The 72,089-nt window shown below is 40.4% G+C and overlaps 2 protein-coding genes across 2 annotated transcripts; both read right to left on the reverse strand.

Moving 5' to 3' along the window:
• Positions 1–8,741: 8,741 nt before the first annotated feature.
• Positions 8,742–15,763, reverse strand: LOC149305605 (ribonucleoside-diphosphate reductase subunit M2 B-like). The gene is made up of 8 exons (XM_089477308.1): positions 15,650–15,763; positions 13,889–14,005; positions 12,567–12,700; positions 12,228–12,322; positions 11,479–11,612; positions 9,642–9,746; positions 9,177–9,290; positions 8,742–8,897 (listed from the first exon to the last, which is right to left on the reverse strand). Exons 1-8 carry the CDS (start codon positions 15,689–15,691, stop codon positions 8,742–8,744), a joined length of 897 nt encoding a protein of 298 aa, XP_089333434.1. The 5' UTR covers positions 15,692–15,763.
• Positions 15,764–23,151: 7,388 nt separating this feature from the next.
• LOC149305606 (E3 ubiquitin-protein ligase UBR5-like) lies at positions 23,152–58,189 on the reverse strand. Its single transcript, XM_089477171.1, has 59 exons — positions 58,128–58,189; positions 54,401–54,445; positions 52,171–52,252; positions 51,995–52,071; positions 50,047–50,166; positions 49,455–49,644; positions 48,464–48,623; positions 48,079–48,228; positions 47,262–47,473; positions 46,911–47,027; positions 46,690–46,800; positions 46,221–46,375; positions 45,469–45,586; positions 44,891–45,075; positions 44,627–44,736; positions 44,342–44,454; positions 44,006–44,149; positions 43,514–43,625; positions 42,541–42,695; positions 42,024–42,221; positions 41,465–41,675; positions 40,590–40,716; positions 39,923–40,071; positions 39,694–39,789; positions 39,215–39,338; positions 39,023–39,120; positions 38,781–38,929; positions 38,323–38,414; positions 38,085–38,231; positions 37,537–37,655; positions 37,225–37,351; positions 36,922–37,051; positions 36,478–36,638; positions 36,092–36,331; positions 35,467–35,590; positions 34,940–35,051; positions 34,677–34,808; positions 34,331–34,588; positions 33,869–34,128; positions 33,118–33,329; positions 32,631–32,858; positions 32,391–32,464; positions 31,593–31,765; positions 30,025–30,135; positions 29,373–29,590; positions 28,784–28,904; positions 28,592–28,690; positions 28,030–28,273; positions 27,738–27,843; positions 27,507–27,651; positions 26,963–27,093; positions 26,789–26,849; positions 26,436–26,611; positions 25,915–25,999; positions 25,276–25,431; positions 24,704–24,817; positions 24,372–24,516; positions 23,947–24,032; positions 23,152–23,364 (listed from the first exon to the last, which is right to left on the reverse strand). Exons 1-59 carry the CDS (start codon positions 58,187–58,189, stop codon positions 23,152–23,154), a joined length of 8,370 nt encoding a protein of 2,789 aa, XP_089333297.1.
• Positions 58,190–72,089: the final 13,900 nt, after the last annotated feature.

Here is a 72,089-nt window from a genome sequence, read left to right on the forward strand (position 1 = left end):
CACCCCTGGTATTAGGTCACACTTCATAAGTTACCTAGTTTACCCTCTACTTGTTGATTGTGATTTCAAATGTTATTTCTTTGGATTTTGGGAATTCCATCTGGTTATATCCAATAACCTAATTTGCAAAAGTTTTTGAAACGTTGAAGTCACGAAGTACCGTCGGTAATGTTAGTATTACCCGAGGTTGCGCACTCAGTAAATTCTGTTCTGATAAACGTTAATGTCTCTTTAATGAGCCTCCTGTGGATTAAGTCATAAAGTTAACTATTTCACTCTCATTATCCCAGCACTTTTCAGGTTTAAAATTGAAAGTGACATTTTTTTAATTTAATTGAGGTGCATTTGCTGTTCTATTTTAATGGAACATGCTTTAGGTGGGTCACCCTGACCGTGCGAAAAATAATCTAAAAAGTACATTTTTGCTCTCGTCTCCTTATCTCCCACTGCTGGGTGCCCAGAGCTCTCATGATCTTCAAAGCAGGCAAGGAAATTGGTGTGGCTTGACTAAGGGGTTGGGCTAACCATGCATGGGGTGGGGCTAGTCCCTGGTAGACTTTAAAGAGGTAAGAAAGTGGGTGTGGCCAACCAACACTATTCATCCTGAGATTGGAAACACTTACCCGGAGCCCCTGGGAACCAGTGTTTTACATGAAGACTCCAGGTGAAGCCCAGTTAGTACTCAGCTCTACTTCTCTCTATATTGTCAGCTGTGACTGTAGATTGAAGCTACAACTAAGGTTGCCTGAGCCTGACCAGTTTATACAGCCGGATCCAATGCAGTCTTCATATGCATTACAATACATGGCAGAACATTGAACATTATGGGCACTCACAGCCTAAACACCAGCCTGTCAAACACAATGAGAGTTATGAATAAAAAGGGTTTAAAAGTGGCTTAATTAGCATAGAAACTAATGAAATTGGATAATACGCCAGAGACTCCATATAACAGTGCCATGTGGTATATTTATTCATTAAGCTAGCTTATCTGCGATCACAAGGGAAGTGTCCATGGGAGTTGGCAACCAATATAGGAACTAAGGATGAATTTAGTATTTAGTCCATAGAGAACGTCAATGATTAGCTAAACTCACAAATTGTAGCCATCGTTTGCCAAGCATATAAGTAATGAATACAGAAGTGTGCATCGCTTGGAACTCTATAGGCGCTCTGGGATCACAGATCATAACCGGAGTCTTCGGACAGGCAGGTAAAATGACCATTGGTTCTACTCATCCCCTTCCCCAGCTCCACCTGTTACACATCAGGTTAAGGTCTATAGCGGCCATCCACTCCACGTACATATCCAGAGCTGCTGCCTATAACACCCACCAACGTATGATTGCTCCCAGATCTGAGGTGGTCTAACTTGGCAGCTAGAACTTAATAAGAGATCCCCGTCTTAACTACTGCTGCACAAGCGGTACATTTTGTTACAGGGAGACTACGAAAAGTCCTTTTTGGTTCTTTTTTTGCATAATGTCTGAAAACTGCCATAGAGGGAGAAATATTTATAAAATGCAGCTGTTCCTAAAACTTTTAAGTTTGCCAAAAGGGCAAGCACGAGCGTATCTGTCAAAAGAACACATCCTATGACATTTTTGGTCTTATTAAATAAGGAATGGCATTAACACATTTTCTGCTTAGGGTTATTGCACTTTTAAAAGTTATTTGTAACCCTTCGTATTCCACTCAGCAGAGGTACAAATCTTCTGAAATGAGATCACTGTTCCAGCAGGAAACTTTTTAGAATCTATGAATAAGGTTAGGGAAAATTAAATAAAAATAAGTAAATTTGAATAAAAATGAAATAAATGTACGTTTCTTGTGTATACAACTACTGAACTACATAATATATACTATGTTCAGGGCCAGCCCAAGATATAATGCCGCCTGGGGCGAAGTTTAAAATACCACCCCCCACCGCCAGGGGTCATTATCTACCCTTCCTCTCCCCCCCCCCTTTGTACTTCACTTACCTTTCAGCAGTCCTGCGGCGAGTCTCCCTGCTCTGCCACGGTGTGCGCTGCTTCACTGCTGAGCGCCGGAAATTACGTCATCTTCCGCCGCTCAGCATTACAAGCCGGCACCGAGACCGAGCTAGAGGGCTCGCAGAGGAGAGAAGGGGGCCCCTCTCTCTCTTCCGCCTAAAAAAAAAAAAAAAAAGGCCTCTTCAAAAGTGCCGCTTGGAGCATGGTAGGGCCGGCCCTGACTATGTTCCTGATCTCTTCCTCATTGTGCTGTAACTAAGCTGACCTCCATTGATCTTACAGCTCCCTGATCAGCATACCTGGTAACTTCTGAGCTCCGGCTACCCGGAGCCGCACCTTGGGGGACACGGCCAGGACTGCCCACTAACGTCAGCGAGCGGTCCTGTGATGTTGGTGGGTGGTCCTGCGGACTTCAATGGGCGGTCCTGATGTTGTTGGGGGTGTTTCTGTTGATGTCAGTGGACATTCGCACTGATGGGGCGGTAAACAGCCCCATCTAAAGGATTCAAGTGTTGACCCGGAGAACCAGAAAAGCAGTGCTTCACCTGGAGTTCTCTGGGTCAAACCTGGAGAGTTCTCAGGTATGCCCATCAGAGAAGATCAAAGGATCTCCAACTGGCTTGTGATCCCCACTGCCCCAAAAGCCAGACAGGGGGCAGTTACAACGGGCCAACAGGGCAGTTCCCAAAAGCTGAATGCTTTTCCGACTTGTTTACATTTACATTATTATTATTATCTTTTATTTATATGACAGACTAAGACGAACCGATACATTAGACAGAGGGGACCAATATAAATGTGTCCCAAGTAATGTTTTCCTGACAGATTTCTATGACTGCAGTCCTGGACTAGAGTTGTAACAATTGGCACTGACACTTTAAATCATGAGTCTGCCACCGGTTCCTGCCATTGTCATTTATTTCTCCCCTAAAATTCCACTTGGACCAGGGGAGGACAAGCACTTTCTGGCCTGAGAGGCAGGTAAAGCCAAGTGGCCCCATCAGTTTCTTTCCCCCATCCAGTAACAATGGCACACACCTACACACACTTACACGCACCTACACACAGAACAGCACATTACAGATCCCTGGGCCAGTCACCTGAGATCAGAGGATCTCCCCAACCAGCCCATGATCCTATGAGACTTTCAGATGTTTTCTAAAATAATTCTAAAATAATAATTTTTGTGCATATTAATATAAAATATAGCACGCGTGGGATTTAAAAAAAAAACCTGAAGAAATATAAAAAAAATATGTTTTTTTTGCAAATAAATGTAATGTTGTTTTTAGAACATACTTTTTTCTGTACTGTAAATTTATAGAAATCAGGTCACTTCATCTCCTTCCTGATTGATGACTCTTTTTTTTGGGGGGGGGTTACACGTCCAGAGCGCTCAGCCACAAAATATGAACATTTCTATATCAGTTTTAGATCTGTCAAAACGCAGACTTTCTTTCTTTTTTCTCGTCTATGTGAAATTCGCTTGAGAGAACAGCTCGGCGTCCCAGGAAATTGTGCTCCGTTCCTAAAACCTGACAAAGTGTGTCACAGAGGAAAGCAAACATATTAACAAAAAAATGTAGAACATGTTAGAATAAGAGGTTTCACCCATCCGTAGGAATAAACACAGATTTGAAATAATATCTGATTCCGTGTTTTCTAAGATCTATTTTTTTAGAAGTAAGTGCATATGGTGATTGAAAGACTCAATTGGAGAATAGAATCACGCAAATGTCAGCCATTCCGGCAGTAAAGTGCAGTTGTTTCTCGGAGTGAAATTAATGAGCATTGTAAATTTAAAAGGAACACAGTAGACAAGCCTTGGAGTGCTTTTAAAAACCGTTCCGTATAATCGCCATGGCAACAAGCTCACGGCATTGTCTGGCTCTCTTACCACTAACATTATCCTCCGCTACCACGATGAATTTACTTAACTTCCAGTGTAATTCCACCAATTTCCTTACCTGTAGATATGGGGCTGATCGTAATCACTACGCATTGATCTTTAGCTCGGCAGGTAGGGATTTCATTCTGTATTTCATTCACTATATAGAAGCCATATGCATCGGGAAGAATTTATTCTACAAATTGTTTCAGCAAATATCACCGGTCCTGAAGGTGGACAAGAGGACATAATCTAAAAATGGAGGATAAGATGTAACATAAGGATGTTTTAGTCTGTAGACAAGGTGGTAGATAAATGGAACAGCCTCCCATTAGTAGTGGCAGTGGTTAATACAGTGATGGGATTTAAACATGTGTTTATAGTAAAGCTACCTTGAATCTAAGGCGAGGCCAAGGGCTGATTAAGTCTCTACATCCGGAAGAATGTGCAGACCAGATGGACCCGAATGGTTTTTATCTCCCGTCACATTCTATGTTTCTGTGTTTCTATGTTAGTTTTGGTATTTCGCCAGCGGGTGCCTACCCCTTACCAACATCTTATCTCACCTCATTATTATTATTATTATTATTCATTTGTATAGGACCATCATATTCCACAGCACCCTACATGTGCCCATGTCTGTCTCTGGATCTAAGTAGTTACCCTGGCTGTGGTTTCATTAGATAGTCGAGTTTGACAGTGGAAATAATTTTTGTCCACAAAATTGTGTGACCTCCCTGCAATTTGTATCCAGGGCTCCCTCTCCAGATATCTTACGCAAAAAAAGCTCCATTGAGTGTATGCAAAGACAGAACATGCATATCATATATGAGTATCCCTGTGATAGTGACGATAACAGGAATTAAAATCTCATTTGGAGTTTAGAATCCCAGCATAGTATATTTAAATGAATATACATTGATCTCATATACTTATTAAACAGTCCATGCAAGGAATACAGAACTGAAATAACTACATGATATCCAAACACCTTCTTACTCAGAATAGGAACTATAATTAAAAATAACTACCTTCTTGTTTTCTTACTTCCACCATTGTTCTTTGCTAACACCTAATTTATTTACTGAAAATGTTAATGTTTTTCAAATAAAAGGAGAATAACTGTAGCACATACATCTAACCATATTTATTTTGTTAATTAATGACAAATAATTAGCCTTCCTATTCTTGAAAATCAGATTACGGAGCCTCAAGCCGCCATGTAGAATTACCGTAGTACAATAGTGTAATATTCTAAGATTTTCATTTGAATTAATGGTTTTATGTATACAATTAATGTTTGGCGATGATGTATATCATTGGAGTATGTTTTTGTTTCTCTAATTATCAGCGGTAAACAAACTGCCTCTGCAGAGTTTCTGTAAATGCCATTTATTTAGGGTTGAAAACATGGAACAATAGCACCACCTGGTGGTCAGCATTAATACTGTCGCGCATCATTTGGATTTCAAGTGGAAGCTGTGGGCAGGTTGTTTTTTTTTTGTACAAATAACCATTAATTCATTAGATGCCACACAAAGGTGTGAGCGTGAAATGTAGATTTAGTATAAAAATTTTCCGTTCCGTTTCCAGTGGATTGGTCAAATAGCCAAAATTTTAATTTTGTTATTCAGTAGACTTTTGAAATTGGGATTACCGATCACATACCTTGAATGCATCACACAGGGCCGCTTTTACCTTTTATAAGAGTGATGAGGGAGTTGAAATTGTCAAGTAGATTATTGAATATTGTGTATACCACGGGGAGCAGTTATCTCAACTTCCTGTTCGGTGTGATTATTCGACTCCATTGATTCTTGTATTGTTGAAGTTATGCACTTTAAGATCTATGTAATGGCTGAGTGTTACCTTATAGAGGGTACACTTGATCTGCTTTTTCTGTAAGAGTGGGTGAGCAGGACAAAGATCATTTCTGCACAGGTAAAACACGCTAGTTTTGCCTGCTTTGGTCATGGTTAATTTAAAATAAATGTTTCCAATACAAGTAGGTAGTTGTAATAAAATAGTTCTCATTGAAGGATGTGGACTTTACGATTTACGGTTTGGTTTTCCTTGGTTCAGAGGAAGAGAGGTCTTTAAGATGGGATGAAGATACTGGTGACAAACGGGGACTTGGAGACACTAATGAAAAGGAGGCTTGGGAAGAACGAGGTGAAAAGGGAGACTCTTCCACCCTATTATATCTGGAATGGACAGGTAGCAGAACAGCGTCTCCGTGAGCTGCTCCGAGCCCTCAAAGCTCTTAAAAGTGTTGGGTGGCGCTGCTAGCATTCCAAGTTTACAAAGCCATCAGAAACCAAACATTATGAAAACCGCAGTTTGTCACTAATTATTCTATCGATTAACTGTGCATATTATAATGACTTGCCTTATACATCCATACTGATTCCGTAATGTCTTCTATCTACAGGCCACGGCGCAAAACCTCCTGAATACCGACAGTCATACAGTTACTGGAAGAAGTCACCTATGGCAATGTTACATTACATTATTTTTTAACTAAAAACAGCCTGTATGATGTATGAACATTTACAGCATTTCCGAGAAGCTGTGTTTGAGATTTACGCTTCTGTTACATTGTTACATAGTAACATAGTAACATAGTTCATAAGGTTGAAAAAAGACCAAAGTCCATCAAGTTCAACCTATATACATATTGTGTCCCTACTGTGTTGATCCAGAGGAAGGCAAAAAACCCTTATGAAGCAGATGCCAATTGCCCCATACCAGGGGGAAAATTCCTTCCCGACTCCAAATATGGCAATCAGAATAAATCCCTGGATCAACGTTCTGTCCCTATTAATCTAATATCTATAACTGGTAATATTATTGCTTTCAAGAAACACGTCCAGGCTTGTTCTGTTATTAAAATCATCACAAAAAAAATAGTTTGTTAAAAATTAACAAACGCGTTTAATAATCCATTCTTTTATTGGACAACTGTAATACAAATTTATAAATAAAACTTAGCATTAATGAAAGTTAATCTCCTGTCTCCTACGTTTCATTAAAAGCTCGTGCAAGGCTTCCAACGTCTACCAGTGAACTCGCTGCAACAAGATTAATGATGGCGATCCTGTCCAGGAATTCATTTTTCATTGAGCTTCGCAAGGTCACGGGTCCCGAGGGTGCTTGATAAATTAAGATATAAAAGATGACGCTAATTGCATTTCAGTAGAGGTTAAAAGGTTGTATCTTTTTACAATTTCCTTTAAAATATCTTTTTGGAGATCTCGCCTATTGATGCATCCCTTAGTGAACAGGCCCCTTAAACATAGTGCTATTTTCACGTTAAATACATACTGGAGTCCGTCTTGCAAATCAACGCAGGCATTCTTAAGTTATTTGAATTAAGTGTTGGCACTCTAACTCCAGCCCCAGCTACCTCTAATTAAAGTTGGGAGCATTCCTATGTACACTCACTGCACATGCCCAGTCAAAGGGAGCAGCATTAGCCAATCATGTGCATGCTATCGCTGACATTCTGGTAGCACACATGTGATTGGTTGCTGCTAGTCCTACGGATATGACTTAAATGTGAGTGCTACTGAGCATGTGTAAGAGATGTACATACTAATGCTCCCTGGATCCAGCAGAGGAGTTAATGAATTGTATAACTCCCAATACCTAAACAATGTCCGCACCAATCCGCATGCAGTAAAATACATTGGGGTCCATGCAAAAATGGAGAAAAATCAACATTATGGAGACTACAGTATTCCTTTCATTTTGCATAAAAAAAAAACACTGGTTGGTAAATTTAGGGAATAAACGTTTGTAGGCAATATTTTTATTTATAAATCCCTTGTATAGCGTTTCTGGGAAGCTATGATACCATCATTATTAATAAAAGCAATGCAAATAAAATAAATACTCTCACGAGGAAATGCCGACGATAGTAAAATACAATATCATCGGCCAACATAGTGCAATGAATCAATTACCTACTGATAGAGCAGCAAAAAGGCGCGTGAAAACAAAACCCGAAGTGGTTCTGCATCCTAAGAATAGCGCACTAGCTCTACACGTTTTATACGACCTAAGATCGCACTTCCTTCTATTAGCTGCCTGGTGAAAAATATAAATCAAACGTAAGTAGAAATCAGCGTGATTTGGAGAGAAATTGGTATTTAAGGTCCTGGGCACCGATGCTTCATAGTCTTAATTTTACCAGCTAGAAGGTATCACTAGATTGTAAGCTCCTTTGAGCAGGGCCCTCCTCCCCTGTTATTTTCTAAGTCTAATTGTTATGTTACATACTACTTGTAGTATGTAGTATGTCCACCCATTGTACAGCGCTACAGAATTTGATGGTGCTATATAAAACAATAAATAATAATATTAAATATATATATATATATGCTGCTTTCATTATTATTAAAATGGCAAAACCGTCTTTAGGATATTTATGAATTCACTTACACATACCTCGCTTATTTCTGGCACGTAACCCAGTATTTCCCAGAATGCACCAGACTCTGTAAAGGTGAGATTTGTTGTGAATTATGTAAAACATCGGGGTGTTTGCATGGTTGTATATAGCACTGTTACAGCGCCGGTCATATCTAGAAATACCAAGCCGTCTAAAGAAACAACCATAGCATATATATGAGGGTTCCCACATCATAAGGACACTTCGGGGATAGGACGTAGCAGCATATAGTGTTTTTCCTTTGTTTGCAGGATAAACCTCGTTTAACACTTTGCCGGCCTGAAGCCGAGTAAATTGAGGCTGCACTGAGACCCAGGCCCAAATCACGTCATCTCACAAGCCATGCTGTCCATCCGAACATGCCACGAGGCTTTGATCTACAAATGCCCAGAGACTAGGAAGCCCATCAGAAATCGGCATCTAGAGTGAATACATTGTCCATTGTATCACGCGCCATAACACCAAATCGTTGGTACTCGGAAACCCTCTTCTCAAAGAAATTGGTTTTCCCTTCTAGTGAAATGTTCTCCATGAAATCGAAGGGGTTTTCTGCCTGAAAAATCTGGAATTCAGACAAAAACAGCAAATTATAAACAGAAAAAAAAATATCATGAGTCTGCATTGGCAATGCAGAGATGTAAATATAAATCAATGATCTAATCAACATCAGACACTTACAGTCAATAAATATATATATATATATATACACACACACACATGTTCTGCATTGGTAATAAGGTATCTATTCATGTATATTTATGGAGGGTCTAACACGAAAGCAGAGCTAACCATAAAGTGCAAACAATAAAAAATAAATAAAAAGAAATATTCTAGTTCTTACCCTTGGATATCCCAACTCGTTTAGCAGTCGATCTGCTACAAATTCAATGTACGTCTTCATCAACGAGCAGTTCATGCCAATTAGGTTCACAGGTAATGCATCTGTTAAAAACTCCTGTAACATTAGCATATTATAAATTACTATCTAGATAATATGGAGGCAAAGTCCATAAAATTTATAAAACCAGAAACAGGATCATTTTAAATAGAATTCCACGGAACGCAGTGCTGTTCGCAGATTAAAAAAAGCAATCGTTATCTGTAAGTAATTTCTCCCCTTTTGTTAAATGCAGCCCTGGAAATGTATGGGGGAGGGGGGTTAGGAGAGAACCAAGTAGTTGGTTTAAGGCCAAGTATCTCCAAAAGCATGACACCAATTGAAAAGTTTAAATGATTAGTTATAGGTGGAATTATAAATACTTGTAGCTATGGTAACAGCTCCCCAGCTATGGAACATGTCTGATACCTGTTCAATTTCAACTGCATCAGCTATGATCTTGGTGACGGTTTCTTCTGTGGGTTTATTCACCAAGTGTTGAAACATGAGACAAGCAAAATCACAATGAAGACCCTGCATAACGAGAACAGTGCAGAATGAATGAGCGGGACAGATTATATATATATATATATATTATATTATATATCACATATACATTCACACACTACCATTCAAAGGTTTGGTGTCACTCAGCTGTTTTCATGGAAAACATGGACATTTCCAGCTGTAACATTATTGAAAAGGGTTTTCTAACGATCAATTAGATTATCGAACACAACGTGCTGTTGGAACACAGGAGTGATGGGAGTGATAAAGGGCCTCTGTACATCTATGAAGATATTCCATTAGAAATCAGCCATTTCTAGCTACAATAGTCATTTACATTAACCCCTTCGTAACAATGGCTGATTTAATTTTTTGTACCCTTTGTGACAATGGCTATTTTAACATTTATGCGCCGCTTGTCTTTAGCTGTAATTTTCTTCTCTCTCATTTACTGAACCCACACAAGTTATACATTGAGGGGTTTTTTCAGGACAAGAAGGGCTTTCTTTAGATGTCATTATTTTGATTGTATCATAATTTACTATAGAAAAAAGTATAAAACATGGTGAACATTTGAGAAAAAAATGACTTTTTCTAATTGAAAAACCTGCTAAATAGATTCTACTATTTGTCCTGAGTTTGGAAATACTCAATGTTTTTATGTTTTTTTATGTTTTGGGCCTTTTCTGCATGTTATAGGGCAGTAAGTGCAAGTAGCATATTGCTATTTCAAAACCATTTTTCCAAATCTGGTCATACTGCCCCCATGTGCCAGTTGTGGCATCTTTCAAGCCAGTCAGTTCAATTTACCCCATGAAACCATATACAGTATTTGCTCGATTATAAGACGACCCTGATTATAAGACCCCAAAATCTGAATATTAATTTATGAAAAAAAAGAAAAAGCCTGAATATAAGACGACCCTATAGGAAAAAAGTTTTACCAGTAAATGTTAATTCATCTAAACTATGTGAACAATGTTTTTTTAATAAAAGCTATGATTGAGAAAAATATTTTGTTTTTATTTCCTTTTTTTTTTCCAATCTGCCCCCTCAGTTATGCACATCTGCCCCCTGGCTTGCCACTCTGCCTCAGAAATGCATTATACCCCCTATATGCCACTGTGCCCCATGATATATGTCACTGTCACACAACACCCCAATATGTGTTCAGCGACATCTCCTGAGCGCAGTGATACCCCACATGCATGGGTTTTTTTGGGAGGTAAAAGGGCACCTTTGCGAGGTGTGCATTTGGACATCTGGTCGGTCTGTGCCCATGACCTATTTTTGGGGCGTATTTGAACCCCATCAAATCATACTTTAAAAAAAAGTAGACACCCCATGGGCATTTAACATGCCAGTACTCTTTCCATGTGCCAATTATTGTGACGATATAGCGCTAATTTTAGGACTTGCTCATAAAATTAAAAAACTTTTTTTTTTCCTTATTTTTTTTATGTTACTAATCACGTGTCTGTATGTATTAATGTATACTTCTGATGTGTGTTAACTGACCCATTTAAATTGTTCAGTGCTCAATAAAATAATAATAATAATAATAATAATAATAATAATAATATGAACCATACTGTTAAAACCTTAAAGCAAGATGAGTTCTTTCAAAAATAACACAAATACACCTTTGTTTAATGTGACACTTTGTTTTGGTGTTGCGTTCATTTTAAGGACGGCTATGAAGGGTTAACGTGTATCTTATATCCATTATGTCTTTATAATGAGCGCACTCTAAACTTACTTCATCTCTGCTTATGAGCTCATTGGAAAAGGTAAGTCCAGGCATGAGACCTCTTTTCTTCAACCAGAAAATTGCAGCAAAAGATCCAGAGAAGAAGATACCCTCTACTGCCGCAAACGCCACCACTCTTTCCCCTGGTAAAAAAAAAAAAAAAAAGACATTGGCTTGCACTCCACCATCACTCAAATTTAATGTCCGGGGATTAACTAGGTATACTACTAGCTGACAGTATTTCAATGGCGTTTTTTATTATTTATTTTTTTCTCTTAATTTTTTTATTTTAATTTTTTGGAAGGGGGAGAAACTATTTTTCCCCTCTCCTCCACCTGATCTATTTGTGCTGATCACAAAGAGATCAGCAAGCAAGGCTCCATAGCCAGCAGGGGGAATGATAGGAGAGCCCAGCAGGGTCTAGAAAGACCCTGCTGAGGCTCTCCTGTCCCCAAACTTCTGGCGGGTGTAAGCAGGAAGAGAATGTTCGATCAGTTATTCTATGAACGACTGTGTTACATACAGTCAGCATGACACCAGCAACGCAGGCCTCTGAGACAAAGGGAGAGTCCAGGCTGTCCCTAAAACAAAGTCAGGACGTACAAACAAGTGCGACGTCTGCACACTACGTGAATATGTAATGTTTGCATGCACCGTGTCCTACATTTACCTATTTGACTTGCAAGATCATCCCTACTGAAACTTAAATTGGGCGACCAATCAGAACAACAATCTCAAAATCATAACGTAAAACGTACCGAAAGTAGCTTTATTATCCGATATCCAACGTAAGGCCCACTCGGCTTTTTTCCGAATGCAGGGCATTGTTTCAATGGCATTAAATAAGAAATCTCTGAAATAAAAAGAAAACAATATATAGCCAGTTGTTGCAAACATTATTCACACCACATCGCAAACTTAGCGCCTATGCTGAGAAAGTATATGATGCTGTGTACTATAACCATGGGAGTTGATCAAACTCTTCCCAACCCACTATTTTTAGTGAATTAACCCCAAAGTAAGCAGGGCAGTCCCAGGCACTATGTGGGTAATTCAGTGGGTAATGTGGATTCAGTTTAATCTGTTAACAGCTTTACCGTCTCTGGGGATCTTTAATGTAGGTGTCTATCAGCAGGCTGTACATCTCTGAGTGAATATTTTCCATAAGAATCTGGAAGCCATAAAAACAGCGAACTTCAGGAATCTGCACTTCTTGGCTGAACCTCTGCACCTGAAAGAACCCACGGCGGTTAGTCTTAACGGCGACATACACTACTGTTCAAAAGTTTGGGGTCATGGAAAACATGGAAATTTCTGTTATCTTTTATTTACATAGCGCCAACAATACATATATTCAAGGGGTCTGACAAGATGGGAATTGACAGACTAAGACAAACCGATACATTAGGTGGAGAGAGCCCGGCTCACAAGCTTACAATAGCTGTAACTTAATCTCAAAAGGGTTTTCTAACAATCAATTGGCTGTTTAATCTTAAACTTGGATTAGCTAACACAAATTTCCATTGGAACACGGGAGTGATGGGAGTGATTAAAGGCCACGGTACGCCTATGAAGATATTCCATTAAAAATCAGCCGTTTCCAGCTACAATAGTCAGTTATAACATTAACCCCATCTGTGCTGGATTTCTGAGCCATTTCATGTTATTTTAATAGACAAGGTCTGCTTTTCTTCCAAAAACAAGGACATTTCTAAGTGACCCCAAACGGTGATATATTTCCAATTTATAATAAGACACAGGAATCTGTCTGTGTGATCTAGCAGTTATAAGGATACTCAAAGACATAATAAGCGAGCAGGCCAGTTAGGAAGAGGCGGCAGGTGAAAGCGGTTAGGGCTTCTCTCCAGTCGGATTTGGGTAGATGCAACTTTCCCTACTTTATGTGTAGATGAGAAGAGACAAGACGCAAAACTAAAAGGACCCACTAAAATATGTCCGTGAGATGTGAGCTGACATTATGGTGAAATGCGACATAGTTCTTCCAAGAAAGTGTATTCTTTAGAACTGTTAGCTTACGGAAAAATGTTTAGCATTTGCTAAAACTGGAAACTAGAAATGTTATCTTGGCTTCCCGAAAGGGTATACGTTCAGATCCACGAAGAACATAAAAACAGAGATAATCGGTCAGTTCTGGGATCACGACTTTCCTCCACTTGAATCTGTTTTCCATGGACTGAGGTTGACAGGGACAGACTAGTGGGGTTATTGGTCACCGACGAGCAGGTTCTGTATGGAATATCAGGCTGGTAATTGGCACCTACATGCACGCCCCAGGCCACAACTGTGCACACATAGCTCACATAAAGACACACAAACATACGTGGCCTGACAAAACCCGTTTATTTAATTGCTAGTTCTCCACAGTACAGAGAAGGACTAGCAAACAGGTAAAACATACCAGATTCTCGTTTACTATTCCGTCACTAGCGGCGAAAAACGCCAATACGTGGGAAATAAAATGTTTCTCCTCCGACTTCAACGTATCCCAGTGTGCAAGATCCTTCGATAAATCAACCTGAAAATATAAATACAATTAACGGAATATTGTTCTTATTATCAAGACAATTTGTTATTAGTCCCACCAAGGGACCCAAGATACAAAGAATCACCAAATCAGACTGACCCAGGAAGCAATCAGCCCCCTTTCCCACCGCTGGATAAACTAATTTAACTTCACAATCTCTCTATTCCTCGTAAACTAATAAAATGTTTAAATATCATGTAATATTTAGGTCTTGGAGTTGTAAGATGCACATTTGGGTGGCAGACAGGGGTATATTAAGGCTTAAATAATAATAATAATAACTACGAGAGGGGTGGCACAACTACAGAGAGCCAGGGTATGATGTAATATGATGTCATACCCAAAAACTTGCACTATGCAAGTATTAAAGTGTAAGTTGGAGAGAGATCTGTGACAGAGGAGGCAGTGACCATACTAATCAAATTCACTCAATCCAGTAAAAAGTATCAGTTATTTTGTGAATTCCTGTAAATTGCTGTGTGGTTTCGTATTAATCGTTTACATGGCTGAATTCAGAATGTTGGTGTTGTATTGTTAAACGGAACCATATGGATAGACATAACATGTTACCCTTTCCTGTAGTCTGCAGGCCAAACCACACATCCGCACGCACCTGTTCTTACTAACTATGGTGGGGAGACAGCTTTCCCAACAGAAGCTTCACCAGCAGGGTTCCTGTGGCTTTTGGGTCCCCCAGTAGCAGGTGTATGAAAGCATCAGATGCGTTTGGAAACCACATGAGAAATAATAACTTAACCTCCATAACAGAACTCGGGTTAAGCCAGTATATTCTCGACTCTTGAAGATGGCATGTGTCCAATATTAACGTTTCCCACAATGTTTTTCATATTCTAAGTCATTGGATACATATTATACATATGTCAAGAATTCTACAGTTACCGTAATTAAAGGGCAACCACCACCAATTTTCGTATTACTGTTATCAGATTAAAAATACAGTTCCTAAAATATTTCTAGTTTTTATAGAATGTGTTCAGGTAGCTGCATATTGGCCATCTGTATGAGTTCTCGCTCTGTTATCATTCCCCAATCTATTAGATGAACACCAGACTCCTTATCATACGGTCTGCAGCAAACCATAGAATGGCTCAGTTTTATTATCCAGTCGGACATTCTGACTAATGATAGTCTATGGAGGAACAGACTTCATTCAGATTGCCAGCTCAGTGTGACAAACAAGGAAAGTCACCCAAAATATCCCATGACTGACAACAATGGCAGCTTCCAGGATGTCAGATAAAGGATAATTGGAACAAAATAAGATAAAACCAGGTTTCTGTCACTGTCGACGTACATTACTGTATACAGCGCTGGATTGTAAGCTCAAGAATAAAAATAGTGTCTTCTATGGGTAGAGGTCACAGTGACAGAATACCGGGGCCAATACAACTGAGAAGTCCAGACCAGAGACCCAATAAGGTGGATGGGCCGAATGGTTCTTAGCTGTCGTGAAATTCTGTTTCTATGGTAACGTCTGGTAGCGATGCACCAAAACTTACCCCCAACCAAATTCTTCTAAACACTAACAGCTAACGCGCCCAAGTGTTTCCAGTCCTCTAGGAACAGCGTAACCTCACAAATGCATAGACAAGACAGCACCATTACTTTACATACTTCCTCTGTAGTCCAGAACGAAGCCTGGGCCTGCTTATACATTCTCCAGATGTCTGGGTACTGGATTGGAAAGATGACGAAGCGGCGTGGATTGTGCCGGAGGAAAGGTTCATCTTCATCGTGGCAGCCGTTGGCCGCGTTCTGCCATAGAAACATGGAGCAAGGATTCAAATTCAGGATTTCGTGTCAGACTCAACCACACTCAGGACTGTAGACTCCTGACTAGGTGGGATTCCTGTCGTTACCGGTATACGAACGCAAAACGACGCCGAGGGGTCTTGGCTGGGATTGGTTGTTAAAGCTTTTCTTTATAACTTATTGTCTTATGACGTTCTGGCTTGTGCTGCCACGTTGGTTTATATGGTAACGGCTGCCTGTATGAGACGGGGTCCACATGCTCATGTTACTTCATCCTTTGACCCCAAAAGACTGCACGTCCACACTCATCCTCATCCCCATAACCCGAAGGACAAACACAAGCGTACAAAAGAAAAAAATGCAACTGTTTTTACTTTGCTTCGTGAATAGGCAACTTATCTTATTTTATTTTATTATTATTTAATTTTTTACTTATTTCAGAAAACTCCAATAGTAGAAAACAATTTGGAAAAAATGATTATTCTTAGAATTGTTTTGTAAGTTTTCATGTTACTTTTAATTACTCAAAAAAAAAAAAATAACAAGGATTTTGAATTTGGTTATTAAAATATATCGGTTTCAAACACCAGCTCTTTTTAAAGATGATGGCTCTTCTCTCAGCTACTGGCGGACATCTAAAGGGGAGCCATCAGTAAGCTACAGACCACCATCTCACCGAGAACATGTCTGTGCAAACAAGAGAACAGGCATTTAAGTGAAAGGCAGAGTCTGGGCTCACTAACCATAACTCACCCTAAAACTGAGTGCGAGAGATACAGAAACACATACTGTATGACAAAGCATGTGACACGGGAGAGGGAGACACGGGTATATACCGATCCACGCACCGGCAGCTCCCATATATGACATGTGGATCGTTCCACGGTTGTAATTTCCCAGCTATTTGGAAATCCTGAGCGACTTCACAGCGTTATCACCTATACTGGACTCATCAATTACATAAAAGCTCTCGAGACTGAACTCTGGAAATTCATTAAATAAAACATGGTTATTTTTTTATGGATCGGCATCTCACGGCAATGGAGGCAGAGAACTTGAGTATGTCCTGTTTTGTAACACGTTTTATAATATCGCTTCCTATAACATTAAATCCCTGCCTTCTAACAAAACGTAAACACATACATACATATACAGATGCATACATACAAGTACATAAACACAGACATACATACATATAGAAATACATACATACAAGTACATACACACAGACATACATATAGAAATACATACACACAGACATACATACATACATATACAGATGCATACATACAAGTACATACACACAGACATACATACGTATAGAAATACATACATACATACAAGTACATACATACATATTGAAATACATACATACATACAAGTACATACATACATATTGAAATACATACATACAAGTACATACACACAGAAATGCATACATACATACATATAGAAATACATACATACAAGTACATACACACAGACATACATACAGAACAATACATATAAATACATACAGATAACACACACATGTAAACACACAGTGTTGGGGGGTGCGTGTACCGCAGTCTCAGTAAGGGATGGGAAGGATAAAGTATCTCCGGCACTAAAATGATCGGGACTCTTATCTCCACATGCTTCTCCCGCACACAAAGGCGACAGCGGACGCGGAGCCACCATGAGAATAAACCTGCCTGCATCTATTACTGAGACCCCGTGGAACGCGTGTCGGGACATCATAACTAAGGTTACCTTGACCCCGGCCGTGCCGTGGGTTTCCCGTGGAGGAAGCGTGGGATCCCCCATCGTAGCGCAGGCTCAGACCGGTCAGGAGGCAACTCTGCGGACGGCTCGCAGCACAGATGGGGACAGGACACTGGAGTCTCCCCTAACCGGGAGTGTCACCGGGTCTGGGGGCGGTACAGACGGCACACAGCCAATAGCGGCGGGCGAGCGGGCACGGAGCGGGGGGAGTGCTCTGCTACAGTGTGACGAGAGGGACATAATTATGAAGAAGAGATGGCATTCACCTTTTGTATGCCGGGGAGTGGGGGGTAAAGTCACCTGCCACTGGAAGACACGCTCATGGTAGCTAATATGGGTACTGTGCACGACTTATACTGAATAACTGCAAGTAAATCCGCGAATAGCAGCAAAAGAAATACAGAAAGTATTATTATTAATAAAATCATCATAATAATAATAATAATAATACTAAAAATAATAATTACTGCTCCTAGGGTGTACAACATGCTTTATTTTTCAATAGAAAGCTACTGGAGTGGCTCTAGAAAGTGTATCACAGTAAATTCATGAATTTTAACTGCGCATTATGTTTGTCAATCACGGTAACCGGTTTGGAGATATTTGGTTAAACCATATCACAAAAAAAGGGTATTTCACACAGTCAAGAACAGAGGTTTTTTTGTGAATTTTACCGAATGTCTGCTTTCTTTAGTTTAGGGCACACACAAACTATATATTGCTTTTTTTTTTTTAAGGATAAGTAGGGTTTCCGGTTTAAATCATATTTATACAAATAATATTATTATTATTATTATTAGCGCTATTAAATATAAAAGAACCAAAGAAAAATAGAAGTAAAACACTTTTTATGGCGTTTTGCTTAGGATTTCTTCCGCAGGATTGGTGTCACTGCTGGGAAAAACCCAGTTTATGTTCAGTAACATCCCCTGAGTTCAGTAATTATTACCCCGCATATAGCCCTGTATAGCTTTTCTCTGCTTTGGAGGCCCAATGTGCTCCAAAAATATTTTTTTTCATTTTGTACTTTTTTTTTTTTTTAGTTTCTCAACTTGTTTATTTTCTCCGCTCCCATCAGAGAATAGAAACCCCTTCTGCTCCACAGACCCTGGGGACCTCTCGATGTCATAGTGACATCACCGGGGTCCGTGGCTTTATTTTAAATTTTATGGCTATATGTAAGCCCCTTGACCTATTTACTATACTCCTCCATGGTTACCTCTTAACTTCACCCTATAACAGGTAAATACTGCACCTCTGGAGACCAGGGGACTCTGCGAGACATAAGGTCAGGGCCCCCAAGCTCCTCCTACACACATAGTTATATTAGGGTTGCCATCTTTTCCTCAAAACAATGCCTGTCATTGTTGTGAGTTGGCGAGGGCGGAGCTACAAAAGGCAGGGCCCACCAAGGGGCGGAGCCAGAGCTTATTGAGGAGAAATAATATCAGTAACATCGGTCACATCACAGCCTCAATGCACGGGCTGTCTGCAGCCAATGTTTCGGCCTGTTAGAACTGTTCACCAGCTCCCGGAGAGGATAAGTGGGTTCATTCCCCCAACCTGCCATTGCTCTGCCCTGACAAGCTTTACAATGTAGTGTTGAAGTCCATTCCGCTCTCTCCGTGGACTCACCGACCTTTCCCTACTCCTGGGAGTCTCCAAGTCACTGTGCGCACTCCACTCACCGCTCCCGGACTCAGCTTGTGTAGCAACCATGCATCTTACAAGCACAGAGCTCTACATTACTTCATACCAGAATATAGCCGGCCAGTCTGTGGATGGCCCCGGAGAGGGTGGGTGAACAAGGCTAAACCAAGGGTTTAGCGAGAGGCTTCAGTTAAAGGGAGTGGGCTGTAAGAAGTGCAGTCTACGGTGTCGACCATTGCTCCGGCGTTTAATATTCATAAAGCTCTATGACTTTTTATTATTTTTCTGTAAACTAATCTGCTGACGTTGAGGCTTGGAAATGCTCTCATATGTCCCATTTCGTTTGCAGTCGCCATCTTGGTACACCCAGCTACGCTGCAGACCCCACCGCAAAAGCATGTAGAATTCAGAATTGAGTATTTGATGCGTGCCAAATGTCCATCTCAAAGAGCTGCACCAATTTGGTAATTCTCCTCTCATGCCATGATTATGCGACCAATCTGGAATTCGATATTAAATAAAAGATGACCGGGAAGCCAAGGACAGGCCAGGGATTAGGCTCCCAGCAGCATCTTCAAAGCTTTATCTGATACTGGGCAATAAATTGTCTAATTTGGGGGACATCGTTTTGTCTTAAAAACGCATTTTCATATTCTACTCAGATAAGCGTACCTTTGGGGGGGGGGGGTTATGAAATTATATGGTCTGAGTTTTCTACATTTGGAACCCCCATAGCCCCTTAAATCTGGAAGGATAAATGTTTTTTCCTGGTAATCCAAGAAACTCTCCCGATTTTAATAAAATCTAAAAAAAACCAAGGTTGTAATTTTCAGACACTATTTGCCCCACAAAGACAACTAACTTTCTCTACATTAAACATTTTTTTTAGAGGGTTTTTGACCAATATGATACCAAAATAAATAAGATACAAAACACGATGGCACTAATATAAAACAATATTTGCAGGATGGTTTTTCTTACTAGATCGTAAGCTTGCAAGCAGGGCCATTTGTTATTGTTCATGATTTTAAACTTATCCTACTTCTTGATCGTTAAGCACCACGGAATCTGCTGGCGCTATATAACGAAGGAATCTAAAGGAAACCCAAACTCCGCATTTGCAGTTCAGATGCATTAACTGGGAGAGGTTATAGCGGATCTGTTGCTACTGCTAGAATATCCCCTGCAAACAGACCCGTGTAATGTCTTTACTGCCTCAAAAAGGTCCAACGAAGCCTTTCAAATGCTTTCTCCACGTCAAACCAAACAAGCATGGGGTCTTGGTTCTGTCGGATCGATAGATTACATTTACACATTCCCAGGTATTGCATTAAATCCTGGGTGGTCCGTGGGAAGAAGTAAAGGCTGAGCTTCTCTATTTGCCAACACTTTACTATACATCTTAACATCACAAAAGTGATATAGGGTGGAAATTTGGGCAGAGATCCGAGGTTTTCCCAGGTTTTGTAAGGATGATTATACGAACAGAGGTTTACTCTTGTAATAAATATTAGACACTTTGCTTTTTCAGGTTTTCAATGTTGAAGATATATTTGAATCAAATGTTATACGAAGATCAGAAAAGGAGTAGAAATGCTATGTTCCAGTTACTTGACTACGAAAGCCTGTCATATTATAATTTACATGAAAAAGGTACAATAGTCTTAATTTTTATTAGACAGGACTAATAACAGGGAGTTGAAGCATCGTTTCCTGGGTGAATGGATTTTAGGTCAAAATATGCTCTAAAAAGTCTTAGAAAAGGATGAGATTAAATGAAAGATTATTTTTTTTTTTAATCATACATTTTCGTAGCTTTTGCGACTCAAAAAACCTTAATTTAGCTGAACTGGTGAGTCACGAGCTCCAAGGAACATTGATGAAGCACAAAGGGGGGGGGGGGGTTATTCACTTAAGGGAGAGTTGTGGTTCTTTACTCACTTCACTCTGGGACTGACAAGCCATGGGCTGCTTAGGTTTGCTACATTTGCCTTCTACAACTCAATTTTATTTTTTTTATTTTTTAAATTCACCTATAGGCAAGCCCCCCTCCTCAAAGCAGCACAAAATGTATAAAAGGTAACAATGTCCATGAGTAACTAGGTATCCATCAGACAAGATAGTTTAAAACAAATTATGTATAATGAAAGTGGAGATGCTACATTGACGCACAAAGATACACAAAGGTGTAACACAGACACACATCCATTCATAGAGATATCCCACCTACACAAATCTATTCTGGAGAGCTGGCAGGACAGCTTAGTTTGAATTCCCAGGTTTATTGTTCAATATGAAGGTTCAACGCTGGCAGGTTTGTCATTACACAGCCCCGCCCTGTATAATGTATAATTCACTGAGTGAGGAAGAAATCTGATTTAAATCTGCATTATATAGCAGCCAAGATACTCCTACTGGAGAAACTCACTGGAGGTTGGATCTTCGCAATGCTTATTGGAGTCAAGGTGTTAAAACCACATTTTTACTTTTAGTGAATAAACCTCACTTACTTCCATAAACACAGATCCCAGCTTCTATCGGCCCAGTATCTCACAGAAGCTGCAGCTTCCTGGCTCGGGGATGCCGACAATACTTCTGAACGCTGCCATCATTTATATTGTGTCTATCTGCAAATACCCCTGCTAAAAGGAAAGAAGCCCCATGCACCTAAAGGGCTCCTTCTGTGTCCCAAACCATCCCCCTGGAGCAATTGCCCCTCCTGCCCCACCGTCGATTTACCCCTGCCCATGAGAGTTTACTGGCGATTGTGCCCCAGCTGCGATAGGCAGCTTGAGCCCCCAATGAACCCCATATCTGTATTCAAGCCATACTGCATGAGATTTTGACTGTTATTAGGCAGACCTACAGAAATGAATGTGAATGGCTTCTCTTGCTATATACCAAAGCTGTACTTTACAAATACCATTACAATGGGAAAAGTGGCATATCCACTTATGTGTTGGAACAAATTAAAAACAAAACCAATACAAAAACGAAAAACAAAACAAAAAACATTCACAACTAAAATAGTTTTACTTTTCAACTTTTTTTTTTTTTTTTTACTAAAAGCATCCAATTAAAGTAAAAACAGTAGTTGAGAGGTGTAATTTTGATGGTTCATTGACAAACAAGTGAATGAAAAAAGTTAACATAGTAAAGTGATTTTGAATGCATTTAACAGAAAGTTACATACATGTAGCTTAACATGCAAATTTTATAGCCTATTCTCCCCCCTTGCCACCTTCACCATACTCCCAGTTTAGGGATATTCCTGCGGACAGATTGACTCGAACGGGACACTTCAAACCTGAATAGTGCAACATAGGCTCAAAATTACTTCATGATCACTTACATTTTAATATACATAATATACACATGGTAGCCAAACTAGAATGAAACATGGGGAAAAAATGGCCAGCTCTTCCCACAAAAAAAAAAAAAAAAAAAAAAAAAAAAAAAAGACAAAATACTTGTTTTCCCGTTTTTTTATTTTGAAATTTCTTACTCCCTCAATACAACGACCTGCGATGAACCATGTTCCAGAAAGGCAGCAGCAGTGAATTCTCAAAATGTTATTCTTTCCTCTCCTTAAGGGTAAAAACCAAGAATCACAGTGTATTTTAGAACATCCTGCTGTCTTCTCCATCCCGGGCTGGGCCTAGTAAGAGTTACCTAGCCAAACTGTAAAGTGTCAAAAAGGTGCTATATGATTATTAGTTTACAATGAGTAATTTTTTTTGCAGGTGTACCAGAGGAATGTCTCTCAACCCCTCTGGTGCCAGAAACGCCTGCAGCTCTGAACACCAAGAAGGAGTCAGTCCTTGATGTACCACCAGGGGACCCGACAGCACTGAGCCGGATAAACTTTTATAGACAAATGGGGGGGGGGGGCTCCTACGGAAAAAAAAAAAAACGCTAGGAATATTACACAGCAGCGCATCTTATTTACTCTACACAAAACCAAAATTCTTGGTCTTAATAGCAAGTAACAATTTCTGTTTTAGGATCTGTTTGGAGGAGTAAAGGGGAACGTATAGACGGGAGATGCAAGTGTTTGCAGTTGGAAGGTGTTGGTCGTCTGGTGGTCGGATGGTGATGGATGGCATGGGTTGAAATCCCTCTTCACTTGCAGGCAACGATGGGCTTGATGTCCAAAAATACACCTATTAGATGGAAATTTAAAGAAAAACCTTTAACACTTATGTTTCAGCACCAATACTTACGCAGAATGTTTAATGTTCATATTGAGGGGTAGCCACTTAAACATTGAAGGGTAAAATCATCTGAAATTATGTAAAGCTGGCGAACCGGTTCTTTAGTCAATATGCCAAAAACATTGTCCTTTTCCGACACACTCCAACTCGAGATAAAGTGTCACATTACCATTAGTAAAGATCCGCTCTGAGGTCATAACTCATCTGTAGGCGTTAAATGCTCTGAATAGTGTAGCGTTAAGAGACATCCGGATGACAATTACAGCACATTTGTGACAGAATGCTACAGACAAGAAAAACCGCTACATCTTTTTTCCTATGATTTTATCCCTCGAGGATTGTGAATTATAAAAATAGAGATGATTTAGGATACATCTGAAAGATGACTAAATTAGAATATTTCAAGACGAGGCATTCTGCACCAAGTAAAATATTTGGTTTACTTAAAGTGCTGTAATAAGCCCCAATTGCTAACACATTGGTTACTTTTCCTTAACAGCAACACAAAGAATTACAAGCAAAAATACTTACCAGATCCTGCCTCTCTGTCATACTCATCTTCTCAACAATTGACCAGAACCAGCGCTTAAACTGCAGAAGTTTCTCTGCGTTCTCTCCTGTGAAATCATACAATAATTTTTTTTAACCAACATCGTGCGCTTATATGTATTCAGACATTATATACATAAAGAGAAGTCATGACAAACACGAGCACTCACACAGCAAGCTTGGAAAATCTGGTCCTTAAACATCTTAATGTTGAATCAAGGATTTATTTTTATATAGAAAATGGCAAATAAAAAACAAAAAACAACTCAACAATCTAAAGCGTTAGAAACGTTTATTTGTAGGTTACCCCGTCCCAAGTACCAAGGCATTGCAACACAGCCAGGGAGATAACATTCTGCAAATGTTCCACTAAAACAACTTAGAAGACAGACATCTAGACACTCTACCTGACTCATCGTTGAAGGATGTAAAACTGATCAGCATTTGGACATTAACTTCGCCACAACCATTGACCAATAGTCTGAAGTCCTCTGCGGTTAAATCTTCTAATGCACTCTTTGGAAGCACATCCAACAGACCTTTCCTCATGGCCTTAAAAACAAAGATACACAAATGTTACGTTTTTAACTTCAAGGTTTACCCAGACGTGTTCTTTCACATATTGTACAAGCCGGCTTTTCTGTTGGATAATAGGGTATATATAGGGTATAGGGTATATAAATACGGGTGAAGAAAAGGAAGTCAATCAAGAGAGAAGCCAAGAAATAAAAAATCTCACGTGTAGAGGCTGCTCTGCAACAACCAGCATTCTGTGTTCTGCGTATTTGCGCACGTATTCATACACATTCTGTGGTGTAACGGGGATATTCACACCATTGGGAACAAGCTCCACCTGCAAAAACCATATTATAACCAAGTAAGGTAGCGGGCAGTTAACATGCATATTGTTACAAAGAATACACACACATTTTATAATTGAAGACCAAAAGAGGCAGGAGCATGACCAGTGACGTATTCTGGCTTAGGCTCTGTCTCTTAAAGGCAAGCAGGACCTTTTATTGCACCGGAGACACCAACCACAGAGGTTGGGGTGCTGCCCTAGGTCAGCCCCAAAGTTAAATACACCATTGGGCACGACACAGGATTTCTTTAAGGCTGGGTGGGTTTCCAGGTTAAATGAATGTGTTTTCTGACGAGATATTTCTAGGGTTCGTCTGCCTAACATAAGCACTATTTTGAGCAGGACATTTTACAAATATAAATGGAAACCAAGGCATTTGTGTGCAATCTGATCGTTAATTAAGGTTAAGTACACTTTTCACGTAATCCAGCGATTGTCCAGAAACATACCTGTCCGCCGCTCTCCTCTTTACACAGGTCTATTGCAAACGCAAGGTCCATAGATGCGAACACGGCATCTGCGTCAGGGCCCTGGGAAGCCAGGATCAGCTGTCGCAAACTCTCATACATAACATGATCAAAAAAGGCAAAGTCATGCCAGTTTACCTAGGAAATAAAACAAAAATAGATCAGTACAGCACAATATCCACAAAGTAATATTGGCACGTGATGTTATGTATGGACCGGAAAACCTAAAAACCTAACTGCAGCTCTTGAGAAATCAACTGGGAGCAAGAGGCGTAGCGTACATTTTTGGATATAGCCAAGTTCCACATCCACAGATTTATGTTTTGGGGACTTTGTTCCTCTTATGACTTTCATCTCTCTTCCACCATCACGAATACCCGCGCTTCACCCCTTCTGTGGAACTCGCTTCCGTCAGATTTTCTTCCTTGTCTCCCTTGAGAAGTGCACAACCTTTCCTCCCAACACTCTCAGCCAGCCTCCTGTCTAAGCCATCTAAAGAACAACCTCAACAGCTCATCCTGACCCGGTCAGCTTATCCACACCCCAGCAGTTCTCTCCTACTGTTCCACTCCCCCCCCACCACCACTCGCTAGATTGTAAGCAAATGCAACACAAACTTACTTTTCTACCGAGAAGCACTTTGATCACTTGTCTGTTCAGTGTGATAGGACATAATTCATTCTGTAGCAAACATAAACCAAGGATCCTGAAAAATAAAATAAAGCGCCATCATAAAAAATACCGACGATTCCTCACATTTTAAACAGCTGTGATGCAGTAGGCTAGCAAGGCAATAAAAATAGCATTTTTAGAGCATTCATTATAACTCATCTATTAGCATATTTTAAATTAAAGCAATGGGGGGGGTCTTAACTGTGGTGTCCCCCCAACAATGGATTTCATTCATTATGCTACCATCATGGTGAGGGGTCTCACGGGGTGCCGGGCTTTGTTGTTCTTGCCTACACTTCAATTGTATTAACATTTATCCATGTTGGTGGCATGTATTGTAGTTTAGCATTGTGTATTGAATGTTCTATATTATAAGTTTTGCGTTTAATTTGTGGGTACGCAGCTCTATATGTATATATAGACGGCTAGCAGGGCACCGTGTTTTACAGCTGCTGTTATGACAGACATACCTGCCAATATTTCGAAAGCAGTTTAACCGAGCCTCGGTATTTTTCCCAGGTCTGGGAGTGTAGAAACCTCTTTTGCCAGGCTGGTAGAAGAGCGAGGCATTGTCGTCGCCATCATCGGTGTCCGTTAGCTCCATGTCGACGACACTGCGACTGGAGCCGTGACGTTTGCGGTTCTCCTGCAAAAGGTGAAAAACAAGTGCTTGTAGAAGATGTATCATTTACCGATAAGTAGCTGTTATTTAAGTATGCATATCTAAAAAAAAAAAAAGTATAACTACCCTTTTAAAAAAACAAAAAAAGAGTATAGTTTTCATGTATATGTTCCAACAATAAGCACGTTACAAGAACCTTACCTGCACCTTCTCAGTTGAGTCTAATAAACCAAGATCAAGGATGCTGTCTGCTCCATTTTCCCTGCAACAGATAAAAAACAATAAAATTCATAGAACACACGGGCAACCTTAACCGTATTGTTGACCGCACAAATGATGTAGGTAACTGTAGTGCTAACTTGGCATTCCTCTTACCTGCCATGTGCAATGATCAGCTCCATGGCCTCGTCCACCCTGGCCCTCAGAGAATCTTCGCTGGCGAGCAGCAGTAGAAGTTGCGCAGGAGACAGCTCCAGCAGCATGCCGGTGATTTTACTAGCAAATGCCTTTAGAAGAAGTTACATTACTTATTTGCGATTTCCACACTTTAAAAAGGGTCAGTTATATAAAATGACATATCTTTTACATACTAGGTTTACAGGGGTTTTTATGGTATAATGGCACAATGCCACAGAGAGCAAGAGACTGAATAAGATGGGCAAGACAGTTAACGTTTAAACAAAGTAACAAAATCAGAAACGCACGGCACGCCGCATATTTTTTGTTGCCATCTGTTGCTTGCAGCTAACGGCGTAATATGACGCAAGCAAATACACCCAAGCCTTGAAACAAGTCACAGCCACTCAGTTGTCCATGACAAATTGTGAAAAACGCTTATGAGCTAATGTGCATGATATAAGCAATAATGTCAAGGTTGGGTTGCACATTAAGAAGACCCAAGACCAGAGATTATCCTTACGGGCTGCATTGCTTGCACGCGAGGGTACAGCCGCTCCCCGAGAGCCTGTCTGTGTGCTGGAAGCGGATCCGGATCATCACTGGGGTTTCCTTCTGAGGCCGGCCGGAAAGGACGAGTGTCAATAGAAAGCTGCCTCCTGAAGTCTCTGCAAAGAAAGTATCCGAAATGCTGTGTTACATATACCCGAAGGACATGTACCAAGCCTCCATAATCACTACATTAGAAACCAACCTGTCTCTATCACGGCGAGAACCCGCACGCAGACCGCTACTTCTTCGCATGTCTCTCTCCCTTTCACGGTCTCTCTCGCCTCGGTTTCTTAATCTTTGCATTAAGCCTTGAAAATTAAGAGGGGCAAAGTTAGCATCATAAGTTATTACGATGAGAACATCTGTTTATACACGGTTCATATTCATGAGCAACCTGTTATTTCACAAAAGCAGTTGCTTTATTTGCTTGAATATTGTGCTTATTAGCGGGTAACCAAATCCCGGTCGTTGGCAAATGTGACACACGACCTTACTTGTATGTGTTCCTTTGTTTGCATTTTGGATACAGTCAAGACTTGGCAACTTCTCATTCGATAAGAATGCTTGCGCGACTGCAGTGTAAAAACTTCGGGCCACTCCACTGCCTTCTCCCGGCTCATCCTTGAAGGTGACCTTTACTCTATGGACGGCCATTGGCGTTGTGGCACATCTGCGGCCAAAGTGATTATTTAGTTGCCTCATTGTTTGCTGAATAAGGAGGTCTCTGTCTCTATCAACCTAAAAAAGTAAAATGGCCAAAATTGAGCAGCCTGCACACACATTATTAAAAAAGGAAACAATGACCTAAAAAGTGTAACGCAAAACAACCCACAAACACAAAGCTAGAAATCCCACATAGCTAAAAGAATGGGAACAAAAAATATAGAAAGAATATATTTAACATAATCAGACATCTTAAGTTCCATAAATATGTATTATGCAAGATGCTGGCCCAAATTGTAAGTGTTAAATTGGTATTACGGGAAAAGCTTAAAACAAGCTACAGTGTTTTTATCGACATATAACATGCCTGAAATCACAATACAATGAAATCACCTCCAGAGTCAAGTCTCTTGATTGCTGATTTCGAAGCTTCTCCATTTCTCTGCGGAACTTTGATTCTTTTACTTCAAAACCACCCAACTCTGTCAAAATCTGTTTTTGAAAATAAAAAGGTAGTCAACTAAAACAGCCGCACCTACGCACAGTAAATGATACAGAAAATACTTGAAAAACAGAAAAACTCACTGATCCCGGCTCCGCACCAACATCCTCCATAAACACTCTCCCAAAAAGCTCGAGGGACAAACGCCAACGTCCTAAGAGCATATCGTGAGAAATCACCATGCCCATGAAACTGCACTGCGGCCTGAGAAGCAAATAAGGTTAATGTATGGTTACTCCAGGAAGAACTTAGAAATATATTATTGGCAATCATGCTGTTGCAGACATTTACAAAGCCTGATGGACTTACAAGTACATTTTAAGTTGGTAGGGCTGCATGGGAGATTGGAGCGACCCTTTACATTTCTGTATAACTAGTATTTGATTTTACATGAATCAAAGATATGTTGCCTAAAATTAAACTGAAATTAGATATATATATATATATATTTTTCCTAACAATGTATCCATACAAAGGGATATCATGGGGGGGGGGGGTTAATGTACTTGCATTATTTACCTACTTTAATAATCCATAATTTGATTTTGTTTAGCCCAACATAAAACTATCAAAGATATACTATTCCACAAGTTAGGCAGCACTTTTAGTGCTATAAAGTTACCTTTACATTGGGGTTAAGCCCTTAAGCCACATATCATGGATTTAATGTACCTGAATGATGCGAGAGGTGGCCCTTCACTCTCCGTCAGACCGATTTCTGCCAATAAACTGCTCTTCAACTGAGCCGCGAGATCATGCGCTGAAGGTCCTGGCTTAGAGCCATCTGGTTCTTCAGGCGGCACATTTTGATCTTCTGTTTCTTTCTGCCGGCTTTGCATGCTCATCACATTTTTCAAGTTGGCTGCGTAAGACATTTTGGTTGGGAGGACCTACACGGGAGTAAAGAAGGCAAAATATTAACATCGCAGCCTCACGTGAATCGACGGAAGCAACAAAACCTTTCTGAAGGCACCACAGTAAGTGGAGACCTTCGTGCAGGAGAAGTTTGCGTGGGTTGGCCCGTTATAACGTGAAGTCACAAATTTAGAAAAATCTACTTTTCTGCAAACTTCAAGCTTAAAACAAAGCAAGTATTTGAATGGAATTAACATAACTTTTACATTTTGACCCCAACTGACATGTAACGTATACATCTATATACATGGAGCTTTCTGCATGTACATAGACGTTTAACGTTAAATTTACTTAAGCTATTAATGTGATCAAAGTTTTAGACCTAAGCTGTTGCATAAATGTTTTGTTTAAAACAGACTATACGAACAGCCGTTCATTTATAACAAACAGAGGTATTTCTGTTTCTTACCTCAAGGCAGTTTCTGTCCACGGTTACTTCCATTAGGCTTTTCCCGCTGTTAGCTGAAGAATAGAGGCCTTGACTTGGACGACCAAACAAGTCTTCCTTTCGAGCATTGGGCTTTTAAAAGAGTAAATCGTAACAATGTAAGTACAAAATACTAAATCATAACTAGTTTGCATTAAAGCAACTTGCATGCAGTAATGTAGGTTAGCACTGACAAAAATAACTTGGTTTTATTAAAACGTCCTTTACCTGCAGATCTGGAGGCCGCCATTGTTACCAGTCATGTGATATTTTGGGTGGCTTTCCCTGCTCAAACACTCAATTGCCAAGTAGGTCCTTCCTCCATAGACTCATTAGTCAGAGTCCGACATTAAGATTGAGCCGTTATATTAACGCTGCATAGATTTTAGGGCTGCAACAACGAATCGATAAAATCGATAATGAAAATTGCTGCCAAGGAATCTCATTATCGATTAGTTGAATCGATTTTATCGAATATAAAATGAGGGGTTTTTTTCAGAGCAAATAATCCCACCTCAAACAGAGGTCGGATAATAACACTAAGATCCAGATCCCCCACAGCGCTGCAGGGGACGCCAACGGGCGCCTGTGCGATGCGCTCAGACATCCTCTGCTACTGCTGGCACTTCCACTGGGGCTTCTATGATGGAGCACCGGCATCACAGGGTATATCTGTGGGGGGGGGGTGGCAAGCCGGGGCTCAGATGTGCAAAACTGGGAGGGCAGGTTGGGAAATAAAAATACATTTTTCTTTTTTTTTTATACTGTTTTTAACATCCAGTTTGTTCATTAAACTATTTAAACAAAAAAAAAATACTTCACTAACTAATCGATTATGCAGCCCTAAGATTTTATATATGTAAAACTAGAACCGCTTAAAAATTATATTAGTGCTTTTTTTCCCCTTAAAAAAAAAATTTAAAATGGTGCGATGATCAGACATGCATGTCCATACAAACTGAGCAGAGGGATCTGAAACCAGCCAAGCTTTGCGTCATTCAAGCAGCAAAATTGCCCAGTACTGCCTAAAAGGTATTAATCTGTGAGCCCAACGGCAAACCTCCAGAATCTCTGCCAAACACTTCTAAATCCAATGACTAAAATAGGTGAAGATTATCTAGGCCTGGAAGAAACACCGTGGAAATATAAATGCATAACCCAACAGAAAACATGAAACCCACGGCAGACATTCGGTGCAATGCGTATTTTAGGCAAGTCTAGTTAGAGCCCTGGCGTGAAGTCAAAAATCTGGGCTATTAAAAAAACGAATCACCTGCTCAAGTTTTTTTTAGCTAACAAGCAGTCGTATTATCGATTAAATAAGCGCAAGTTATTTGAGTCAATGTCAGTGTTTCAAGGCTTAATTCAGCAAAACGGCTGAATAAAAATACCACTAATACTAAAAGGCCTAATACACACCGGTAACGTTACTTACCAGGCTGTGGTACATAACCCGCACCGACAAACCAAAGCATTCATAAAACAAATTGTGAACCTTTTCATGTATTTATAATGTAGTTCAGCACGTGAAGGAAAAAAAAAAAAAATACCTGGAGAAGATGTGGCTGGTCAGCTAGCGGGATGGCTTCTGCCAGAGGAACTTCAAAGGGGTTTGGTGGAATGCAACCGAGAAACGTCATAGAATCTGACCGGCGGAAAAATGGGTGATGCTGACCAGTCTCGGCTGGTAATGTATCTTCTTCCTTGTCATTCAAAGTTGAGCCTGATAATTACATGAAATATTCTTTAAGCAACATGATTAAGAAAATCAGAAAACGCACGGCAGCTGAAGGGAGTATAAACCCCATGTTCTAAAATTTCACACGATTTTGAGATTAAAAGAAACACTCAAATCCTTAAAGAAAATGCACACTAAAGTCCATTGTAAGTTACGACCCACAAGTGAACCTGCATTAGTAGCAGACAGCACACACGGAGAGTGACAGGCTGTCTGCAAGGGAAGAGCGCGTGCGACTGCGTGGTGCTAAGAGTGTGCAGGGGTAAATTAGAATATGTGAGAGTGAGTGTAAGCGTACTGTGTAAGAATGTGTGTGTAAGAATGTGTGTGTAAGAATGTGTGTGTAAGAATGTGTGTGTAAGAATGTGTGTGTAAGAATGTGTGTGTAAGAATGTGTGTGTTCGTTTGCATATTCCTGCACTGAGGCGCCAGTAACCCTAGGCTGACCCCTGGCATGAGTTGACACGCACAACAGTACATGCATGTTTAATTAATCTTATTCTCTAGCTCACTACAGCCTAGACTCCAATCTGCATTAACAATCCCCCTCCCCTCCAAAAAAAAAACAAAAAAAAAAAAAACTATGGCACGGCAAAAAATTCATACTAACTCTGATTTGTGTCATCGTCGTTTTCATGCTCAGAATCTTCATTATCGAGGCCAAGTTCCAGTAATTCTCGGGTCCTTGGAGAAAAACCAAGTTAGTGGTTGCACAAAGAAAATAATCTTACAAACAAAAGCATTATGAATGTGTTGACGAGATGCCTGTAATATAGGTTTAATTAACAGGATTTAAATTAAGTGTGTTCTGGATGTCAAACAAGAAAACACTGCGAAGCATCTCGAGTACCTCTTTCTTTCCAGCTGCGGAGTGTCTAGCGTGGTTTGCTGGTTCATTGCCTTAATCCAGTAAATAAGAGCCTGGAAGACATATGCCACGTGTTTCAGGGAGCAGACGTCCAAAACCGGGAGTACATCAGAATGCTCATCGTTGTGAGAACGCATGAGAGAAAGCGCGTAGTTTAGAAAGTCTCCACGAGCAGACATTCCTTGACGAGCACTAAGCAGAGTGGCTCTTCTGAAAGGAAAGAACACTTATAAATATTTTATTTAAAGACTGAATGAGCACCTAAAACCAAACCAGGACCCCCATAATTTAGGGTTTATTCACTAAACAGACAGTTGGCAGGAATGTGGAGGTTTCAAGTATCAGAGCATAACCAAAAGCACAGACGGCACTAACCAAGCACTGCAGTCAGTGGTAAAACCGTCTGTATAATTATATTATATATTTTATACATTACACAAGAACTATTTATATTTTTTCAGCTTCATACCTCCTTCCCTCGAGGGTCCTCAAACTGGCCTCCTCACGTGCAGTCATCCTCTCTCTCCGAGTGGAATTTTGGGAAGCATGGAGAGGATGGTTTGGGTGGCCTGGATCGCCAGCGGATGATAGCGCAGATCCGTAACGAAGCTGGGCCTCGGTGGAGTCCATAATGCTAACCATCCAGTTCCAAGTTGGTATAAGTTTTTCTTCAACATAGTTCTAAATGACAAGGAAATATCAGGGTAAACTCATTTTTCAGGAAAATCCCGTTTACAGTGCCCTACATCCTTTTTCTAATGTTCTTAAGGACTACATGCATCCCATGCATATTACCTTATAGATACTATAGAGATCACCATGTTATGGATGCCAGTGATATCACAGTGACAGAGATCGCCATATCATTTAATCATATATAAAACTACCAAGAACCTTCTGATCACCAAGTATGGCTCTCCATATTCTGGCTTTGCTGAGAATTAGATTCTCTCCTCACTTCTAAAGACCTTTCGGCGAGTGTAAGCATTAACAACTAAAGGAAGCAATTGCCAGATTACGCAATCGGGCATTCCCGTTAAAGAAATTGCTACTGCTGACCAGGGAGAGTTTAGGCTGACCCGGCAGCTAGCAAGAGGCTGTACATATTGGTAGTGAACAGGTTAAATTGCATGTGGAACAAAGTTTCAGGCATCATGAACGCTTTGGTCCATTTGAGGTCCACTGGGGCTGCCCTAAACATATGACTGTCAGAGCCCTACCTGCAAGTTAACGGCATCTTGATAAGTCAGCTTCACAGCAGCTGGGATCTGAGAATAAACCAAGTGATTGTACTTTGGGATCAGGCCCATCAAGTCCGATATTTGCCTAATGACTATGCTGTATGCACGTGCGAGGCTGCTGGCAGAAGTAAGGTAACTGCTAGAATTGCTTGCTTCGAGGGCAGCTGCTGCACTGGAGCTCATGTTACCGCTACGGCGTAGGCTGGATGGCTCGATGTAAATCAGAGCACCAGAACTCGCTGCATGGGGAAAATATAAAAGAAACCAAGATTACAGCATTAATCAAAACATTTATAAAAATTAACTGCACAGATGCAAACCCCCCGCCAAACAATTTAGAAGAGATGTCTTACACATTACAGCAAAAATCACAATCAAACACTTGCACTGCCTTTAAGCAGAAGTGCATTTAGGAGAGATTTCCGTGAAGTGTCCACTTGCCTGCGGGAGTGGAAGTGCTCGATGGGGCAGCATTGGGTGCTCTCTGACTCTGTGTGTTCCTCACTGCCCATTGCATGGAGCGGGGAGCCTGGGCAGCGCCATTAGCATGGGAGCTATTTGTTGATCTCTCCAGGGGCTCGTCGATCATAAAGGTTTCCTGGTCAAGGTCATCACTTTGACTGCTACTGCTGTCCGAGTCACTGGAGTCATTAGACTGAGAATCATCCTCTGAAAAGAAGGCTGGGACGCTGCTTGCACCTGCGGAGCCATAGTAATCCACGATAAACAAGCTAGTCCCTAATTCAATTTACCAATTAAATGGTCACATTGCGTTCACCCGTTATACCTGCTTCTGAACCGGCTGTTGCTGCTGTAACAACACTTCTCCTACCACTAGCGTTGTCCTGATTGCTGTGATTACTCTCGCTGTCACTTTCTGTCTCAGCCGCAGCCAGAAGATCTAACTCCATGTCGCTTCCTTAAGAGGCAAAAAACAGTTTGAGGGATACAAAAAAATAATTAGGGTCTGATAGGTCTTTAAATAACAGGCTGTGATTATACATTAACCGCATTAAACATTTAGTACTGTTAAAAGTGTACAATGTTTACCATCCTCATCATGCTCATCATGTTGCCCCTCAGCCTCAGCATTTTCTTCCCCATGTTCCTCCTGTTCATCATGGTGGTCTTCCTCTCCAGCAACCCCCTCCACTACTTCCACCTAGAAGCAGAATAGATGTAAAATTAATAAATACAAGTAAAACAAAACAATTTGCTACGAACCACAATGTATTTCACTGCATTCCCATCTGTACATGCATCATTTAGTGACTGGGGTTAAAAGCAGATTCTTATGTCCCTCCAACCTGGCTGCCTCGACTGAAAGCAGCAGTGCAAGCACCAAGCGCACTGTCTGCAGCATGGTCATCAAAAGTCAACGGAAGATGCGATTCAAGCGAAATCAATAAACATAACACCAGCGTACAGCTGGCATACATGTTATCAAGCACATGCAGGAATCACATATGTATACCAGGACTGGCCACATGTGGAAATTACTCCGGTTCATTATTTATAAGCTGATCGCATCACGATGCAAACTCAAGTAAAACCCAAGGTACAACTTCCAAGATTACCTCTTCCACATCTGCTGACACAATGTCATCCTGCTCTTCATCTCTGCCTCTCACCGGCTGAGACTGACTTATTCTTCTTTGCTGGGGGTTTCTAATGATATAGGATGACTGGGATGGATTCGAGCTGCACAACAAACAAAATGAATTCCAGTTTACCAACAGCAAAATTAAGGCCAATGTTTTAGTTGGTTTGCAGTGCCAGCCTGCCAGATCTTTGGAAAAATAATTACACCGACACACCACCTCCTTCCCCCATCACTTCTTTAATACGTTTTACCGGCTTTTAGCGTCCCAAAGTAAAATAAGCTTGTTGCACATAACACATAAGCAACAAAAATATACAAATACATCAACAGCCAAGTTCACATCAATAAAAATGCAAAAAAAGTTTAGTTATAAGATTAAAGATCTTGTTCTTGTGCGTATCTCCTACATTTCATGATAAACACTTAAAATAAAAGTCAAGAAAAAAAGGACTGCAAAACTTGCACACGCCACTAAACGGAAAAAGGGAGCCAGAATAAATAATGTACAACAAAGTCACCGATTACTGGAATAAATGAAGAAATTGACTTATGCGTAACGGATCACTAAAATCAGACTTGGCTGAGCACCAGGACCATACCTGCTCGACTGATCGGAGGAAGGCCTTGGTGGGAGAGGTTCCACAGAGAATAGTTCTTCGCTGCCCTGCATCGCATCTATACTTGTACTCGCCAACGTAAACGGTGCCGTTGGACGAGCAATGCCCATTCTCACTGGGACAATTAGTGATTCGGCAACATTGCACAACTCCTCCACAGCATAAGGGAGCAAGGCCTGGAACACTCGCTTGCACTTGCCAATTGGCTGTGGAATAAAATTGCTAGAAATAGAGGGAAAACAGGAAAAAAAGAAAAGCTATGAAAAAAGTAACTTCAACAGATTTATTTGCACAGCCATGTGTGTAATTCCCACAAAAGCAGAAAAATACTAGAGCGAAAACATTAAAGATGAGGGGGGGGCGCTCACTTTTTCTTCTTGGAGGAAGCCATCTCAACACTGAGAATGACAAAGACCCGAGCCACTGAGCGAAGAAAGCGCATTGTGACAGCGACTGCTTCTTCTCTGCGGCCAGGGGTGTATTTGTTCTGCAATTCCTTCACAAGGGTTCCCAGCAACGTATCCAATAACTGGAAAAGAATCAAAAAATTACCCAGTCAAACCCGCTGACAGCCACAGTGACAGATTCACAATCTCCCCTCCAAAGAAATTAAAATAAGAAATCTATTGAACATCTTAAGGAGAAACTAGTCATTTTCCTCTCTAGATTTTATTTTATTAACTATGCTTTAAATGGTTGTATGGCTCAACAACTGGAAGCTGTTTCTTCTTATTGAAGAGACCTTTACAGGTACTTTAATTTATTAAACTATGGCTCATGGAGAAAAAGGAAAGAGAAGCAGAGAAACGTACCAAAATGTCTGCAGTGCATTTAACGATAAGGCAGTGGGTGAAACAATCTAGACGAATGGTACCGCTCTGCTGGTTCAGGTAGATTTGTTCTTCTGGAAGGAGATGACCTATTCTACTGCTGGCACTAAGACTTGCACAAAAGAAAAAACGACAGATGAGCACTCCTGATTAAACATGCAAACAGGTTATATGTTGCGAATGAGACGGCCCCTTTGTACCACGACAGCCGTTATTCACCTGCAGCTATGCAACAACGTAGCGAGAACAGACAGATTACAAACACATTAAAAAGTAGGAACTCACGGGTCTTTATTTTCTTGGGAGCCAAACATGATCATAGATTTCAGGGCATTCCAGTCTTGCAAGACACGTTCAAGAGCGAGCTGGGCAAACCTTGGCGGCTCCAAGTCATGGTCTGGCATATCTGAATCTATAAACAAATCGTGATTACAATTAAAATTAAAGTCTACACAATTATGTACATGTGTGCCATTCTAAAAAGAATTAAAAAAATTATGCAAAGTGGTGTTAACCCTCCCCCCCCCCCCAAATACTAATTTCCAGGAATGACCATTTTAAGAGAGCAATGTAATATCATGAAATGGTATTACCGACCTTCAGGATTTGCTGCTTTGCGGTTTCGATCTTCTCTGATGCGAGGTGGTCGGTACTGGCAATGTTCTACGGTCTGTCTGGCCACAGTCTGGACCAAGAAGAGAAGAAGGTGCTCCCCTCTAGAAAACAAACTTTGACTTAAGCTTCTCTGGGCACCGACAAACTTGGCATATTTGCATTCTATTCAAAACGTAGGAGCGCTCATGTAATCCGTAAATTCACTCTATACTGATGCTGCTACTGAGGAAAACAGAATCCACCTGAAGATTATTCATTTATATTCAAAGAGGTTCAAGACAAATCGTTTAGAAAGAATTAAAAAAAGCAGGAACACTTTCCATATAATGCTTATTTATTTATATTTTATATTAATGCCTGAGGAAGGGCCCTTACTACTTAGTCTTGAAAGTTTGCAGTTAAACTCTGTTAGCCAATAAATGGCATCATTTTAACTATACTTTTCTCCTGTTTTCCAACAGCTAACAGTACAAACCTATTGATCACTTTCCATATAGAAAGCACAGATGCAGTATTAATGGGACACACACCTGCTATTTGGCATCGTCACCAAGTTGGTAATGGTTAGCAGTCTGTACAACAGGTCGAGACGAGCAGACTTTTGACCTGCAATTAAGGTTTTGCATTTACATTTCTCCCAGCAGTCGCAATAAGCTGTAGGCGATGTCCGCTTTAACCTAAAACAAGTAGAAAAGTCATCAGAATTAAAATAAAGGAGCTGTACGTGGTTAGGCTGGCTGTTAAGTGCACAGATACATTCTGACTTACTTGCAGTCATGTCCCTTGTGGCAAACTCTTGCACACTCTGTGCAGCAGCAGAGAGACTCCAATAAGCCACATGTCCGACACTCAAATATGTCCTGTTGAGAAAAGGATTTTTAAGGTGAATTACAGGCACCAATTTTGTCCAAAGAATCAAAAAAAAAAAAAAAGCTGGTACCCCAGCTTTCATGTTTTGTACATTTTCCAACATTCTACAAATCGGCAATTTTTGTTTCTTTCAAGAAAATAAAAAGCGGAATTGTCACTTTTGTCAAACGCTACAATTTACAGCTGCAACACAAAGTAAATTAGATAATCCTGACTCTGCTGCTAAATCATCTCAACTTCCATGAGAAGACAAAGTCCTCCTCACTGGCAAAAACACAAAAACCAGCCAAAAAAACCACAAACACAAGATATAGGTACTTTTAATAAATGATTGTAATAATATAGGATTAAGTTACCTGATTGATATGCTCAGCTCCTGTCCAGGTGAAGCTGCATGTATCATTGCAGCAAAGGACGTAGAGCGGAGAGTCATCTGCATTGGTTCCTGGAGGACAAATCATTCCCTTGAATACGTCTTCCTCCTTCTCGCTGGCGTTGGCTCCAGCTGCAAGAACGAAACATTTGTCCACTAAGAAATTATACCACAAACCAGACAAAATCCCTGCACAGGAACGGCACTTTGTTGCTTTTGGCTTACCCTTTGCAATTTTCTGAGCAGTCTCCAGTATGGTTATGGCAGCTGGGTAGGCTCTGCCGCTAACAGCTGACATGAATGGAGTCATGCCTCTAGCATCCCTAGAGAAAGATTTGCAATAATTTAACATGTTACAAAACAGCATGGGGTGGGATGTACATTATATATAATATATACACACAAATAAAGACATACTTGGCAGAGAGAAGATCTCTTAGGTAGGGCTGCAGGACTAAGCTATCACACAGCAACTTCAGAATAAAGTGAGCATTGGCTTTACGATCTTTGGACTCCACAACGGAGGGCTCGGTAGATGGACCTGCAATAAGCACACAAAACAGATGCATGCGCAGCTTTGATTAATTTATGGTATGGATTTGTGCGTTACACTTTACGAAGTTCCGAAAACCAAGTCATGACAAACTCTACACCGTTTCACACTTCCATATTTATGCAAATTTCTACTTTTCCAACACAAGACTAGTAGATTTCTGACACCTCTTCCACAGGATGGGCTGCAGGAACTTTTCATCAAGCAACTTACACTTACTCATTGTTCATTACAGACTGAAAATTCATTTAGATCAGACAGAAATGTTCTTTTTAAATTAGAAATAGTACGTCCGACATTCACAACCTAGTAAGTGTAGATAGTGGGTAAAATGTAGCCTTACCTGGTATGGTTGAAGTACTAGGGCCTTGGCCAGTGCCCGTAGATGCTGTGGTAAGGGATCCTACAGCAGGGGCAAGGATAAAATCGATGTCCCCATCTGTTAATATAAAATGTATACCAAGATAAGCGATAAACAGTATGTTAATTTTTTTTAACATCTATCATACCACATCTGAAATTGCCAAATCTTCATGATCACTATGCAAGTGCCGATGTTTTACTGTACATACCTGGGTCCATGGCTGGTGGATCAGGAACCCAGCTAGGTGGAGCTATTGGAGGAGATACAGGGTCTTGGTGATCACTAGCGGCTCCAGCTTCATGTCTTCCTAGGCCAGCTGCCCGAAGGGATCGTCTCATCATCTCCCGCAGCCTCAGGCTTTAAAAAAAAATAAATATATATAAATAATAATGCAGTAAATCGCATACAGTCAATAGAGGTAAAAAGCCTAATAAAATGTACTTTGACCATTTAAACAATAAGGGAGTCAAACCATTCCACTAACATTTATACAAATTTGACTACTCCTTACAAAAGTTGGAGAACTTTTGTGTTTGCACCTTTCACCATGTCTGCTGCAAATATAAGGAATCACCAAACACGTGTGCGTGTGCGTGTGCGTGTGGTTACATAACAAAGACTTGCCCTTCCCATGTTAAACTTTTTTTTTAATCTACAGTTTGAGATAATGCACCAGCAGTTTCTCCTTCAAGCAACATTTAAAAACACAGGAAATGAAGGATGAAGACAATCTTAAGACTTAAATTCATATATGTAAGCGGATCTCCAATTGTAACCTACAGCACAATGCCCACTCGCTTCTCTGCAGCACATGCATTCACACACGTTGCAGATATTTAATTTTATGATTGCGGGATAGTCTGGTTTAAATGTACCTTCTGCTACTGGATGACCCGGCACGATTTCCAGGCCCGTTGCTGGATACCACAGAAATAGCATTGGCAATGGCTTCCACCGCAGACAGCCTTTCTGCAAACGTATTCCTTTCCGAGCGCTCTGCTTCTGAAACAAGAACAACCATTAGTATATGAACAGCAATATTGCACATCCTTGCAATCCTTTAACTTTCCAAGATGTACAAACAGTCTCCCTACCCCACCATCTTATCTTTTAGTCTGTCGTTCCTATCGCTCCAACAAAAACTAATCAAATCCTTTAGAACAGTAATAGAGGGGACATAGGTGCATTAACTAGCTAAATACCAAATAACAATCCTAGAGACTACAATACTTGAGGCAGAACATGTAGAAAGATTAGACTACATCCAGCAAGCAAAACACAAGAGTGCCTGCCCAAAAGGTGAACTAGGTTACAACACACCTGTCCTGAACCGACAGACCATTATGGATGCACAGAGCGCAAGTTCCTAATTGCACCAGTAGCAAGATCATGTATTTTAAGATGGATAAAACACGGTGTCACTCGTGTCATTTCTATAAACGCTTTGGCAGAAGCACAAGATATGGTAAAGGTGGAGAATTATTGTGATGTGGCTAGAATGTCTAAAATACGTTTCATACAAATGACATGCCCAGTATCTCAAGATTCTATTATATTTATACACATATTATAGGCACATTTTGTTCATATGCCAATGACCTCCAAAAAGGTGATTAAACATCTGGTGTATTGTGTAACTTATATTAAATGAAATATGGCCAGAAAAAATTAGTCAGATTTCAATAACCTATTTGGGGTCAATATAGCACATAACTAAGCGTATGATGTAGTTAAAGATATTTACCCTTACCTTCCTCTTCTTTCGTTTCCTTGTTGCTTGTTGGAAAGCAGACGGAGACGCATGCATGGAGAATGTTACGATTCCCATCACACCGGTGGCTGAGAAAGGTTTGGAGCATCTGAGTGTTCTGATCCAAAACAACACCTTGCTCTAAGTTTATCAGGTACTGCCGGCACGCCTCATAGTCACATCGCAGGATATGCTGCATCAGGGTCTGTTTCTGCACACAAATACACAAAATCATGAGTATTGACTGCTTAAAAAAAAAAAAAAAAAAAAGTAGCGTCTTGGTATTTAACAGCATTTGCATTTTTTTCTCAAATACCAAGAGGTTACACTGGAAGTCCAATGCGCAAAGGAGCAATCCCAACAGGCAATAAATTAAGTTAGTAAAGCGGACTGACAGTTACAGCACATTTAAGATTTTTTTCTATTACATATGAAAAATTGAAGGCCACAAAATGTGCAATAACTACTTTGTAGCACCCTAATACTCCCTAAAAGTAGAAATTTTAAAAAAGGTAAATAGAGGAAACAGTGATTGAAGAAAAAGAATATGCATCTGTACCTCAACAGCCATAATTATTATGGCAGCTTTCTTCTTGATGGTTGAATTAGCTGGCAGATTAGTTAACGAGTGAACTCCCATACCAAGGCTGCTGATTGGTGGAAGATCAAGCCAATCAGGATCTCTTATGCCACCCATACAGTCTTTAGCCATTGGATAAATGGTACCATTTCCATCTCTCAGGATGATTGGCGACTCCTAGTGAATGAAAACTTTAATGTTAACAGATATTTGTTTCATCTTAGTGTTCCAAAGTTGGCTAAATAGTTCTAGAATTAAAATCATGTGTAACTGCTGGAATGCAAACCATAATCCACCAACAATGAATGGCAGACCTTCAGGACATCTGCTCCACGGCAGACAGATTCACTGAGATCGCATAATGTCATTTCCTGAGCTTTCAGAGAAGCCAAAAACACAGTTTCTGAACACGTACACTGAGTTTTTCCTCTCGCTTTAAGGACTTATAAAATTGCATTATTTACTACATACAAAAAAAAAGGTGTAAGGGACAAACCTGTCCGGCAGTAAAAATGGCAACATTTCTCTCATTCTGTCCAAGGAAAGCAATGCTGCTGGTGGGAAAGTTGTTTTCCTGTTCAGCTTTTCCAGTAGCAAGATCAAAAATACAATACCGGACCCAGGTCCCAGTCTTCAAAACCGCATGGACACCTGTACCAACAAAACAGAAGCAAAGATATAACTCCCGGGAAAATTACTATGCCGCTGTATGCTTCTCCTGTGCATTTAAGTGTTCTGCAATCCTTAAAATGCACAGATCTTGATAAAAATGAGAAAACACTAAGGGACTTCAGACTGTATACAGAGGGAAGATTAAGTGAACATGAGTAATAAAAACATATAAAGCGCACACACACACAAAAATATATATATTATGTAAAAGAAAACAGGCAACGTGTAAAAAGGATATCACTGAAAACAGTTGTGACTAAGAGAAACCGTCGCCCAGTGGAAGTTACAGAACTTTTAGGATTTATACCTTCCGATAATTTACGCTAACAGTGGATATGAATGATGCTACACTGAATAAGTCAAGGACTGGAGTAGTTTGAAGTAGGAGCAGATAGAAATAAAAAGTATGATAATGTATGGGTTAAACAATTCAAGAAAGGATCAGTTCAAACCATCGGACGTATTTTTTTTGTGCTGAAAACCTCAACCGGTTGACGGTCCATTACATGTATGACTAAACAGACATTAGGAAATCCATTATATATCTGTAAGAATCACTGGCCGTGTGATAGGTGTGTTACTTCACTGTTGGGTGGGTTTGTCAGTCTGGTCTTTTACAATATATGAGAAATGTTCACCATAAAGGAGAATTTAAACAAAGGTGTTCCATCATCCATTTTTCCGCGCATTATCAAGTCTCAAAGCAAAAGCTTCAACCTTAAAATGCCAAAGGAAGAGCCTGTAAAGAGACAATATTAAAAGGATTTTTCTTCTTGGCATATCTTGATAAACATTACCTTTAGAATCTACGTTCACAGCCAGGATTTCAGTCTTTTCAGGAATGCACAACTTTTTAGGAGTCCGTTGGAAACAGTCCGGAACTTTAGGCGTTCCACCTGTTTTCACTACCTAAAACAGGTTCCCAGTAACAAAGTTATTCATGGAAAGCTAAAGTTTTGTTTTTTCTTAACCACATGAGAATTTGCACAATAAAGAGGGGAAAAAAAAATAGAAAAATCAACAAGGCTTTGAACCAATTGTTAGTACATTGGAATGGAACATTACTGCTTTATTAGCAAGACATACATTTTAACAAAAATTTAACAAATGCTGCTACCGAAGCATAGCTAAAGGGCGTCCAAGGCCTCAGTACATAGATCAGTAAAGGGTCTCTTGGGAAATCATATTAATTAAACAAATTAAGTTGCATTAAAAATATTAGGTTGCTGTCCAAGCAATATGTATAACTCATACTACGAGGCTCTAGGGAAAGAACATCAAGCAACTACCTGAAGCTCGTCAATTCTCAGTAAGCGACAGTCCTGAAGAAGAGATGAGGGGTCTGGATCACATCCAGGATTACATTGGCTACTTGAATTATTGGAAGTGCCAGGGAACTTCACAGCAACATAAGCCCCATCAACTTTAAGCACCTGAAAAGATCCAGATACAACATCACATACGGACACTGAAGTTTAATGTTGCATTGTTTCTGAAGTAATCCAAAGCAATTATACAGCAGGGCTTAACCATATCCCAATACGTTGCGGCTAACCTTTTAATCAGTGCTAGCATAGACACGCTGTACTAGGCAGGAACGTTAAAGTAAATCATACTATACAAACCTTGCCCACAGGAACATTTTTAACATCTTCCACAAAAACAACCTCTCGAAGTGACCACTGTTCTTCGTTCACCTTCTCTTCTTCTTTGGGAGCTGGAGTGGATCTCCGACGCTCTGGAAAAGAAGTACACAGATGCATACAGTACACACAAGGTTTACAATATTTACTTTAGGTAATCTTATAGAAGTAATATTAGACACACAAGTTTATCAAGTGAACTGGAAGGAGCCTAAGTTTACAACATTTACTATTGATGTGCCACAAACATAATAACCGATCACTTACTGTATGGCATTGAGGCACTACTTGCTATGGAAGAGGCATCACTGCAAGTGGACGCTGGAGAAGGTGGTGGACCCATTTCTGTTTTGACTGGCTCCTGTTTACATTCAGGCCTGAATGAAAACCAAAAAGGTTAGTTGTATAGCTGTAACGATCGCTTATGGCCATTACTAAAATGCAGAGAGCAGTAACAGACTCCCAATAATTTTACAGCGGTACTTCCAGGAGCTGGAAGTGCGTATAAAAGTGCCTGGATATGGCTCTCACTTGGCCTCTGTGGTTTTGCTAGATTTCTCCATGTTCTTCAGACTCTCTGGTGAGCGCAGCTGGAATCGGCAGCTGTCGTTCATGTTCCACACGGACTCCATTAAAACTCCCACTTTAGGAATCCCAGCACTGATTGAGAAGGCTACGGCTCCAGCGTGGTAGAGAGGGTTGTTTCTTAAGCATACCTGCCAAAAAGATTCATTCAATGTTAGGCACTTACTGCTCAGGGGTGAGCGATACTGCAAATCATAACACTGGTACACAAAGTACTCCATAGCTTTCAACTTTAGTACCACTTCCAATTTCAAAGCATGCCATCATAAATCATTCCAACTGTTTAACCCAAAAATAGACAATATTTTCCAAAAGTGAATAGCCAGTGACCCACAGCAATTTCATTTAAAAATATAAAAAGCACCCATTGGCTTTGTTAAAAAAAAAAAACATACTAACCCCCGCAATTAGAAATGAACAATAGTTTCCCTTCACTAAGAATTGCCTAAATTTAGCCATAATGGCTCAGAAACATACAACAGCCATCCACTCAACAATTCAGTGCCATTATACTTGTCCAATACCTGGGTACCAACAGTGATATTTGGAATGGAAGAAATCCCACCACTAGACTTGGGTTTTTTATTCTTTGCACGTGCTTTTTCAAGCATTTTTTTCCTCTGACTGAATGGAACAACACCCCTACAAGGTAATACGAAAAAAAGCATTACATTTGGGATAGGAGGTGCATTTGATCTATAAATCAATCCTTTAATCCACTGCATTACCTTTCTATGCATTTCTCAGTGTCAGACATTCTTGAAAGAAGCACTTACTGCAATTGGCTTGTCATGACGTAGAATGATATTTCTACTAATCGAGTGAATTAACCTTCGCCCATGGCACCTCTAACAACCAATGTATGAAATGCCTTCACAATGACAGTCATAGCAAATAAAAGATGCACAATCAAGGGGCAGCCCGCTTGCAGCAAAACCACGATGGCAAGAAAGCTAGCAGGTTATCATGCGAGTTTGCGTCTACACTCCACACTTGGAAATCAAGTCAATGAGGGGGTTTTGTCTTTTGGATAAGTAAGGTTGAACTTGATGGACTTTGTTTCCAACCTAAATTATTATGTTACCAAGTTGCTAGAAAAGTGGCTGCAGCTTGGGATATATGAACATTTTATGCACTGTACCAATTCCATCCTTCCTAAAAAATAAAAGCTTTTCAGTCATATATTGATATTTCTTTAAATTGAGCTAAAGGTTGCACTTCAAGTTATGCAAAACAGTAAGAGCCGAGATCAGATAAAAGAATGTGTAATACTCACCACCAGTACAGATTATTCTCTAGTTGTGCGCAGGTGTAGAGAGCGCAGCAATGTAGCGACACAATCTTATCACCTTGTAATTCCGGGAAGACCTGGGCAGTGTGCTCTAGTTTAGATGCAACAGAGCTTAAGGTCTCATCAACCCAAGTGGCAACCTAATAAAAAAATTAAAGCAGACATGTCAGAATAATAAGAACTTTCAGCCATGTGGTATAGCACAAGACCAACGACAAAGGGGTTATAACTGTGTAGTACAAACTAGTTTAAAATGGCGATATTTACCAAGAACTTAACATCACAGAATTGCACAATGACCCCAGAAAGAGGATTGTCTGCCACCTTCTCTTGGAGTCAGCTAACAGACATGCTTATTCAAACTTCACAGGATATCCAACCTCTTTTGCATGCCATTAAAAGAAAAAATGTATATTTTATCACATCCAAACAAGAAAAATAGAAGCCTACCAACCTTGTTGCTTTCAGTGGCTACTGTAGCTCTTATACTATTTGCTGAAAGGAGGACTATTTTCTCATTTGCCAAGCCTAAGAATGTTATTCTCGGATGATGTAATGATGGATTCTATAAGAAGAGAGACAAATTGGTATAGCCGGTAAATTTTATGATTCAAATGGGAAATTAGCAGTAAACCAGTCACAGAATATAGCAGAAGCAGGCAAAGAAAACGCAACCTGTGGGTTTCTGTACGGTTCCGACTCTATCCACTTCCACTGATACAGCTCTCCTTTACTGCTGATGGCAATCAGCTCAGAATAAAGTGCTCCGATAGAAATAAATTTTGTTCCATCCTACGCAGAAACACATTGAAATTGATTAACGTCTAAGGCTGAGGGTTCTCGTTTCAAAACAAACCCTTATTTTTAAAACAATGGTAACATCTTTTGAACAGAATAGGTCTCTGGTTCTCCTTCAGCCTCGTTGGTCTCGGTTCACTGCTGAGGACCGCGTACAGGTGTCAGATGTTAAACATGCCCACTACGACATAATGATGGAAGCAGGGATTCTTATGCAAATGTCAATACCTTTTCTGGCCACCACTGCAAGTCTTCCCCTAGCGACACAGGACTTTGGATGGGTGTATTCTTCTTATCCAACACAGGCTCGCCATCTTTACTTGTGGAGCCTCTTTCATTATCGAACGAGGCACCATCAAGCCATCTTCGCTCACGCAAACGCAAGACTGACTCACGTTCACGCAACAGCTCAGAGTCTCTCTCTAAGGGAAGAAGGAGAACTGGTATGCAATTGGGTCACACCAGTGGGATAAAAGTAAGCCAATCTCTATTTGAGACCCCTTTCTTACCTAGAAGCACGTAAAGCCTATATATCGTTAATAAACGTCTCGCCATCAGCAGCTATTAGGCATTCTAGTGCAGGGTCAAGTGAGACAGCTACATGGGAGGTCACCTAAATTTGATGTTCCATCCCGTCTCCCCCCTATTAAATTATAACTAACTTCCCTCCGCTTTAAAGCGCTAACCAGGGCAGGACTGTTGAATAACTACATGGTAAGATATCTTTTTAATATAGCCTTCAGAAGAATAAAATGCAATACACATTAGCATTTTATAAAAGGTAATAGTGCTATTCAACATATAATTTAGTAAGTTACCATAAGAGTCCAAATCACTGAACTATTTAAAAAAAGTTGTTTAGAGAGATTTAACAAACAGCAGGCATTTCATATTCGATTACCTTAAACGTCTTTCCATTGCTCCTGGAATTTAATGTTCTGCCTACATGTTACATGGTGGTAAAGTTACAACATGGGAATGCTAAAAACTACAAAATATAAAATAAAGACTGCTATTTGCCAAGAAGTCAAAGGCACAGAATTACCTCTAGATGAGCCTATCCTGGAAAGTGAAGAGCGACGAAAGGATGGATAACCAAAGTAGCTAATATCTTCTGAAAACATAGCATCAGCATCAATTATGACACTTGGGTGAGCAGAATGAATGTCAGCATCCAGCAGTGACATAAGATCCTCTATAAACACAAGGATCATAAGCCGTCATTAAGCAAAACAGAACATACTGCCAAGAGACATCACACCATCAAAACTAACGCTACTACCAAATGAGGTTTACCAACAGTACATTGGTTTCTTTTTGTCTTTTCCTACACCAAGATCAACATTCAGTTTGGAACACTGACCAGCCTGAAGTAATCTCTGTGGTTTTGCTACAAGCTTTAGGAGGTTTAAATACTTAACTGCACTTACCACCAGGTAAGTAAGATTCACTGGCTGTATCATCGCCATCATCACCATCTTCATCATCCCGACTCAACAGATTATTTACCGCAAGGTTCACATCAAGGTTTGTCCTCTGCAACTCTCTTATGATGACACTTCGAGACTTTCCTTGAAGGACAACCTGGGCCTGTAGGACATAGAGAAGGTGGCTTATTAGCACATGAAAATATTCTTAATTGCACTTTCATTCAATAACGAAAACCAACCCCAGGACACACGGTGACCACTCCACCATTGTGAGAGATTTTCCCTAAAATCCTGGCAGGGAAAGAGTTAAAATACTAACCCATAGGATGTCTAGTTTAAAAATAAAAAAAATAAAAAATTGTTTGGTTTGTTGGGGTAAAATTTAATTGGCCAGGTTGAAAGATGTCCCAAATAAGAGAGACGCAGGGCTACTAACTATCAAAACGAAAATATACACACAATCCTCCGGGATGTCCAATTAAAAAAAAAAAAAAAAAATCTACGGTTTAATGGGGGTAAACTGAATTGGCCAGCTTCAAAGATGTTTTTATAGGACATGGGGACAGGATTACCAAATTTGGCAAAAATGGTTTTGAAATGGCAATGTCACTCTTATTTTTGAAATAAAAGTGAGAAAAACTGCTTTTCTTCAATTGTTCCCCATAATTTATATTTTTTATAAGATTAAATATGATCAAAAATAGTATCTTCAGAAAGCCCTTCTTGTGCTAAAAAAAAAAAAATCTATATAACATGTGCACTGCAAAAATGTTAGCCTCTGTCACAATGGACAAAAAGAGGAAAAAGCCGGTCCTTAAGGGGTTAAAATAATGCAACACCAAACCTTGAACACTTGACACAAGTCAGAACACTTCATCTGTTAGTGCATGACCACATTAGGATAGTTTTGAAACACTGGTGCACTAAAATATGCACAGTAACCCCTGCCAAAGCTCTATAGGATGCATTTTTCGATTTCCAAGAGAAGCACCTGTGATATAAGTTCCTCCGGAATTACAGACGCTGGAATAACAGGTTGCGGCTGACTGCCTAGTAGTCCAGAGCCCCTGTCCCTTCCTGTGCGTATAACTCGTGTCTGCCTTCGAGAGTCTCTCGCACCAGCTGAGGAGCGACCAGAAGAGCCACCGCCGCTTCCGCCCACCCCCGAACTCCAACGACTTCTACGAGCAGAGAGAGAGCAGAAGTTTGTTAATAGTTGCAATCAGGGTACATGATAAATTTCTGATCACTGGATGCGTTATAAAGCACAACATTAAATAAATGGGGAGGGGGGATGCACTGACTTATAAATGGTCTATATGACAACACGTAATAGCTTTGCATAATGGTACATTTCAAATGGGATTTCAGCATCTAACGGGAGTGGACACATTAACTGCTGGTTTCCCCCCCAACAAGACTAGTCCACAATGCAGTAATTATATTACAAACTTAATGAGAAAATACACCATCGAAGGCACCTGACAACACAGGACAGCACTGCAAGTAAAAAGCCACAGAACACTTCACAAAAATTCCACCTTAAACCTAGTAGAGCAGAAGGAAAGACACACAAGACTTACCCAAGGGTGTTGCCTGCCAGTCTTCCCAGAGTTTCAGAACCAGACAAAAACCAGGGAGAGTCGCTAGTCCTGCCCGGCCTGGATGTCCTTCCGGCCCCTGAGCCACTGCTCAACTTTGAACTGGAAAAAAAGATGGCGCACATGTCAAATTAGAAAAGAATACAGTATTTTAAAAAGAGGGAAATAATCTACGCTGTAAATTAAAGCCTAAAATCAATGTCTTAGCCTGGCACCATACAAGCCTAAGAAACAGCCTTGGGAAACTTGTAAGTATTGTTTTCACCTTTCAATATACAAAACAGAATTATATGCTCGGTGTGGTTGCTTTGCTAAGTGACGGAAAAGGAGCTACAAGGGGAATCTCCATTAGTATTCTAAGATAAAGTATAAAAACAAACAGTGGACACCCTAGGGTGCCATGTTTACTGCAGAACCCCAAAACCCTTGATTTCCACTACTGATTAAACATGTATGATGTAGAACATAAAAATGCCTGGAGACCCCTGTCAATTTAAGACTGAAGAACACGTGAATTCTGGACACAGAATATCGTCAGTGCCCCAGTTGACATAAGTTGAAATTTTCAGCAACATCTCCTGATTACAGTCATAGCCCACATTTTGTATGTTCCAGAGGGCCACATGCATGCTTTACATATTAGCCAATATTGCATATTTGTAATACTATTGATTTAAATGAGCGGGTAGTGAATTATAAGGACGACCCCCCAAAATCTGAATATTAATTTATGAAAAAAAGAAAGCCTGAATATAAGACGACCGTATAGGAAAAAAGTTTTACCAGTAAATGTTAATTCATGTAAACTATGTGAAAAATTGTTTGTTAGCAAAAGCTACGATTGAGAAAAATATTTTGTTTTTATTTCCTTTTTTTTTTTCAACCTGCCCCCCCAGTTATGCACATCTGCCCCCAGGCTTGCCACTCTGCCCCAGAAATGCCTTATACGCCATATATGCCACTGTGCCCCATGATATGCCTTTTAACCCTCTATATGCCACTGTGCCCCATGATATGCCTTTTGACCCCCTATGTGCCACTCTGCCTCCAGAAATGCCTTATACCCCTATATGCAACTGGCATTTAGGGGGTTAAAAGGCATATTATGGGGCAGAGCGGCATATAGGGAGGTATAAGGCATTTCAGGAGGCAGAGTGGCGTATAGAGGGTTAAAAGGCATTTCTGGTGGCAGAGTGGCATTAATGGGGGTTAAAAGGCATTTCACAGAGCACTCTGCCTCCAGAAATGCCTTATGCCTCCCATTTAACACTCCCTCCCTCCTCCAAACGTACCGGTGCTTCTGAGTCCCCGGTGCTTAGTCCGGGCAGCGTGTAGAGCTCTACGCGATTCACGTACACAACTTCCGCTCTACGCGCTGCCCGGACTAAGCACCGGGGACTCAGAAGCACCGGTAAGTTGGGGGGGGCATACACAGGAGGATCCAGGTCCCCTGCATAGCTGCAGGGGATCTGGATCCTAGTCTCATAGTCAGACCTATTTGAGGTCTGATTATAAGATGACCCCGATTATAAGACGAGGGGTATCTTTCAGAGCATTTCGATCTTATAATCGAGCAAATACGGTATTACTTATAGAAGGGGTGAGCGGGAAGTGGTTATATATTACTTATAAAACGTCTTAGGAGTACTGTATTATATTTTCAATATTTTTTCCAGTGCAGTATGGGCTTGATATATCTCTGGGGATCTCTCATACAAATGTATGCCAGTAATGTCATGGTGAAATCACTGGGCTGCCAAGCAATTTTTTTTATTTTATTTTTTTAACTTTTCCCTTTTCACCCAAAGATTAAGGATTTTACTGTAGAGATATATATCCATTTTATACAGAACCTTTTGACTAGGCTGCACAGTAAAAATGTAGACTATTTTAAATATTTGCAGAGACTGCCTGATGCAGCACGTCTTACCCATCATTGTTCTCTGGTTTACTCAATTCCAATCTGTCTGGTTGAACGGAAAACCCAATTCTGCAGATTCTGCCATCCTGAAAGGAAACAAAATCAAATAAGTAGTGAGAAACGAAGCTGGCGCGGCATTCCTGTAGCGCAAAATGTGAAATGTACGCGGTGCGTCCGCAGCGTACCTCCAGCAGGAAAGCAGCATGATTAGGTCCAACCACGCACTGCTTTATAGTCGTTTGCTCCAAGACATTCAAAGGGGGGTGGCTGTGTGCATGGAGAGAACAGAAAATAGGTCAGCTGATAAGACACTTTAAACATTGCACTAAATCACACTCGGTAGAAAACAAAAAGGCACAGCTTTACTGCCACAGCATGGAAGCCTCTTTTAAAAGAGTAGTGGTGCCCAGGATCTCGTTTCCTTTGGGTGCCATTAATGGTGGGTACCCAGCTCCCAGTAGCCGCTGCATTAATGGCCAGGCACAGCATGGCGTCTCCATCACAGTACATTGCCTGGTCTTCTGCTTAATGCATATTACACTTTGGTATATTACATGACAAAAATTACAACTCTGCTATAAACAAAAAACCACAAACGACAATAGTTGGATTAAATGTAAGAAATAAACTGATGGGAATTACTCTTCAGAGCCGTTAACTGTTCAGAGATATTTTGAACAAAGCACACAGCTTTGGCTTCACTAGAGAACCAACATACATTCCCCGTCCTGGACTGACCTCGCTCCTCGGAGCACGCCAGCATGTGCAAAAGGGGAGGAATTATCACGCAAATCCATGTTTCAGTACATAAAGACTGGCTGCTAACACCATTACTTTTTTAAATTTGTATACACATGTTGGAGTGCACTGAACAAAAGTGTAGAATCTTAAAAATATATATATATAAAAAAGGATTACATTTAAGAATGAATATCCAAATGTGCCAAGTTTACATGCACACTAAACAGGTCTCTTCTCTTTATTTTGTATCTTAAGCAGAAATAACTTTTAGCGGAGTGACTGATTAATCAAAGGGGCTCCCCTCAGATCACCTACTGAACTAATTACTTTGTATTCAGGGTGTCCCTAAATATACGTTGAAAACAATTAAAAGAAGAGTCTAGCGCGGACCTCTTGCCGCTTCATAACAGCATCAGAATTATGCCAAATAGCCACTTAGCAGAAGAAAATGCAGCCGTAACGAGACTGCAGATAATACGAAGCGCCATTCAAAAAGTTCAATTAGGAATTCGCCAGCCTAGGAGAGGCTTTACAGAGCAACATCGGATCCGTCTCGCTGCTACCGGGCTTTGGACAACATAATACTGATTAGCAAAGAAAAAAAAAATAACTGCTTACCTGGAGAACACAATATTCAAAAGGGACGTTTCTGAAATATTTTCCAATTATCCCCACGAACACGCAAACATAAAGGAACACGTAAATCCTAATACCCGAGACGTGTTCACCACGTCACAGCCGGCTGTCAATGCTACACGGCGCACAATAATACTTATGGTTCCCGTTTATTTCTGCAGAATGCCCCCATATGCTTTTGCGGCAGCCTTCTACATTTAGCCAAACATCTCCCCGCACGTGATATACTCACCTCCAGCACTGGCTCTGGGAATGCCGAGGGCAGGGGGCTCTTAAGATTCCCCCCCCCCCCCAACGTATAGAAACATGACACAGAACGTCATCAGGGGGTCTTATTCTAAGCCTAGATTGCCAGCTAACGTACAGCAAAAGTAGTAGGCACTCTAAGGGTTAAAAGGGACATCTATGGTACTTTATAGATACAAGGCCTTTAAAAAGTCCAACAAGTAATATCTTAAGAAAGGTATACATTGGAGTTAGAAAATAAATATCGCTTTGCAATGCTATCTAAAAATGTTTTTATTTAATTTTTTTTAAATCCCTTTGGTGTCAAACACAAAAGCTCTTAAAGATGAATAGTTAGTCTGTAAGGGAAAAAAAATACCTGTGGGGAAATAAAGTGAAACTAAACATACCAAAAAAAAAAAATATTTTATCCGCGTGCATTGGTTGATAAAACCAAATGAGAAAGAGATAAATGAGGGTTGAACCGATGAAATTGTGCTCGGCCTGTACAATACAAACTATCTTTAAAGAGATCCAAAGAAATATCAGGAAGACTTTAGGTTCCAAGACCCCAACGGGCAGAACGTGTTGCCCATAACTGTTAATAGCGGGTTATATAGAGGGAAGCCAAACATTATTAACCCCCCACAGAGACGGATCTCACGGTAACCGGGGCACTCGATTTAACAGGAAGACAATCCATATGCAATAAATACTCAAAATATTAAAACCACAAACTGAACGGTAAACTTGAAATTTCCATTAAACTGGAACAAAAACAAAACAAAACAAAACAAAAAAAACTTTACTTACCTGCTTAGATTGTATTTATTCAACTTTTCAGAAACTTCTCTTAGTCTGGAAACAAAATCAAACAGTATTCTATTAGTCGATGAGCTGCAGCGGCAAAGTCTTTATAACAAACGCATACCGAGTGCCCCCCCCCTGCAGAAGACCTGCTTAATTAACTTAAATATTAAATCAGAAGGCCTTATTTTTCATTTTTAAGATTGTAGCAAAGTTATAATAGAATAGAATTTGGAATTGAAGCAGCATCTTCCTCAAAAAGCACCATGCATGTAAAACGTCATAAGCAGACACCGTCCGGCATGGGGAAGAATGACCATCGGGAAGACTGATGGCTCCACGGGGCAGTCTTTCCCCAGTTCTGTGACAGAACCCATCTTGCACATTTCCTCAGGCCGCTGGCCGGGGTTTCTGCTAACTTTCAGAATATTGAACCTGTCGTTCGTTCGCTTTTGTAAATACTATGAAGCAAATCACTCAAGACAAGACTGATTTTATTTTTGTAACGGGGGGGGTGTTTAGAGCCTGCGGCTTCTAACGGTTCTTTACACGTTAGGAAGTATCAGCCGTTTCTTTTGGCATGCTAGCCAGCCCACCCCACAGCATCATTGTGGACATGGTAGCCAACAAGCTATATCTGGCAGCCTCCTCCATGGGCAGAGAAACGCGCGAGGTGAAAGATGGCCGCCCCCCCCCCCCCGTACAACACAACAGTATATCCCACAATCGTGAAAGCTCGCGTGACCTGTGGCTGGCGAAGTGCTTAAGGCGGATCGTACCATCAATCGGTGCCGTTACCAGAGAGCGCGGCACTTCCGAGCCCTTAAGATTAACCGGCCAATTTTGAGGCCGCAGGTGACAGCTGGAATCACAGTATTCAATATGCTCCGAGGGGATTCACACACAGCCAGGCTTTAAAAGTTAATGTTGGCGCATTTTTTAATTAGGTTTAATGTTTGGCTGGAGATTCTACAACTTCCCTGAAGACAGCCATACTTGTGTAAAAACGCACAAGTTCCACCATTTACTTAGCAGAATATGCCTTTAATCCTCCAACTCTCCCGACACAGAGGCATTAAAAACACCCTTACATATCCCAAACCGAAGCGTCACTCGTTAGATTACTTGGTACGACGTTCCTCACCAGCTATACTATTACAAAAGTATAAAAACCGAAGGGAGCCGACATACAAGACACAAGCGTACAACCTACACACGACCAAACGTGCCTACAAACTCCTAAGGATACAACGTTACCGGAAAATAAACACGGTTACACGGCCAGCAAACCAGTAACACTTTACAGGAAACTATACTGAGCGAGACCTCGATAGTAAATACCAGGCAGTCTTTGTTGTCAAAGAGCTGGGAATGCAGAATGTCGTAAAGCAGTAAAGATTATCTTCGCTGAACCAAGAGGCCCAGCGTGAAGCGTACAGAACAGGCCAGACATCATTCCCCTCGCACCGGATCTCACGGTTGGGTCTTTGGGGTCAAGAAGGTTGCGCTCTTCAGGCATCAGGAAAATCCAAAGTCACCACAAAGAAGAGCCGAAGCCAACGCGGGATCGATCACTCCAGAAAACGGAGTTGAATTGTTCTGGAGCCCGATAGTGGCGAGCGTCACATCACTCCAACGGACAATCCACGCGGTCAGCCTCTATGTGGTTTTTTTGACCATGAAAACCTGCTTCATGAACCACCCCGGCAGTCTTTCCTCGTACCAGGGAACATTAAAACAGAAAAATGATATACGCTTTAACAGCCACATTCTACGAGAACTACCGCACAACAGCCAAGGTGGCACCGTGCCACCCCAAACGTCACCATGCTGGGCAACAAGGACCACTTCACTGCCAACACCTGGCTACTTTATACGGAGGATGTGGCTGAAATGGCCAAACCCGCTAACGACGAGGCTTCCACATACATGTAGCGTATCAGTCTTAGGGTAACCAGGGCTTTTTAAAGCAGCAGCCATGGCCCAACTTATATTTCCTTCATGGGGTAACTGTCTTTGCCTCGCAGCATTCTGATCAGTGTTTTATGCTTTACGCCAAGACTTGGTAAATACTATTACTATATAATAGTATAATACTATAGCACCAGAACGCAATAGACTCACAAAAATAAAAAACGTATGTTTTATTCATTACTTAAATTATGCCCATGAACCACTTATATCAGGCTAAGAACAAAGGTTTCTAAAGTTGTTTTTTTTAGCGTTTAACATTTTAATTTTTTTTTATTTAAATAAATGACCCATTTATTATTCGCCCAGAAAAAGCTTTACCCCCTATGATGGTTTCTAGGTCTGTTTTATTTTTAAATCCAATAGATGTCTGAAGACTATCAGAGATGCGTTACATCTTCATCCATAATAATACAATAACGTACATCAACTGCTTATAGGATGTTCTCAGTGTTTACTTCCAGTATAGATACAATTACATTTGCTGCATTGAGATGCATCAGAGGCATAGAATGTGGGGCAAGGCTTGGCCTTCAACCCCAACCGTGTGGCGAGGCACCAAAAATACGCCACCGGGACAGAGATGCTCCATTTTAGTATTACACAAAGTAAAAGCGCTTCAAAGCGGAGGAACGATGAAGTTACTTAACACGTAACATTACATTGCATATTATTAGTGTTGCTGTAAAGCACAGCTCTGTCTGTTGGGGCTATCAAAACGCTCGACATAAATACAAGCTGTCGCCGATTCACTTCTGGTGCAGCAGTTCCATGTTGGCAGCGTGCGCTATAAACAGCAGAAGAGAATGAAAGGATACATAGAATGAGATATATACATTATATATAGACTGACCGGCTAGAACACGTCGGAGAAACTGTCATAATTACTAAGATGACGCTCTCTATTAACCATCATAGCAGTCACATGACGAAGCCGTATCCCATGTGCCCAGGGCACGTGAGATCATCAACTCTAATACATCAACTAGTCTGACAGCCAAATCACCTAAAGCATAACGAGTAACCGGAGAGGATCCCGATGTGTGCTTTGCCTGCCCTAAATTCTACCAATAACCTTAAAAAGCCTAACCGTATGAAACCAACAGCATCTATTTTACCTTCAAGAACTCTTCCCGGCTCGGAAATATATATATATACATACATATATACATATATATATACATACACACACACATATACCATTAAAGGAAATAAAACCATAAAGAAGAAAAGCAAAGTGCTAGATAGTATTTGATAAATATCACATTATATACACAGTACTGTTCAATAAAGCCTTGCGTGTATATAAATATATAAAAAGCTTTATATAGGTACCAAGCTGCACATGTAGAATGAGCCATCACGTAAATCGCCCAAACTCGTCATGCTACAGACATGTTTTATAACCAGCTTCAGTACAAAGCTCCTGCATAGACGAGGCTGTCAGAGTATTTATAGTAAGCGCCATATGTTTGTACAATTAAACACGAAGCCGGCCAGCGCCATGTACAGCACACAGAACAGGACAGATTGCTGCCGGCAGTAAAGTTTTTCGAAGTCGGGGCTACTCGCTCCCTGTAACTACCCGGCCCTGAGGAACCGTAAAATGATGTCTCCTAAACCCCATAACAGGCCGCCCCTTTGTCACATTCCCCCAGATTAAAGGGAGGGAAGGCAGGAGGTCTAGGCCTGGTCTCCATAAACCTCAGACCACCCCCCCCCCATGTATGAAGGGATCATCCATCCTCCCCAGCCTCGTTACCGGTCATTAAGCTGGTCCTCGGTGCCAGGCAGCGGGTGCACCACGAAGTGTATGGACGTCATGGCGAACAATCCGCGCTCCACACACCCACTCGGCGGCAGTAGTGATTTCTATCCGGGGTTCGTAGCACAATAATAGGGAAAAAAGAAAAAAACAAAAAAGAAAAATGTCTGCTGTGCGCCCCTCTAGGCGGAGCCAAGCACGCTGCTTTTTTTTTTTTTTAAATAAAAAAAAAAAAATAACACGAATGCCGGTTTAATGACTATCTCCCCGGTCTCAGTAGTCTGTTTTTATTCCACCTTAACCGTCTCCACAATAAGAATAAATAAACAAGGCGATGTCCTGTAGCGGCAGTGTGTCGGCGGAACCCTCAGCTAGCGGCCGCCATCTTGCAGCTTCCCAGCAGTTTATCTCCCTCCTCTCTCCGTGGCCTATCCTACGATGAAAGCTCGATGTTTATTCGCTCATGTTTGAGGGCTCAACCGGTCGGAACGCGTATGTAACGCATGCTGTGATTGGCTAAAAAAGAAAAAGAATAGACAGGAGTGCGCATGCGCGTTTGGTTGTCTTGACTTTTCGTTTGCAGTTGTTTTGGGGAACAGGAAGGAGATTGATGGATGTCTGTTCATGGAGAAATGTATATGTCTGTTTTGTAACACGGGTTCCTCCATTACCCTTCACTGAATATCATAAATTTTTCATTCAAGCACTAAAATTGTAACCTACAGATATAGGGTGTGGGGTGGCTGTTGTGATATTTTTATGAGGCCATTTTCCAATAAATAATAGCACTTTGTATGCATTGGTTTCCTCTGTTATAAAAAATAATAATAAAGACAACGGATGTTCCATGTATTGTTTGCCTCTATGACACTACAATGGCTGAACTGCTGATCTGTTATAATTATGCTAGATATGTTGTGTAACTGTATGGCTATGTTTCCTCCTAATAATGAAACTTTAAAAATATGGCTGAACAAAACAAATTTTAGTGCCCAAAGGAAGGCAAAATATTCCTGATAATACGTCACTCCGAGGCAGCCACGATGCAAAGGATTTAAATTTACTAAAAGGAAAGAGGACAGGAGAGTTTCCGCTTCTTGACTTCATTATGTATTATGAAGGGCCAACCCCAATGAGGTCTGCTGCAGAAAGCGCTTGGTGGGCCCTGCATAATGTATAGTTAAATCAGTGTGATCAAATTATATAATATATAGGGCCAGTTTAACCCTTCTTGCATGAGAGGCTTGCCAGTGTGGGCCCTTCATAATGCATAATAAAGCTGGGAGATTCTCCAAAAGTGTTACAGGCTGGGGATAATACAGGGGTTTTTTTTACAGGACGTAACACTTTCCAAGGACATTTAATTTATAGTTAAGTACTGAAAAGCCTACATGATTTTCCAGTGTGCAGGCCATAAGCAACTCTCAAGAAAAATAAATATGCATCACAAACACCTGATGATGTCATAGCACACTGTATATCACCAGAAGCCTAGCTATGTTTTTTCTCTGTCACACTTGTAAGGGTGCATGTACAACACCTCCTACCCCCTTTTTTCTCTTCTAATTCCTGTAAATCAAATTCATCCATTTAAGATCCAAAGATGCCTTCCAGCAAACCAACTTCTTCTCAGCATGGCTTTGAGGACAACAAGGAGAACGACGTAAAGCGCAAGGAGAGGGAAACCAAAAGGGCTGCTAAACATAAGGAAGAAAAGGCCTGCATCTGTGGGCATTTATGGACTGCTGATGATGAAGACACGCAAGACTCAATGTAAATAATCTTTCCATGTTTTATTGTGTGGCAAGTTTATAGTAACAATGTTATTTGGTGGATGCCACAGATTTACTAAAAGGCCAATAGTAAGATTAAAGGGTTAATGTAACTGTTTTTATGTGCAATGCTTCTATTTATATGGACTACAGTGATTTGCTACTTCTTTGATCTCATTGCGTGAGAAACTTATTTGCTCCGTTTAATAAAGTCATGCCCACACCTCTCGGAGGTCGTGACATTGGTAATTCTGTGACGTGATTTCCCTGCTGATCACCGAAAGGTTTGTGAATGAACGAGAACGATGCTCTGGAATTTGGCGCCCGTCTGTTATGGTACTTTGTCAAAGGCTTGTAGTAGATTCTCTGTTTGGTCACATTATTAGAGAAGGGGGTGTTACGCCTTATTCTGACGTCCAATGAAACGCAGCCTCCAATGGGACAAACCTCTGCTGCATGGATCTCTAGTGAGATCTAGGGAGATGTGCAATGGAGACCTGCGGCGATAGAGAAGCCTGTTCTTCCATCAGAGCTGTAACTAGGGCTCTTGGCGTCTGGGACCGGGCCAGAGGTTGGACGTCCGGTCCTGCATTGATGTCAAAGCCATGTCTGGAAGAGGAATGAAGCTGAAGGGGGTGCAGGAGCATTGCAGGCCAAGTGGCTGAAGTGTGCCCCATACCTTGTACCACCCGGTGGAGATTCTCCTCTTGTCTCACAGAAGTTGCGGCCTTGTCTTTCATGCTTCTTTTGGTAAAGTTAATATCAAAATATCCACTTATGACAGAATCATATATTCTGATGAATTATGTGTTCTCATGTGCCCTTTTCACTGGGGTTATTTGTAAAGAGGGAGTCTGTTAAAAAGTGGTGAAAGCAGTGCAATCACCATAGCAACCAGTGGAATGTTCATGTTAACCACTCCGCTGATGTCAGTGGGCATTCCCGCTGATGGTGTGGGCGTTCCTGCTGATGTCAGTGGGCATTCTCGTTGAGGTTGTGGGCGATCCCACCGATGTAATTGGGCGTTCCCGCTGACATCACGTGACACGCTGCTGTTTATGGGGGAAATGGGCATCCCTGAGACCTGGAGAAGCGACGATTCTCCTGGAGTCTCTCGGCAAAACTTTATTGTTCTTATTGTAAAGGACCCTTTTTGACACTTTACCTGCTTCTTGAAATCTGAATGTTGTATCTTGTTTTTTTTTTTTATAAAGTGTCGCTAAGCTTATTGCCGATAAAAAACACATTTTTGTTTCTTGTTCACTTTTCTTTCAGCATGAAAAACTATTAATTTTAATAAAAAAAAAAAACAACTTAATTTAGTGCATATAACCACTAGGCATTACAATGTCATCTTGCAGGTCGGCTTCCTGTCCACACCATCTCATGGAGGATATCAAGAGGGACCTGAGGCACGTTCACAGGGACATGATCAGGAGTCTGGAGCGCATGGAAGACTTTCACTGCGGCTTTGGATTTGTATGCCAACTGGATGACGAGGACAGCGATGATACAATGTAAACTGATCTTTGCAATGTACTGATTATAAGATAAATAAGTGTAAAAGCTGTTACGTGACATAGGGATGAGAGTCTGCATTTTATGTTACAGTGAAACGGTAGGCATGTGTGTTCTCTAATATTTTTAACACTTAAGGAGGTTATTATGCAAATGTACTCCTATGAAGCGTGAGGTTGGCGCAGTCATTATGGTTAGTGTTTGAGTAACCAGCCACCGAACTTCCTGCCACCTGCTCTCTCACCAATGTAAAGCAGCAGATAACTTATAGAGGTGGAAGGGGACAAAGTTACTATCTATCTCCAACCCATAGGGAATGTGTAGTGTTCCGGGGCCCGACTGGCTATAATGAGGCAGTCCCGGCACTTTAAGGCCGGCCGCTGCCTGATGACGTAGGTGCGGCTGATGTTTTTACGCTCACGATTTTACGCTGCGATACCTGATGTGACGTTGGTGTGGCAGATCGTGTGAGTATAGGCGGCCATGATGGCCAGCACCCCACCTGGCTTCTGTGGTTTTCTATCTTCTGCTTCTGTTTCCTATATGTGGTCTAATGTGATAGATTAAAGAAGCAATACATGAAATCTGTATTTCATCATATACTTATGTCCTTTTTGACCAGCATATGTCACAGCTAAGTTAAAATGTAAAGATAAAGTTTTTCAAAAATAATTTGTCTACTTTTCAGGTTTTCCCCAAAACCCAGCAAAGCCATGGACTTTTCTCAATCCACCGACAAGATGTTTATAGCGACAATGAAACTGGATGGGTTTTCCCCAAGAGAAATCAGCGTAAAGGTGAAAAAGGGCATGGTCGTCGTTTCTGGGAAACATGAAGACCGCTACGACGACAACCACGGAAAGGAAGGTTACAGAAGTAAGAGCTTTTGTAACCATTTCAATCTGCCACCAAATGTTAAAGAAAAGAACGTGAGACATTACTTCGAAAATAGACAAACGCTGAGAATTGAAGCTCCTTTCAGTGAAGCCGTCAGTAAGAAGACCTTTTGATGTTTCTTCAAATGCTCACCTACATAGTTAATTTAGCTGCTGGAGGAAGGTGTTTCCCTTATTGGTGACCCATAAGATCAGTCTTGATTTGTTATGCACCCTAGAATAAAATAGATTCCGCAACGCAAGAGCTGAATTGATATTTTTCTGTTCATTTTATTAGGAGAAACCATTCTCAAATACTGAAATGAATCTGTTGTTCTTTCAAATCTGTGACTCACACTGGGGGTATCTGCGTTGACAAGATCAGAACGATTACCCCTCATGATTAATTCATTGTGCGCTTCTGATGAAAGTTGATCTTTCCAGGTCGCTTTAGACAGATACACACACCAGTTTGATCAGAAATGTGTCATCTGCCACAACTATCCCTGTTAAAAAAGGTCTAATATCTCCATACCCATTATGTTTTTAAAAAAGTACTTAATACAGTGAGGTAATTAAAACATGCATGGGATAGGCATAAAGCTATCCTGAATCTAAGACAAGATCATGGACTGATTAACACTTCAGGAAAAAATGGGCCGACTAGTGTTGCCAAATGGTTCTGCCATCAAATTCCATATTTCTATGTTTGTTTTGATGAAAACACCAAATTACGGAATATTGGCAGTTTGCTGGAGGAACATTTAATGATATAAACATAACATTTAACCACTAATGCTAACTCACATACACACTCACGCTTACACACACTCTCTCACACACTTATATAGATTCATGCTCACACACTTAGTTACACTTTCACTCTAACATACCTACATACATGCATACGCACTCCCTACATTCCTTACCCTCTCACTCATCCGCAGCTTTCTCTCTGGTGTAGTTTTTACACAATGTTACGTGACCCCACTACGTTCCTGCCCCCCCCAAGCCAGTCCCCCTGGTTGCACACTACATTGCATGACACATAATCGCTGCAGTATTCTGAGCTCCAGCAGGCTTCCAGGTTACCAGGGCAGATGTTGGAGTGTGCCAGAGGATCATGGGTAGATGAGTACTCACATGAAACATGTAGGTAAGTAAAATAAAATAATTATTGGGATGGAAAGCATTAGATAAAGCATTTAGTATGTACTACTTGCAAAATGCTTTATTAATACAATATTGGTAGGAGCTCCCCTTTAAGATTTGTATAGGATATATTAATAGAATGTGTGAAATTTAAAACTCAACAATTCATTCAATCTGAAGACCGTACTAACTCAGAAAAGGGTCTAATTTATACATGGATGAAAAACCCCCTCATACCATTTTGGAAATATGTATTGTTGGCATTTTGCTTTTAATGCAACCGTATTAGGAAAATCTTATTTGCTGTTGTATTTATTTTATTAGATTTTTCTTTTTATAAATTTTTTGCGAATAAATGTAATTATTTAATTACAAATCATATGACTAGAGTCTATTCTGAGATCTCTCTAGAGATTCATTATATATAAGGCTGTATATTTGTATCTCTTCCATGCATGCCTTATTTTTTGAACTAAACAAGTGCTAGTTCAAATACAAGAATACCTTGATTATCTTCCTACAGTCACGCTATAGGATGCCATCTAAATGCCTGCAAATATTTAAATAACTGCATACAAACACACAAAAAATAAGTTTCTTATTTACTTTATCTTTCAAAATACACTGAAAACTGAATTCTTTCCACTAGATGGCAGCACCACACAGTCCTTCTATGAGACAATGTCCTGATTCTCAAATCTTTTTGTTTCTGACATACTATATGATACCCAGGTACCCTATAAAACCTATTGTGTATAAAATTACATTAAATACAGGAAAAGTATGCAATACACAGAACTTGGGTGCCAGAAATATGGTTGAAATGCAGAACATTATGCGTCGAGGTTCTTCAAAGTGAATGGTACATGCAGCACCATTACTTTTAGTGATAAAAACCGTAACAATGGAAAGCGGATACTATGATCCTAATTTGCCATGATGTAATACCCCCAAACCTTATGCTCTAGACTAGTCAGCCTATGCCAGAATGCTCCACCGACTACTCTAAGTGGGCCGACACACTTACACTTGGACTTAAGAGTCAGTCTAACACCCAATTAGCAGTGCACCAATACATCGTTTGTGGTTTCCTTCATCTCAACATATGAGAGAATTTGTTTCTGTATTCGTAATGTGAATTGCGACTCTTCTTCACAATATACTAATATATAAGGTATCTGAATATGTTATTTTTGGTTAAAAAAAAATAAATAAATATATATATATATATATATATCTACCCAGGTCACTGGCACATCTATTTGACATCCGATCTACTTCACATTGGCCTCCTGTGATACAACATTGAACATGAACCTAAAATAGCCTCCAAACCGGAGAGCTCAGCTGTCTGGCATCCCCGGTCGTTTATAATTAATGGCAATGCCATAGTATGTAGGGAAGCCCCTCAAGGGCAGACAGAGGAGAAACTTCCTCGAAACAGCTGGCTGGGCCATACCATCCTGTTTACATTTACAGGCATCTCAATTAAAGAATGCGGCTGTGAATAAAATAAGCAGTTTCATACAATTAGTTTTGGAATGAATATATCTAAAGAGGTTTCTTCTTCTTTTGGTCATTTATGCAAAGAAAAAAAACCCCATAAACGATGACGTAAAACCATAATGCATGTCGGATTATATGTATGCATGTATATTGGTATTGACTGATTGGAGAGCTTGGAGAACAGTTAGGATTATTAAATGTCATCCCCAAAGAAAAACCTTACTGATTCATCACTGGGTATACTCAATGGTAACATCTTAAAGTATTAACAGCGTATGTTTTACCGTTACATGATTTTTTGTAAAGATAAAAATGTGGGTTAATTAGTAAGTCCACATTTCTAGTACTATTTATGTTTTCATCTTGCAAATATGTTCTAAAAATTGTTGGGAGTTACCAAAGTCATGAGCGGTGACACATGAAACCCCGTTATAAATAGCACAGACTGATGCCCAAATTAATCTGAGCCACTCCTTACCTGCTTTGGGTCCGTATATTGAATAGATTCCCAGACATCGTCTTTTCATTTGAGACATTTGGAGTTATATAAAGATATATCTATGTCAATTATGTCAAAAAAGTAGATATGTGAATGAAAAGGTGCACGATCATACCAGAAAATATGGCACATTCTCATTCTTATTTGGTTGTCTGCTGACACAACGAACTGCTACAGATGTCGTTTTGATCCATCTGCAAGTGATGTATTTTTTAAATATCGATTATTGTGTTGCATGTGTTCTGTTAGACATTGTGCCCGTCATGGGCTTGTGATCCCTTTACACATGACCTCCATTGTCAGGAGAGCCATCTTGGATTTTGTACGCCCTACGGTTAAAACCTGGAAATGCCTGTGCTGTGTTATAGACCATCTTTCCAAGGCTGGTAAACAAGGGTTTTACATCATATCATATCTGGGTCAGTCGCTCTGGAAAGAGCTGGCAGGGTGGTGGACCCTACAAATTGTGAAGGTGGACATCGGGATGGACACCTTGCAGACCCCTGATTGCCGACTCTTTCCAACTTCCACCTGGGTTCCATGGACCCATTGGCACTCATTGGCACCGCATTAAAGATGGCCCTGAGTGTAGGCACATACGCTGCTTGTGTGGCAGACTGGAGCCTCAAACAAACCATAGTACACTGTCCACAAATGCCACAGAAGCCACTGGATCACAGCTGGTATCTACATGGTTGTTAAAAGCTGAGCACCAGGTGTGGTTGAAGAGGCCTCCTCTGCAGGTAGGTGGGTCATGGCAGAGAACTAATTTGCTTAGGCTGCTTAGAAGCTTTAATGTCAGCCCTGCCTAGGATTTCATTCATCCACAAACATTGGACTTTTATTGAGGGAAGCAGAGTTGCACTTCAGGTCACAGTTTGTTCTCATAAATCCTTCAAATATCTTGATTCCCTTTTGAAGCATTAATCTCCTGAGCAAACTCTTAGTGAATCAGGAAGAGAATCATATTAGGAATCAGGGCCATTGCACCTTGGCTTTCTTTCATAAGCGCTTTCTAGTCTGTGATGAACACACAAAAAATCAATATAAGTGGAACTCTAGCCAAGTTACTTTATCAGCCTATTTAAATATTTACATTGGGACTTGCTAGTGTTTTGGTGATTTGCTTTACTATTATTCGAGACCGTAAAGATGTCTAACATTAGGGCTTTTCATTTATGTGCACAAGGTTATTATAGTGTGAAAAAAAATATCGTATTTAACAAAAGAAAAAGCTTTATTTAAGGCGTTCTTTTGTGAATTCGGAATACTCAAACACATGTACCAATCTTAGTCAAACACAGACTTTATTCTCAAATAGACACGCACTTAAACCGTACCATCATACTCTTCAACTGCATGGATACCGCACTCAGACTGAGACGTTATTATTATTATTATTTATTGTTTTATATAGCGCCATCAAATTCCATATAAACTCGCTCACAGCCACTCACCGCTGTCAGCCGCAGAAGAGCAGTCACACTACAGAGGGACACTAAGAATGTAATGCTATCTTAGCGACAAATCTTTGTAGAACTTTATTATTGGTCCGCTTGAAATTTTTTAAAATTTTGTAGATATGAATAAAAACTTGTTTTTGATCCTGAAAATCTTAATTTTGACATTCCAACTATTTTCTGAATTTTAGAGTAATTGTTCAATAACCACCAATAACCCTAATGAAAAAGGTTTAAGAACCCCTATAACTGGGCTCACTTTTATTGGATCTTCATAAAAAAAAAGCTATAACTTTAAGACACGAGTTGTGGGGTGACGTAACATCATGTGACCCCACTGAACACCCACGTCTGGAGTACAAGAGAATCTCCTGAATTATGACTCCAGGCCCTGGCGTTGCATTTCAGCTCCCAGGGGATACGTCCAAAACATTTTTGAGTAAATGCTTAACACGTATATCTCAAAACCATAGCACAGTGTGTGCTGTTGCCACGTCCTAACCACTGCGCACTCTAAACCTTCTAATAGGCACATTGTTTGTCGTAGCAGAAGCTCATTACAGCAGATTTGGTGCAGGCTTTAGCGTGAATACTTTGTTTGCTGATGTTTGTTTTGATGTCATCTTACCGACGTGTTAAATTAATATCTTTGTTGTGTTTTTGCAGCTAATAATATTTAACAATATTATCAAGAGATATAGCTAAAAATATAATAAAACTACAGTTATGGGTCAAATATTCAGCTTAAAATGAACATAGATGAATTCATACCCAACAGGACAGTCCCAATTTTCAGGCACTATCGAGTTGTCTCTGGCAGTGGGGATCATTGGCCGGTTGGGGAGATTCCCTGAACTCCCCCGACTGGCCCATGAAGCCGGAAAATCAAGGTCCCACGTGGCTTCCTAACAACACAATGATGCTGAGCTCAGTAGAGCTTGTAGTAGTTTTTTTTTATTATTATTATTGAAGTCTAGAAGCCACGATCGTTATTTAGGATTTAATTAGGGATTTCATGAGAAGCATTTTCAATCACAGTTAACACCAATTAAGGTGTAGATGGGTTACACGTACTTTATGAGTACTTAAAACAGGTACCCCCCTGCTCCGTGGTCTGACATTGAAATCAATGTATTGCCCGTGACATTCACCACTTGAGTGCTGCAGCTGACCAGAGGCTAAGCGTATCACATGCCAGGAGATGTGTATGGCCGACCTGCATGGGAAATAGATGGAGGACAGGCAATGAAGAAAACGTATTTGGAGCATTATGTTGAATCCCCCTGGGGCTGATAAAAACATCAATAACATAGATTTTATGGGGAATATAAAAATAATTCAGGTTATACTAACATATGTCTGATAAATGAAGGGTTAATACATAAGGCTAACCAGCAGGGGAAACACAAAGGAATAAACTCAAAAATAACGAGGCTAAATAAAATGATTTGCTTAATTATCACTTACCATATATATGAACCGTCACTTAATAGTCTGTGGCATTTATCCAGTGGGAGATTCCAAGAAAATTTGAAACTGACACGAAACAGAATGCTCCAAAATTCTAAATCTAATCAAAATGATCACTTTCCATGAAATGGGATGACTTTATTGACATGTTTTTTCAAGAACACGGAGCGTTTGAATTGCCACAAACTATGATTTAACACAATTTTTTTCTGTAAGATTAACGCAAGGGATGTTATCCGGTTTGTCACAAATGTTATCACATCTTTATTATCAGATATGATGTTTTAGTGGGATTTGAGATTTTGGTTTCTGGGTGATTGACTCATCTGCTGTACTGAGTGCGTAAAGCACCCTTATTACCAGCCCTGGTTTTTGTAGGACAGTCCCTATTTCCAGACACTCTACCGATAGCTGCCTTATTGTCCCTTTTGTGGGGCTGAAGGGGATCAGGGGTCATATGGGAGACCCTCTGAACTTGAGAGCTGTGAGGTGGCTCTTGGAGTAAGGTGGTCCTATTTCTTGCATATGTCCCTGTCTCTCCTGCCTCTAGCCACAAGCTCCAAGTCCAATACAGGTGGACACCTGAAGTGTTGGGGGTATGGTATAGGAAGGGCCCTTTTTGAACCGGTACGAGTAGACAGGAAGAAGGGGTCGCACCGGGCGCCCTAGAGCCACAGGCCCTGTCACAGCTGTGACCGCTGTGACCCCTGTAGTTACGCCAGTGCTTGAAGACTGTTTGGTTTATGTTCGTCCTCACATTATGAGAGATAATGATTTCTGTAGTTTCATGTTTATCCTGAATCCAATGATCACATTGTTACAATGTAGCCTAATTTACCAACATTTTGACAGACAGTATATCTCTCTATAATGCCCTTACTGATATAACATCCCTCACTGCCTCGTTCCAGCTTATATAGGCATTGGCACGTTCGTCGGTGCCCTAGGCCTAAACCAGGGCAAGCCGCCTGCCACCCCCTCCGCACCACCCTCCTTTCTCTGGGAGTTGTGATATGACATCATATCCTGGCGCTTCACTGAGTGGGGCAATGGCAGGCCATTCAGTCCATGTATGCATTGGTCTTGCGTTATATTTAAGATAATCATGGGCCTATACTAAGCATATTTAAACTCCCTCACGGTTTCCGCAACCTCTTCTGCTGGGAGGCTGTCCCATTTATTTACTCCCCTCTCAGAAAAGCAGAACCTCCTTACATTACATCTAAGCCTCTTGCCCTCTATTTTCAGATTATGACCTCTAGTTCTCTCATTTATTCTCCTTTGAAATAAAGTTCCCTCCCGTACTTGGTTAAATCGCTTTTAATGGATGTATTTAAATATTTTTATCACGTCCGCTCTCGTCCTCGAGCGATACATATTTAGGATTGGGCTGGGCTCACATTTGGCCATATCCAGGAACACTTATAAAAGACTACGGTATTGCTGGATAAAGGAGATAATCCCACCTGCCTTGGTAACGTTGGCAGAAGCTCTACACTCCTCTATTCTTAGACACGCTTGACTATTTGAAGGTTATTGACCAGTTTATTTATTGCAGTGATTTTTGGCATTGAGTTGCTATGCTGGAAACACATGCAGAGTAAACGTGTGTTACACGTGTTATACCACATCAGCAAAAAAAAAAAGGGGGATGTGCTAGAACACGTGTGTAACAAGCAAGCACCCACCTGTACACACACCTTGGTAATCATACCAAAGTTAATCAACATACATTGTAATAAGGTGACAAAGCTGTCCGAAATAAGAGAAATAAGAGATGCCAAATAGAAAAAATAGAGAAACTACCATTCACCAATATCCAAGGAAATAAGGTCCAACCCTCTAGACTGTAAGCTCATTTGAGCAGGGCTCTTCTGTAAGTCAAACTGTTATGTTACATCCTACATGTTCTGTCCTGTCCACCCATTGTACATCACTACGGAACTTGATGGCGCTATATAAAACCTTAAATAATATTACCCACTAGGCATACACTTTCAGGGCCTGGTGGGTCAACCTGCCCAAGTCAGTCCAACACAGTACTATTAGATGAATCTTAATGTTAATAGATTTAGTTCCAGAAATTTGTGTTCTATTTATCTTCATTCTTCTTTATTTGTGGATAATCACAGCAGGAATTCACCGTATAAACAGAGCAAAAGACACGTACTAGATGGCTTTTCACCTAGTTGGATCAGTCCTTTTTATTTGGCAGACTTCCTTGAAAATGAGAACTATATTTTAGAGACTGGTATTGTACTATTGAGTTCCAGCAAATTTGGCAGCCAACCATTTCTGATTGTGAAATACCAAAAGTAAAAGAGTTTGACAAACAAAATCTATTATTCTCAAAACTTTAAAGCAGCCACCCTCCTTCAGAAGTCAACTTGTTTTCAAGGAAGCATCTAATTCTTGCCAAAAGGAGGAATGCAATCTTGTGATTAAGTTGTTGACAGGACATAATACCAAAGTGCCATTTTTAAGTCAATTCTCCATCCTCATGTAAACTACAAGACATGGATTATAGTGGATTATGTACCTTCGCCAAATTTCAACAGAACCCACCGAAATTATGATTTATATTGGTTCCCAAAGCCATGAAGAAGATCCATTACCATGAAATCTGTTATTTAAGGGCAAACATATCATTCCAGACAAATCTAGGGAAAATGAATGCAAATAAAAGCCAGGAGGTCAGCAGAGGAGTCCTCCTATAGTCATGCATCCACATGTATTTTTGCTGTTTTTAAGAATGGATTTACTCCTTTTTGACAAAGCAAAATTTTAATGTTAAATGCACAGTGAAGTCCATGTTTTATGTTCTCCAGTGCATGCAAATTGGGCATTCTTTCATTGTTGTTGTTAGAAAATGACTCTTCTATCCCACTGAACCCCTTACAGACAGAGCTGTTTTGTAGTTTGTGTAACGTTCTTGACAATGGCTGTCTTAACATTTCTGCGGTGTTTGTGTTTAGCTGAAATTCTTTCTCATTTACTGAACCCACACAAATTATATATAGTTTTTAGTAGATACCATTAATTTGATTATATCATCTAATCTACTATAAAGAACATAATAAAATAGAAAAACACTTTTATTTCAAAAATATTCTACTCATCTACAAAAGCTAATGAAACCATATACTTTCGAAAATTTAACACCTCCAGGTATCTAAAATTTTACTCTTTCCATGCACTAATTCTACCATTTTTGTCTACCATTTTGTCTACCATTGTTGGTAGTAAATTTACATACTAATATATGTTACTGCCAAACAACACTCGAATAGGTGTTCAGCAACATCTTCTCAGTATGGTGATGCTACCTATGCATAGGTTTGTCTTGCTGAAAGACCACATTTGGGAGGCGCGCATTTTTTAATGTGGAATTTTGACATATAGGTATCCTGCGCCCATGTCTTATTTATCATAGATTGCTTCCTAAACATGTTACAGGAGATGGCCGCCACCATATTCTATGTGGTGATTTTGAAGGCTCCTGAGAGCAATTATATGGGGCCCCTACATTTTCTTTTGGTGTTGCTGAATGCCTCAATGACATTGATCTGTTTATTTACTCACTTAACCTCATCAAATTCTCACAAACTGAATGCATTTCCTGGCACATCAATTGTCATCAAGAGATTAATGCCTCCTAAACTGCCTCTCCTGAATACATTGAATGAATACATTGGGAGTAGCAGTAG

This window comes from Sceloporus occidentalis, unplaced genomic scaffold, assembly GCF_023333645.1.
Source record: "Sceloporus occidentalis isolate IW3139 unplaced genomic scaffold, rSceOcc1.0.p SCAF_11, whole genome shotgun sequence".
NCBI classification, from domain to species: Eukaryota; Metazoa; Chordata; class Lepidosauria; order Squamata; family Phrynosomatidae; genus Sceloporus; species Sceloporus occidentalis.

Bases quoted from the DNA above. Each gene is read 5' to 3' on its own strand.
- LOC149305605 (XM_089477308.1), bottom strand. From the start codon at position 15,691: ATGTATAAGCAGGCCCAGGCTTCGTTCTGGACTACAGAGGAA. The intron at 9,747-11,478 runs GTAAGTTTAGAG...CTCGTTATGCAG, and splicing joins AGCTCATAAGCAGAGATGAA to GGTCTTCATTGTGATTTTGC. The intron at 9,291-9,641 runs GTATCAGACATG...CTAATGTTACAG, and splicing joins ATGCAGTTGAAATTGAACAG to GAGTTTTTAACAGATGCATT.
- LOC149305606 (XM_089477171.1), bottom strand. From the start codon at position 58,189: ATGACGTCCATACACTTCGTGGTGCACCCGCTGCCTGGCACCGAGGAC. The intron at 38,930-39,022 runs GTAAGCCAAAAG...TCGTTCTTGCAG, and splicing joins TGCTCAGAAAATTGCAAAGG to CTGGAGCCAACGCCAGCGAG. The intron at 27,844-28,029 runs GTAAGGTCGTGT...TTAATTTTCAAG, and splicing joins AAACAAAGGAACACATACAA to GCTTAATGCAAAGATTAAGA.